The sequence below is a fragment of the Macadamia integrifolia genome, chromosome 12, assembly GCF_013358625.1.
Source record: "Macadamia integrifolia cultivar HAES 741 chromosome 12, SCU_Mint_v3, whole genome shotgun sequence".
NCBI lineage: Eukaryota > Viridiplantae > Streptophyta > Magnoliopsida > Proteales > Proteaceae > Macadamia > Macadamia integrifolia.
Window position 1 is genome coordinate 13,298,674 of NC_056568.1, and position 72,089 is coordinate 13,370,762.

A 72,089-nucleotide genomic window follows, 5' to 3' on the forward strand; every position below is an offset into this window, starting at 1 on the left:
TCATATCTCCTCCCCTCCTCTTCATCCTCTCCATGAGAGCCTTTGGCCCACACAGAAACCCACAAAGACAAAAACTACCTTTCCAAGGCTGCCTAACTAAGGCTGTTCAATTCCTCTAATCCTGTTCAGTGGTCGCCCTTTGTTTTCTGTTCTTCCACCACTACCAACCCCACCATCCCTCTTTTCCAAGTCCTACCCATGCATGCACAGTCTCTCACAATTCCTTAATTTCCACACAAAAGCCAACCAACCTCAATTTCCTCACTCATATACTTCCCCCTCCGACATGTTTTCTCTTCAAACCCATTTTATATTTTTTACCCCCCTCCCCTTCCACATTCCACTAAGAAAGAAAACAAACATTATTAATTATCTCAATTAACTAATCTTTACGTGTTTGACTGTGTATCTCTGTTTGTGGATCTGGTCATCTCCCTTTATTGAATACAATATTACTAACACACTCTTCTCTTCTCTTCTCTTCTCTTCTCTTCCTCCAAAGTCAAAGGAAGAGGTTTGTCTCTCTATGTATTCACATTAACTATCTCTGTTTCTTTCTTTGTCCTGATACTCCATGGACAGTGAAATCTCATATAAAAAGGAAACTAACGTAAAATAACGTCATCTTTCTCTCTTTGTATTTCTCTTTCTTGACTTTCTTCATTAACCCATCTCATATGATCCGGCAAACCTTTCGCCGCTTTATATGTTTCCCACCCATCTCCCTTCCCCTCATAAAAAAAACCCTCTTTCATTAATCCTCATATATATATATATATATATGATATCACCATTAATTAACCCTTCACTAAATTATAAGTTGTTCTTTCCTCTCTTTCTCCACTCTAAGACCATAGCAAAAGAATCACTAGTGCACTACACACAAGTAGTTGATGCTCCTTGCTTTATGCATTGGGATTGTTAACTTTGACTCAAATTACACAAAAACTAATACCAAAATTAATGCAGTTTTTCATACATGGACATTGGACATGGGTTTTGTATTCTAATTACCTGGTTAAGTGTGTAAACTTATTATTTTAAGAACATTACCATTCATGCAATGCCTCGGGATCTATTGATCAATTTTTTTAAATCAAACATGAAAGGAAACATCTCGTAAAGTTTACGATTGTCTCTGCCTTGTTCTTACTTTTAATCTTTTAAGATTCTCTCAATGTGAGACAATAGGAGTTCTATTAAGACAACTTTAATGAATATACATATTTTTTTTTAAGACAAATGGGTAAGCTTGGTTTAAGGCAAACCCATGAAAAGAGAGCTTATTTAAACATTTTTATTAGATTAAAGAGTAAAAACAAAGTTTGAGACATTGAGAAAGCAGAGACTTAGATCTTAGAAAGCGTGAATGAACTCCATCTCCATATGGGGATAAGTTCTTTAAAATAATTTTGACAGAAAACCAAGATCCAAGAATGGCTCTCTATAATGGTCCTATCTGATGGAGTGTAGTGAAGATAAAGTCAACCTCGAATTCAGCTTCACTAATGGTATGAAAAATCTCCTTCAAAAAAAATTAAACAAAAATAAAAAAATGCGCTTTATTTATCCTGCAATCTTTGTAATCTTTGTATGATATAACACATGGATTGGAATTTTCCTAAGACAGAATTTTAGGACAACCTGTGTTTTGGTCCATGTGGTTGTGGTCCTATAGAGTCTGATTCAAGTGTGTTTTTTTTTTTGTTATCTTCTAGGGTTTTAGGAAGACCATAAATATTTTTCTCTAGGTCATCAATTGAACGTTTGTGAGAATAAGATAATTAACAAGGTTTTTATGGTTAGAAATGGTAGATAGAGATGTGTAATCTTCTTGTATTATAATAATCCATTTAAATTTAATTAAAAAATTAATCTAATTTTTCACGTAGGCAATTATGTGGAGCCAGGTACATCTAATTATTTTTATATATTTAGAATTTTTTTTATTATTATTCTTAATTTGGTTTTGCGGATGTGATTACAACACAAGTCAGTCAAGCCCAACCTGAAATTAGTTCAAACATTGAAGCTTGAAGCTACCAAGGTAAGCTTTTATCCTTCAGGTCCATGGTGAAGAGGGAAGTCCACCACCATCTAATCATCTAATTGGAGAAAAGAAAGGTATATTCAACACAACAAGCAAAGAAGTTGGGAGTAGATGATAAACCCAAAGTTATCATTATGTCAATAAAGTTAGTCTAACATAGGGATGTCAATCATTTGGTTCGGTCCGATTTTAGGTTAATAATGGCTGAATCTAAAACCAAACTAATAACGGTAATTTTCCATGTTATATATATATATATATATAAAGAGAGAGAGAGAGAGAGAGAGAGAGAGAGAGAGAGAGAGAGAGAGAGAAACTTTACAATATCAGTTTTCATCTGAATATTCGCATTTGTTACGTTTTCAATTGGTTTGGTATGCAAATTGAAGTCAATCTGTTAAGCCTTCGATGTGGTTTAAGCTAGTTCAATTCGATTTAAGCCGATTTCAATTATTAGGTCCACTTTTTGACACCCCTCCTTCTTTCCTAAAAAACCACTAATGTACAGGATGAATGAGACAATACATCAGCATCTTCAATGCCCTAGAAGTGAGGGTAACGTGGTCTTTTCATGCTCATATTTCTAGGCGTTTTCAGGACATGATTATTTTTCTTTATGAAAAATAAAGAATTTGGAAGGTGGTGGTGATGCGTTTTGCGCACTCGTGTATAATAGTGAGCAGTGAGCGCTTCCAACTCCCTGGTTGGTGACTGTTTCGTTAGTAGGCAAGTATTTTCCATGTATTTGTCGTTTTCTAAAGGTCGGAGAAGAAAGAACGGAGGACCAGCGAAATGTCCCTTGCCCTTCCCTGTTTCCTCTCTCTCTTTTCCCCGGTCCTGGGCTCCTGGCAAAGTGGGCCTGAGAAACGACAGAGATTTGGCGCGGGTGTGACGTGGACAAAAAAGCCGGCCTGCCCGTGTGGTGGTCCCCACCATCTGACAGTCCCCGTTCCCACTTCCTTCCCTCCGACCGACCGACATCCGGGTGCGTCTGAAAGCAAGTGAGAGAGTGTGAGAGAGAGAGAGAGGGGGAGTCTGCCGTGACACGTAGACGTCATTGATCATCAAAAGTCAATACTTCCTATGTGTACGGCCCAGATTTCACATTGGGATTTTGACGATGTGGAGATCTGACCGCCTCAACTGTTTGACCCTTCAAATAAGCCATCTCCCATCTGAGGTGCGTTGGGAAATTAACCTTTAACCGTCGTTGGGACCCACTTTGTCTAGCTTGTGTGAGCTTTGGGTGCGACTGGAGATAGTCGGTATTCGGTAGTCGGTAGTCGGTAGTCGGTAGTGTCAGAATCCATTTTTTGGAAACTTCAATTTCTCGCTCTCGCTAGCTCTAATAATCTCGTGATAAATTAAAATATCTTGTCGCCTCTCTCTGCTATTAACTGAAATGACATAAGTAACCCTAAAGACTCAACTGTAATTACGGACTCAATCCATGTGTACCACGAGGCACGAGAAACATATTTGGAAATGAAAAGGATTCTGTTCTCTGGCATTCCGACCGTTGGATCATCAACACTTGTCAAATTCTTCCAATAAATGGTAGAAGCGCTTTTTTTCGGAATAACTTATTTTATTAATTTTACTATTCGATCAAATATCATAAAAAGAAAGAAAAATAAAATTCGAATTTAGATCTGAGATTTATTCTTTAAAAAAAAAAAATATCGGACAAAAATTTAGATACAAGTTTTAATATCCATAGTACTTGTTTCATATTATCTATTAAATATCACATATTATAATATTCAAATAATATAAAAATTTTAATTTTAAATTTTAAAAATAAAAAAATAATATATATTAATTATGTTTCATTTCCTTTTATTTTTTTTTTCTTGAACATATTTCTTTTTACTCAAATAATTGAGAGAGAGAGAGAGAGAGAGAAGAGTAAGACTTGAGAATGGAGTTTAAATTGATTACAATGAATGGTGAGGTGTAGTGAGCATCCAGTGGTTAGGCGGATCAGGTCATGCACCCCAACCGTTGGATGCTCACTGCACCTCACCGTAGATGATTTTGACGATTGAAAATGAGAGTATAACTATTGAAAAGTTGGGTGAGATCATCTTAGGAAAGATAAAACTTTGCTAATTTCTAATAAAAACAAGAAAAAAAAGTAATATTGACCATCAAATGAGTAATAAATGCATAAGAGTTACTATTTTTACGGATTAAATTTTTTTCTTTAAATCAACCGAATTATTCGATTATAATTTGGTTTGGAAGAATTCTTCTCAACGTTTTTAAAAAGTTTCACAAATTGCTATTTTTTTGAATTTTTTTTATTTACTTGGATTCAGAGCGAATTATTCGTAAAATTTGGTTCAGCTAAATTACTCTCGAATAATTCGATGAATAGGCGAATTAAATAACTAAGGGCAAGAGCAATGACTTTGGACTTGGGAGCAGGATTTAGTATTCTGTATTGGAAACAATATAGGTCTTAGCCAATACCAATCCGAAGGATCAATCTATATCAATCTACATTGCACAAATTTACCCATGTTATGCTTCAAAAATTGCATTTTTTTTTTTTTTTTACCCTTGTTTTGTATCGATTTATTGATACAAAATCAGCCAAGAATTGGTATCAGATGGACAATATCAATACGATTTGGATGATTCTGCTGATCTATCAATTCCTTGATCCATGCTTGGCAATAATTAATTTGGAAGCCAAAACATAAAGTGGTACATATCTCTTGATTTTTCCATGTTTGGATTTGTCATTTGGTAAAATCCATTTGGGCTGAAAATTAATATGTGATTAGACATTGGGGTCAGTTTACCTATCCATCTAGGTGCCCATTAGAATGATTATTTTCTTGACATCCATCTAGGAAAAACATGTCCTACGACTCTATCCTATTTGTGAAAGGAATAATGAAAATTTTGAACTAATAAAAGTAAACTTTTGTAATCATTACATAACGTTATTATATAAACTTCTTAAATTTGAACATATTTATTTATGATACTTTTAGATGTATTTTTTATTTTTCGGTAGTTATGCAAAAATAAATTGAAATGGAATAGTTAAATTTGAAATTATTCTAGTCATAGTGATATAATCATGTGAGGCAATGATCCCAAAAGTTCCTTCTTTAAATTTGAAATTTTCACTTTCATTCTCTTTCATTTCCCATGACCCTTTTAATTTCTCATGCAACCACTGAAAATAATCATTCGGCTTGGGAAGCTTTGGTGCCATGCCAAAGTTTTGAAAACCCATGAAGCAAAGGTCAAGACCATTTGATTTGACTTCTCTGTTTCTTTGAGGTCGGAGATCAGTTTGATGAAATCAATTAACCTACAAACTAAATCCCTTTTAATCAAAAACCAAATCCCCTCCCCTAAAAAAAAAACAAAAAAACAAAAAAAAAAAAACAAAAAAAAACAAAAAAAAAAAAAAAAAAAAAAAAAAAAAAAAAAAAACAAAAAAACAAAAAACAAAAAACAAAAAACAAAAAGCAAAAAGCAAAAAACAAAACAAAACAAAACAAAAACAAAAACAAAAACAAAAACAAAAACAAAACAAAACAAAATAGGTTAAAAAGGATATATCCAATGCACGAGACTCCTACTATTACAGAATCTGGGGGGAGTCATATGTATGAAACCTTACCCCATTTCATGGAAAGGTTATTTTCTGATTCAAACCCTCGACATTGCTTCAAGTGTGTATATATATATATATATATATATATATAGGCCTATCAGCTATTAAACTTCTTAGTTTTGAAATAATAATGCACTAAAAACATTGACCAGGTTGCTTTGCGTGGAGCTTATCCCCTCCAATGATATTATTTATGTGTGGAAGAGGTCATATATTGATTCATAAATATTTATATTAAAAAAACCATGAAATTTTTTTTTTCAAAAATTTTAAATTTCAACGAGTAGGTAGAGGAAAAGATGTTGTTTATGCTTAAATTGACTTGTTAAATAGAAAAAATTAGTGAAGAGACGGATAAGGTATGAAAAAAAAAATCCTTAATACAATATATACAATAAAACATATATTTAGATGACATAAGAAATATACAAATGTCTCTATCTTTGAATGTTGTTGTTCTAACAAAAATGGGTTTCCAACGCAAGTTCTACGTTGACATCGCGACAAGTGGATGTGCCGACAAAGGTACACAAGGGAGGTTTATGGGTTAAATATGATCCTTGTGATTAAGATGGCCAACTGCTTTAACCCCATTTGGAGTGTGATTGGAGGTCTTAAGTCAAGAAAACTTCATTTTGTATGTATCTCAAAAGGCTTATTAAGGCTGCATTTAGCAGGTGGTTACATTTTATAATCTTGTCATCTCATGTAATTATCAATCTTTGGTCATAGTTGAAGCTTGTACTTAATTAACTCCTTTTTTATTATTTGATTTGAAATGGTAGGTAGTGTACGACAATCATTCCATTTTAGATGTCTTATTAGATGACTTATGTAATTTACCACCAAACTATTACCATTTCTTATTGTTCTCGCTTTCCATTCCATTACAAGAGTCCATTAAGTTGTCACCAATGTTATTAAACTCCGAATTGCTTATGATAAAATGTCTATATTCACGGTGAGATGTGAGTGATGTAAGCAGTTTTCACTAACAATGAAGAAAATGTTTACAAGCTCTCTTTCATGCCTTTCTATGTTTACAAAAAAATTCCCTGTATCCTTCATAATTCTCCATCACTAACAATTTCAAAGGAAAACAAAGAGATAAATTTCTGGAGTTACCCCTTGTATACCCTAGAAACTCCGTTTCTGAAGTCCTATGATTTTTTTTTTGTTTTGACGACCCTTAAGAGGCAACCAACAACCCAAACTACAGAGTACAAAATATCAACCCTCAACACAGCTGATCTCAATTCCAAATCGACCAAGTCAGGTTAAAATTAGTTTAACCCTAGAAACACTGTGTGAATTGACTGTCTTAGAGCTGTGAGAATCGGAATCAGCCTCAGCCGAGTCGGGCATTCCGAGTCTGATTCTTGAATCGGTGATTATCACATTTTGAATTCTTGTCTTCCAATCTATTACGAGAGCACTTTTAGTTGTTGCATTTTGGGATTTTTCCAAGAACAAATGCATTATTTATGGACTTTGGTGACTCTTATTCACTGTCATTTTGGTTTTACAATTAATTTAAGTGTTTTCACTAAGATTATGATTATTTACCCACGGAACGTAATCTTTGTTCCTCATGTCAACATATATAGTTTGTTGTGACATCAAAGCTCATCAACTCTGTTGTTTTATTATCACTTTCTTCAATCCAGCTATGAAGCTACTTCACTAATCAATTATGTTGTTAGGAACTCCAATTATAGCTTGTTTTGTTAATCTATCATTTCTCAAACTTGGTTTTCAATATCTTTTTACTTGCATGCTTCATCTTAGAGGAAACTTAGTGTGTAGACATCTATCATAAATATATAGTTTATAATTATTTCTAGTGAAAGGACAACTATGATAATTTGTATCTCCATACTCCATATATTAGCAAGAAACGCAAGTACAGCCACAACCAACCAACCACTAGTTGCCAAAGTCTATAATCTATCTCTTCATTTTCATTCAATTTCTCACTTATGTTAAGGTTCCACGCGGAATCAATTATTTCACATCGAATGTGAATAATTCAATATAAAAACATATATTTTCTATCAAAATCCTAACAAGTGGTATCAGAGTTGGAGCATAATAACTCCGATGGATCTCCGAAAGTAGGGGGAGAAAAAAAATTCCCTCAAAAATGATCACACTCTACCCAAAGTCCCAACCCACAAAGCTAGAGACCATCTTTGGATTGAGTTAAATTGATCATGACAGGTAAATAGTTTCCAAGGTGAATATAAGAACAAGAGAGAAATATCAGTGGAAATAAAGATAAACTGTTCATTACAGGCTAAAGGACAATTAATACATGTGAACTAACAGCAGATGGGGGACCTAACTAAACATATGTAATGGGGAAGGCAGACATCTCTGTCGATGTGATTTGTGGGCTATGACCCAACCCAAAACAACAAAAAGATCGTAAATGGGTGACAGTTAACAAACAAGGATTGGACCATGGAAGAAGTTAATGACTTGAGGAGAGAGAGAGAGAGACCATTCAGATATTGAAATGTGATTTGTTTCTCTATGTAATTGTGTGGTTGTGGGGGATTGAGGGGAAGGAAGCCTTTCAATTTCAGTTCTCTATGAGCACAGTCCTTGAAGGGTTGGTCTGTGTTTGTTTAATTAGGCCCACCTAGAAGGAGATGTTGACGCCCATGCTTCCCTGAGTAAAAAAGAAACCCCCCGTGCTTGCCTGAGTCTTTTCAAAACAGACCTGACCATAGACAGCCTGGTCCAACAACTGGGGCATTTTGGTTCCCACTTCTTCAGTACTCTCCACAGCCCACTCCCTTACATCTTCTTTATTCTTCACTAAAATTTGCCCTCTTCCCTTTTTGACCCTTTCTGGAGGGTTGATGTCTTATATTCCAAGGTGGTTTGCCTCTGAAGGGTCGTTAAAAGTTCGAAACGTTTGAGGCTTGGAAGAGTCAGCCCACCTTGGTGTTTATCTTCATTTTTTGGACCATGGCAAATAAAGGGTCTATGAGGGGCTTTGAGGGTTGTCACCGAGAGGAAATTTTTTAAGGCTTACATGGGGTAATTTGAAAATCTATCTCTTTGTCTTCTTATAAATTGTTGTGATGGTGAGTTACTAGGATTATTGGGAATTTTTTTAACGCAAAAAGGCGTGAGGAAGAGAGTGTAACTCTTTCTCCATTAATGAAAATTGCTCTCATAACTCCTATGGACGTGGACACCTGGTCCAACCATCCAAGTCCTTGTGTTGCAGTTATATGTAATTGTTTCTTATCTCCACTTATTGCGATTTTCTGGATCATAAATAGGTTTCAATTTTTACATCCTGAATATGTATGAATATTAACTATTTCTAATGATGGATTGTGGATGTGGTCCTCTTTTGGTTCTCACAGTGAAGTGGATTAAAGAGGGATGTTTTTTGACTCTGTAAAATTAAGAGTGAGAGTTTGTAATGATATAGGAGCACAATCACAAGGTTAAATTATTCCTTCTCCACCGTGAAAAAAAATTATCAGTTGTCTTTATCTTTTTTTAATTGTAAATCAGTTCTCTTTTTTGTCTCCCCCTCTTTTTTTTTTGTTCCACGAGTGACAAGAAATCAAGAGCCATAATTTTCTCAACTAAAACCATCAACTGTAATAAAGACAGAGAATCTCTTCACCGTGGGTGAACAATAGCTCATCCCTAACCTTAAAAAAAAATTGGATCGGCCAAGTAATATGACATTTTCTAATCCCTTAACATTTCAAAAAAAAAAGCAATCAATTTTATGGTTGGTGATCAAACCAAGGTGGGACACCTCATGTGGACAATATTCCATCATAGTGTCTCACCCTTGATGGAACATCTTGGCATATGTTTCCACTCTTTCACTTTATTATTTCTAGAAATGTTTTTTAAGGTTGCAGCCTACTTGCAGGTTTGTCTAATACAACAATCCACCCTAAAATGATGAAGACGGTGATTAAATGCAACTCCAAAAAGGGAGAAACCAAGTTGGGCAGTGTTACAAAATCATAGTAGAAGTTGAAATTTAGGCAAATTTAATGCTATCCCCTTGACATGATATGATCAAATCAAAGAAAAGACATTGGCTTATTTGGGGAATCTTTTCTCATTTTATCATTAATTTTAGAGATGGGTTCACCAATGGCGAGTCACAATGAAACCAGTACAATCACAGATACTATCATTTCCCCTTATATAATGGGATTTGGCTCTTATCCCAAGCTCTCTTCGCCCAGGTTGTACCCATAGTTACCTGGGCAGGCACCATGTGTCTAGACGATGATCCAACGTTTTAAGATAAAACACGAAAAACGAGCCAATGACAAAAGCGTGAAAAATGAGATATCAAGAATCATGAATCATCGCCTAAACACATGAAGTTCACCCAGATAGTTATAGACAAGACATGGGCACTCAGGAGAGGAGTGGGATCATATATATATATATATATATATATTCCCTTTTATTTATTTTGGTTTAAGCTCCCAATCCCATCATATCTGACATGGAAAAAAAAAATAAAAGAGAGAGAATCTTAGACAAGATTTTGTGTACCATTTAATGTTCAGTCCACGCAACTGTTAGGCTTTGGATCGGCTTTGGGATTAACGATAATAATGAGACCATCACAGGGAAAACCATAAATGATCCACCTGTACAGCAACCCTAATGAATGTTTAGGGTTTGACATTTCCATAGTTTTAGATATCTAGGAGATCCGTATCAGTATCTGGCCAGCATCGTATTGGTGCATGGTATGGACAAAGTGGTATAATGGGCATTTCACTTTAGATTCAATGACCATTACATGAACCAATATCCAAACCAGTTTTTACATCATCAATCACTGCCTCAATATTGTTGAAGCTCACCATTCCACAGCTTTTTAGAGGCCAAAATCAAAGAGTATCTATCTACTGTAATCAACTTCAACATAAGAGCAATGGATCTTTATAACAGAATGTAGTAAGAAATGAAACCCTGAACAACAAATTGAGGTAGGGAGGAGATGAGTTAGGAGGTTTGTTGACCTGGGAATGCTAAAATAACCCACCAAGTTACCAGTAATACAAAAAAACATTCAAGCATATGGGGCTGCTTAAGAATCTCTTTTGTATATGGTTAGATAAACAATATAGTTTACAAAAGTAGACCTGTAGAGAAAGACATTGGGAGATCCAAATTGCAGAGGTAAGAGGTGACAGAACAAGTGATAAGCATTACTATGCACAATAATACCATTGGGGTTCACTAGTGGGTAGCTGGGTAGAGCCCCCACATGTTAAAACAACAAAGTATTATCCCAAACGGTCAGCTACATGGATCTTGCCCTCCAAGCAGCTCTATCCTAAACCATAAGTGGTAGAATTAATGCCTAAACTATGCATGTCTTTCCTTACTAACTCTCCTAGGGTTATCTTAAGCCTGATCCTGACTCTGTTATATCTTTCAATCTTGATTAAATCACTCCTCCGGACTGGAGCATCCAAAGGACTGCATTGAACATGGCTCACGCCACCTCAAATGAATTTCCCCAAGCTTATCATGTATTGGAGCTACACACGACTCAGCTTTAATGTGGTTGTTCCTTACCTCGTCCTTCCTCGTTTTGCCCCACATCCATCTCAACATCCTTATCTCCACATGTTAAATAAGTACTCACTTATATCAACATAGTATCAGTGGCTGAAATTACTAGCTCCCAACAGGTGTGCCTTAAAGGTTTGACTTAGGGGTACAAAAATAATGTGCCGCAACATTCTCTAATTCAATCCGTATATACTGTACCTGGAAAAAATATTTAGAAACTTCAAGAAGATACTGACCACAGGCTTGCTCATGCTGCTAATAAGTTACTTGACAAAACTCAGAAAAGAAAGCCACATCCTTGACAGGATAGGATAATATAAAACTGCTCATAGAATACAAACAACAAATTTATTGTGCTATTGTTAAGCCTAAAAAGGTGGCAGAGATAAACTGAAGTAAGCTGTCAAAGAAGCAACTATACAGGCAACCTGGCCAACATGAATTTTGATTCAAATTTGAGAAAGATGTTGCAGTACTGTACTGCAGCCAAGTGGATATTTAAAGCTGCAAAAGACCACACATAGTGAGCACCAAATTGGAGGTCCACTTTTCCCCATTTGCTTGCAATGGAGTGACAAACAGATTCAAATGAACATTCACTATCTAATTCATTTCGATAAATGTATTATAATTATTATTATTAAAAACAATCAGCAATCATGTATCGGCCAATATACATCGATATGACATAGGTTCTGTGGAACAAAATAACAAACCTAGCTGTAATAGAGCACAACACCTATGTGGTCGTGGATCTTGTAGTCTTCAAAGTAACGTGATCCTTGTAGATGGTGTACGACTTCTGGATACAGATTTTATCGGCGCTAGTACCTGTCTGTGCTGCGATGAGCTTCTTGAGATCTCCGATCATATCATCTTCATTGCATTTCACTTTCACCTTCTTCTCCAGTCAATCATTCAAAACCACTTCTATCATCTTCTCTGGTTTCTTCCTTGTAAACTGAATCTTTATATCAGCCATGAAAATTAAACACTAACCCTAAATGTTGATCGTTCAAAACCATTTATATCACACACGTACCTCCAAAGCTATTGATGCAGTGCTTAAGTTTTACGAACTTTTTTCCTATAACGTATGAGCTTCACGCTAAATTTTGCAAAATCACACCATATCTGTCGAGGGGATTAACGGCGGTGATTGATTGATGGAATAACAGTGAGCGGCGCGGGGGTGCCGAAAGAAATCAATTCGCATTTATAGTGGGAGAATGTTTCCCGTAAGCTTGTAATGGTATAGACGGGCAATGATGGCCCACACTGGATACCAGAGGACCCTATGTTATTTCCATGTGGCAGATTAATTTGATCACAGTTTGATCAAGTGGGTCTGATACTCTCTCCTCCCTGGCCATATGGGTTCATTAGTCATTACTGACAAAATTTCTCACGCCGTGATTGGTATGGTATGGCATGGGAAACCTTCTCACATGAACTCTTTCTAACTAAAGAATGTCATTCAAATTGCAGTAATAGATAATTAAGGAAAAATAACGAAGACAACATACTCTTTTAAAAAAGTAAAGAAAGCAAACAATATTATTGTAAAGAGATTAATCTAAGAGGAAACTACTCTCCTCAGCAATTTGATTGGGTACACTGGAAAAAAAATTAGCTTTTGAAAAATTCTAGATTACCTTGACAAATTGAAAGCAATTTTCCTGCTCTACTATTGTGATTAAATTGGGGCTTCCCGTGACGCTCAATGTGTCCTGCAAGGTGTTTTCAACAACTTCTCATCAAACTCAGCCAGAACAAATAAAAAAGTATGGATTAATCACTTCAAAATATTGAACATATAAACATCAGAAAAACATGAAATCAAAGATACATAGCCGGATGCAAACCATATCCACTATCCAAGTTACATAGATGGATACATGGAAGTTCTTGCTTTATTAAACCTAGCATTAACATTAACAACTTCAGATTGTGCAAGAGCAGGCAAGGAACTGAGTTGATTTCCTTCTAATGGCAGAACCTTTGTGCAGAAAAAAATGTCATAACAATTAGCACAGCACATAAAAACTTCATTCCATGACGAAGGCCAAAAGGAAACTGGAAAAGTTTGAGAGTACTTGTACCTGAATCCCCTAATTAGGTATCTTCAGATCATTGGCATGGTTCAAATCCTTTACAAGTCCAGTAAGATACTCATTATGACCTTGACATACAGCCTGCCGTTCAGATTCACTAGCAATTGTTGCCTGACAGAATTCAGAAGATAAAAAAAGTCTAGAAGTTGGCATCAAGAACAATGTTTTCTTTGAACTGATTCCCAGCATTCAATAATAATGTTTTTCTAGAACTGATTTCATTTGTGTAATAGCCAAGTGAACAAATACACAGCACCAATATTTGAGTTGCAAAACAGGAACAATATTGAAGATCCCAGCATGCAGATTACATCCATCAAGGTGGAGTTCTTGTAAGAGAGGAGCCCAAATTAATTATCAGTATATATCAACAGACTCACTATACTGAGACTCTTACAGCTCTATCCAATCATGAGATAAGCAAGAATGCAAGACCATCAGTCTCATCAGCACAAGCTTCTGCTTTCCCGACAGGGCATACCACATATGCAAGGAAAGCAACCCGTGTCCCCTAATTCCAGGAAAAAAAAAAACCCCACTCACATGCACAGATAGTGATAGAGGGCCTTAGGGAAGAAGGGAACAATCAGAGCAGCAGGGGGTGAGGAAGGGAATCACACCTTCACACAAAGCACAAATCCAACCAATTCTCATTCAATAATCAAATCACTCTTACCTTGTCTGTCTGTTACAGCCTATATATAGGGAAAATAGAGACATAAAACGGAAATAGAAACTAGTCTAACTAAACAGTTGCTAACTGCATATAGACATGAGAAAAATAGCTGGAGAAATCTATTCACTGGTCACACCAACAACTCACTTTTATGGTCCTTTTGAAATCATGTCATCCTGATAGAGGTGCGTAAGATTTCCATGACTACCATTTATTCTACTAAGAAGCATCAGTCTGGCAGTGAGAAATGTTTTCACCGGAATATAGGCAACTAACTTGCTGGTGTTTACCAAACCCTTGTTTGGGGTAAGAGAAATCAACTTACTACTTTCATTTGATTGGGAATTGCATTGATAAGATGCATCATGGCACAGCTAGCTATAAAACTGAAAGGGAAGATGTTCAGAATTGAGGACCAAAGCTTCATCACATTCGGAAAATATAAAAATAGATTTCAGAGAAAGATCTTGTCAGCAATTAGAAAAACAGTAAATACTACTCCTTTCTAGGGATTAGAAGCAAAGCATAAATGCGCGACCCACTCATATGGTTCACCTTCACTTTTATATAATTAGTCATTTAATTAGTAACTGCTTTATCTCAGTGGCAACCCTTTTGATGAGAATAACCATATCATACAGGTCACAAACTTACAATGTTTAGCTTTACAAAGTTATCATTCAAGGCAATCCCAGCCTTGGCATCAAAGATGCTTGACCTGAAAGAGTTTTAAACATTTTAATCCAATGAGTAATTAAGAGGACCAACAGATGAACCTCAGCTATTTAAACTCCTCGAGTCATCTCAACCTACCCCCCACCCCCCCAAAAAAAGGGGCACATGACTATTGGGTTAATGGATATCAAAAACAGCATCCTATACCGAATGTCACAAACAAAGTCGGTGGAGACAACATCGTCCTCACCATCCTAAGATTCCCTTCAGGTTACCCTCCGACTCCTCCCTGAGCCACCACACAAATAAATTAGAAATACGGATGTAAAAAATATAGGAATGGTGAGAACCATCAAGTTGGAACGTCATAAAAACAACTCCACTAAACATGCTGTCTAACCATGTTAGATGATTCTACCAAACTACAAATATCAACAAAAAGAATCACAGAAATGGAAACTCACATTTCATTCAAAGATCTCAGGATATAAACACTTCAATCTCTTATAAGGTTCCAGCAGATAGAAAAATTCAGCTAGTTATATTAAAGAATTAGAAGGGCAAGTCCACCAGAAATGATTCAAACAAGAGAGAAACACTTCCAACAAGATCACCAATGAGTTGGACACCCAACAATTAAAAAAATAAAGAGCCCTCAGCAAACCTTCAAGTGGCAGTGGCCTTGTCCTTGTCTGTGAACACTCAAGTTGACTCAACAACGAACTCCGCACCTGTCTCACCCCAAGGGATCTCGTCTGGATTCCTACAAATTTCACCGTAACCAAACATGTATCAAAAGTTAGAACCCATAAAAAATGATATTCTATCTTCTTATAAGAATATTTTATCAAAGAATTAAACTAAGAAATGCAGTCTAATACATGACACCAAAAACCATCACTGCCTTCTCACCAAAGAGAAGGGTCTTCAAGTCCTTGGCCTTGATGTTGTGATACTTCCATTACTGTGAACACTATCACATTTGAACGTGTAAGTTTGCACGAAGCAGATAAACAAATCGCTGATAAGGAAACTAAATCAATACAAATGGAATACGATATGCACTAAACCTCCTAAACCGATCAACCAATGAACAATCATTTACATCCATCCAAACATGAAACATGGTCAAGATATAGATAAGAATATGGGAAACAGGATTTCCAAATCACGTCTGGCAGAGTATTGAGCATACATATCGCCAGACAGAGTTATTAAGCCAAAAGAAGATTAATTCATAACTGCACCTTATAATCACGCTATCAAAGTACTGTAATCCAATTACTAAGATGACAAACACAACTTCAAAACAGTTAGCTAAAATACTTTAAAACTGGAAACAATAGCACACAAATGAATAAATAAATAAACTTTTAAGAACACAGCTCAAGCTAAACCCTGACAAAAAATACAAAAGCACATAAAAAAACAAGAGGCACAAAGGGAAGAAAAACACAACTGAAACATTATGCAACAGCGTGTGACAATAGAATAACAATAAACTATTAAATGAACTTAGTCATAATCTGATTGGTGCACGGATCGGTACCGATTACCAGAGGGTTCTACAAAAAGATCAATATATATATATATCCCCTTAAATTGGGATAAGGCTTAGTTTGTTGTTGTATATATATATATATATATATATCCCCTTCTTTGCAAACCAGTTTTGGGCTGATCAATGGGTTTTGAGGGGATTCAGAATTGCCTCTTTGAGGGTTTGGTCAGTCTTTTTTTTAAAGTTAAGAAGTTCATCATCTTAGAGAAAAGCCTAGTAGCTGTAGTGAAAATCAGCTCCTAGGTTATCTTCCAACGTTTAAGAGATCTGTTTGAACTGATCAATCTCCTATTTTGAATGGTATATGGTTTCAAAGTCCTCACATTTTTTATATTTATTATGAATAATTGAATACCTGTTTTCTCCATTGAAGTAAATATTTGGGGCGTCCAACCCAACATTCACCCATGCCATAGTATTAAGGGATATTGAATTTGATAATAGAAAGTTGCTACTTCAAGACAGATTCTTCCCACGGAAAGTGGTTATTCAGATGACCTCACATCTTACAGTGAGTCCAAGCAGTTGATGTCAAATGGAGTCAAACAAGCTGGTGGATTAAAGGTCCTTTGTTCAGAAATGATGATGATATTCCCTGAAACTGGGCATCAGCACCTGCAACTAATTCAGGATTATACATCTTTTAGCTCTTCAACCCCGCCCCTGCCCTTTCTAATTTTCTCATTTTATGTGTCGAAAATTTCTGCTCGAAAATTTTCAATCATAAAGGGAGAAATCTTGCAGAACATCCATATCACTGCAGTCTTGATCAAAAGAGTGGTTTGAGTCATACATCAAGGGCTATCAGTAAACCATGGAACATGATCAAATACTAGATGTGCTTTTGTAATCTGGATGTCATTTAAGTAACAAGTATTGCCTAATCATGTTGTGGGAGAGATGGAAAACAATAGATATTAGTGACAAGATTACAGAATCTAAAATACTGGGAAAACATCAAACTAACAAAGGATGAGTTTAAATTGTACAGCATATGATTTTTTTCACATTAGTTTACAACGGCATTAGATCTACTAGTTCCTTTACAATAGATTACATATAGGTATCTACACAAACTAACTCAAAATAATCTTTTTGCTTTTATATTTAAATTCTGCAAAAATGAATCAAGTGGGTGTTGGGGTGGTTAGTAGCTTCATCATGAAAGTGAACTGGATATTCGGTGAGGTCTTGGGTTGGGGCCACTTTGCCCTTTCTGGCACCTTGATACATTTGAAACCCTGGCCTTTATACAATCGTGTGGCAGCAGGGTTATTCACATCACAATGTAATGCTATGGCACGACAACCCCAGCTTCTTGCTTGAGACTCTGCCGCAGCTATAAGCCTCTTAGCAATCCCCTTTCGCCGATCCCTCTCCCGAACTGCAACATTTGATATGTATGCAATGCCAGACCTGAGAATATTGTTTCATGCTCCATGTGAGAAAGATCTCCAGTTAAAAACACAAACCCTAGTAATGTGTACACACTGATCAAAAACAGTATTTTGCTTTCCTTCTGACATGTGTGGCTGGGTCCTTTTCGGCTAAAACCTGCAAGTGCGGAGAAGTTCCTTCCACACAAGCTGCCACGTATTACAGTACTGTAATAATATAAATACAAGCCTTTTCCATCTAAACAGAACCCCTGGCTTCAATTGATGTAACATTATATTTTGGGGGAATGAAGGGTGGGGGGTGCATCGTGCATGAGCATGCACACGTGCATATTCATGACAATTAAATGATGCAAAGACATACACACATTTATTTAGGAATTCTTTTTTAGTATATATTCTGGATGCTTCTTGAATCTTGACATAAGCTGGAGCTCAATGGTTACTGATTATCATCAAGCCCAGAGATGAATTAAGGTCAGATCTTGTGAAAACTGGCCCCCCTCTTACTTAGGTACTTGTAACTCATTCAAGGGTAGTGCTAGATGCAGGCTTCATGAAAGCTCGTGCAATAACATATCCTACCAGAGAACAGTCATCCAATTTATCGGCCAGAAGATCACTAACATCAATGTAGCATACAAATAGAATTGGTCATCAAGGACGGACAATGTAACTTCTTCACTGAGTATCCATATAAATATCTATTCTTTTGCTCCCTGCTGGTTCATGCAAATAGAATTCTGGATTTTCCCTCTTAACATATTTAGTTCACAGAACATTAAACAAGCAGCCTGTACTAATCATTGCCGAGGTTAAAGGTTTTTGGGTTTTCACTAAAAGGTCACTTCTGATCTTTTGTTTCAGTCATTTTCCGAGGGGGAAAATATTTCTTTTGAGATGATATATGAAAGTGTTAGTAGGCAAACGTTTCAATTCATTTGTTTTCTTATGTGAAAATTGCAAGGGATCATATGTAGAAGGTCTTCTATTTGCACGAGCATGTGTAAGGGAGAGAAATTTCATATTAGACACCGGATATTTTCATGGTAGGAATGCAGTACTATGTAATCATGAGTCATCAATTTTTATCAGGCCGCATTCGTTAAGTAATTTTTATATTTATCTACAACAACTACCATGCAACTATCTGTTTGAGGCAAAATTTGTAACTTCTTGTTCTCATTCCTCCTCTGAAAAGTGGATATTCTGTGTCTAAAATAAATGCAGAGTTTAGCTAAATCATTTTTTTCACTAATTCAATATTTTTTGGCAGCCTATAAACCTTTGCAAGACATGTTAAATGCACTAGGACATCAATCACAACTAAACTTAGAACAAAAGGGTGCAAGTAAAAGTATGCAGGCCAGAAATACCTTCAATTCTGAAGTGGAGTTCTGTTATAAAAGCACCTAGAGGTGATATGCCACGACCAAATTTTCATGCAAGGTTTCAAACTTCCAATCTTCAATTCTTAATTTTAATCATGGCCCAATAAGCAACCCTGAAATTTTGAAAATTTCCTTTGGAGTTTCTCAAGACACTTGGCATTTTGTAACAAAATTGAGCAAAATTGGTTATATTTTGAAATTATGGAAAATTTTGAAATATCCAGAAATCAAAACCGACCTCCAATTTATTATTTGAAGCTTGGTCTCATGGGGAACCAGCGGTACACCTAACCATACAACTCACAACAGTTAATCAATTCCCCGAAACCAAAGCAGGTGTCAATTAAAGTACGATAGAATGGATATAATTATCATTCTGTTTCGCTAATGGAGGATGATATTACATGAAGATATTGAACATTTTCAGTGCCAGCAAAGGACAGAAATCCATTATGTCCATCACATGAGTTATCAAACACCTGGTCCAATGATTCATTAATACCCAACATTATCTAGCTTGGAGGAAGAGTATACATGATGCTGGTATTAATGAGGGTGATATATCAGAAGCTTCAATGAGACTTCTCTCTGGGAAAAACAGGGAGACAATCTAAGTACCACCTGTGTAGAGGGCTGAGGAGGGTGTTTTCATCCAATGGAGCTTGCGTGTGGAAGGGGTTAATGAAGTCCAGTGACTGTGATTTCCCGAACTAAGATTATTGTGGGTTGCAGTGACAAGGTGTACTACAGTCATATCTGCCACAGAGACATAATAGAGACAGATTTCCAGCAGAAAAACAATTTTGAATCAACAATGCCAAGTAAGGAAAGCAAAAAATAAGACAAGTATGCAAAGTGTCTAGTAATATACAAACGTTTCATCCAAATCCACTAGTATCTGACAATGAATTAGGTTTCCAAGCAGCGTTCAAAAGCAATCAAACAAACCTTCTCTGGCGAAGTGGTCCTTTACGCGGAAGAAAGTCAGCCACAGTGTCTATTGTCAATATCCCAGCCACATATCTCTTATTAAAGCAGAATTTCCCACCGAAGCCTCCAACTTTGAAGTCCTCCACACCGAAGAAGTTATAATCAACGGAGCCACCAGTAACGGCAACAAGACATGTCCTTCTACAGCCAGTGGGAACAGAGAATCCCGATAACATGGCCACCAATCGGTCAATTCTAAGGGCCAAATCCAAAGGGAAGGAGTAATCAGGGAAGAAAGAGCTACAGTGAGTCTCGGCCACTTCCCAATAATCCTCTAACCGCGCCTCTCGAACAACGATCTCCGGACAGACCGTCGGAAACAATTCAACCGCCTGACTGGCTCTGCAAACTCCTGCACATAAAAATTTTCCAAATCATTGAAAAGGGAAAGAACAGCCGAAGAATAACCGGTGGAGGACATCGTTGGCTTGCTTTTTCTTAAATCTAGCAGTCAAATTTTCGTTAATTTTTATAGAAGTTGGCAAAGCGTAAGATGATTTCAGGTGTACCTGATGGGGAAGAAGTGCAGAGACGGGAAGATCGAGAGGGTCGTTCATCATCTCCGGAGCGTGGAAGTGGAACCCGTAGTGGTAGTGGTGGTGGTGTTGGTGAGAGGAGTGAAAAAGGAAGCTTCTTGAAGTGGAGAGAAGTGGTAGTATTGGTGAGGTTGCTTATCAAGGTGGGAGACGGAGACGGAGATGGAGATGGAGATGGAGATGAAGAGAGAACCATTGTTCCGGTCCTCTGAGATCTGTAATTCTGTAGTATATCTCTGATTTGCCGAGATGAGACGATGAGACGATGAGACGAGAGGAGAGGAAAGATTCAAAAGATGTTTCACACAGAGGGAGGAAAGGATCAAAAGATTCTTTTTGGTCACTTTTTTAGCATCCGTCGGATCAGAATGGTTGAAAAACTTTTATTCTCATCCCATTGATGCTAATGAATTAATGTGGTTTTACATTTGCTCCATTTTGAAGTAAAAGTAGTATAGTTGTAGGAACCAAAATAACTTTAGCTTGTGATCTACTTGGAAACTTAAATGAATAATAATTAATGAGGCAAGAGAGAGAGAGAGAGATCGTTGTTTGTTTGGTCACCTCACCTTTACACTAACGTAGGGTCCATGAGGGAAAAAAATCATTTGTTTTTCTTCATCCATGTTTTTCTTGTTTTGCTACATTCAGAAGGCGACATGTGCCATTACTTTAAGTGAACAACCAAGATTGAGTTAAAAACCAAACTGGATATAATAACCCTCACCCAACTGAATTAATCTTGACCGTTGATGACACGTGTCATCTTCTGCAACTAGCAAAACACAAGAAAAACAGGAATTAGAAAAACAGACGATTTTTATCCGTCAATGAAAGTGCATGTCAGGGGATTAATATTGACAGAACATTTTATTTGACAGAAAAGGAATCGTAATCCCACTATTATGTCTGAGCGCAAGAACAACGACAGACTAGACAACATTCTTTTCCCTGAAAATTAGAAAATCCAAACTGCAAAAGAATTTGCATATCTTCTCACCTAATGATCCATTCCATGGAAGCTACCCTAACACTATCTCTTCTCAATCAATATGTTGGCCCTCTATTAAACCAATTCACCAAGATAGATCTGTAGTAACTTTGAAATAAGCAATTTTAATGGCAGTTCACATTCTCAACAATTTAATGATCCATTTTCTATATTGTTGTAAAAGTAGGTTAGCGCTTCATCACCTTCATCAGCTTCTGCTTTCACACCCCTTCTCGCTTTCTCTTTTATCCGGTTCTCACTCCTATTTGGCCTTCAGATGAACCAGAAATTCTTCTTTCCTTCAAGACCTACATTGAAGACCCAATGATCTCTCTCAACATGATCTCAACACTTCCCTCACCTCTCCCTGCAACTGGGCTGGAATAAACTTCCCCCACCCCCCAGCCCATGTCAACGGTAAGGTATGTATCAGGGGTAATTTGGGAATTTAAAATTATCAGGCAAAAAAGAGAAGAAAAAATCTAGGACATAGGAAGAAAGAACTTTATATATTATCCAATAGTAAGGAACTGATGCAATGGCTTCCCACACACAAATGACAAAAAGGGTGCAGCTTCACTTGTGGGTGGCAACTGAGTTCACATATACCAAAAATTTGTGCTTGTGCTTGTGCTTGTGCTTGAGAATCACTAGTCATTAAAACGTCAATCACCACCATTAAATCCAAAACAGGTCCCCAATGTTTTCTAAGAGCAGGCTGGTGTTTACAAGAACCCTTCTCCTCATCACCCAACATCAAATGTGGGAAATAGAACACACCTTTCACAGCAACAAATTGCACAAACCTAACAAGATTTTAACCTATTTCATATGTCTTCGAATGAGACTTGGGAACTCTACTCTTCATTGTCACGTTCGTCTTTGACAAGCTTGATCATGTCATCTATTCGCAAAATTGTAATAGCAGCTTCGGTTGCAAACTGAAATAGAGAATTCAAGGAAATAAATACATTGATAAGCGAGAAACCAACTTCAATTTCATCCAAATGGACGTCCTCATACGTCTATATGTCTCTACCTGTAAAATCTTCACTTTGCTCATTGCAGGCTCTATCACCCCAGCTTCTAAGTTGTTGCGGATGGTTCCCTTGGATAGGTCTAACCCCATGCTGCAATACAAAAAATAAGAGTAAAAAATAAAGAGGCGGCCATATTCAATCCAGGTGATCAATAATATGTGAGAGTAACAGAATGGTAAAAGATACATCTTATATTTAAAGAAAAGCAGCGTCTTTTGGCATAAAACATTTTACAGAATTTATTGAAAACCAATAAAAAATTGTATAAAATATTACACAGAGAAGATGTTTCACTAATATGCAGAAATGTTGGGAAACAGCATCCATTTCAAAATTCAGGATTTTTTTTAATAACCCAAACTGATGGTATCTTGATCATTGGTGCTACTGACACCCACAACTGGATTCTTTCCCACACAATTATAATTATGTTCAAATGTACTTATTAGTCATGTCCAACCAAAAAAAGCCAAATGATGGGAAAATATAAATAATAATTTTTTTTCGTAAAATATCTTACTGCAAAACAAAAACAGCCGAAACAGAGGATAGGAGAACCTACTTGAGGTGAAATTAAAGCAGCATGATTCAAATCTTTCTTAATTATCTTAAAAGTATTATGACAGGAAATAATAGATACAAATGTATTAATGCACAGGTACTTTGACTTCCCTCTCATTCAATATTAAGGAACCCCACACAAATAAATGGAGGAAAAGGAAAAAATAAACAAACTAGCATTGCCCAAGGATCTTGATTCTAAAGAAAGGAAGGACAAGGAAGAAGTGTAATCACTATCACATTTTTCAAGATAATTAAAATGTTCTCTCAAAAGCTCTCAAATTATGGGAAAATAACCCCGGCTTAGAAAACAATGATACAATTACCAATGGGGACTGTGATGCAGTTCAGAAGACCAAGAGTACCAGCAGCAAACCAGACCATTGGACTGGACCAAGAATGGATCAATATGTTTAATTTAGTGTACCCAATGGGTTACATGAGAAACGGGCTTAGTGTTTTTGGGTTTACTATTGCAATGGACATGGTTGTCACAGCATCTAGCAACCCAAGGCATTGGAGGGGGCCTGGACGCAAGGTGACACCAACAAGCTGACCAAGGTGCCCCGCCTAGGCAACCCAGACGCATGGATGCATAGGCCCGGAGGCACCTTGAAAACTTTGGTGATAAGACAGACCTATACGGGATTAGTGCTAATTTCTATTTAAGTACACTGTTTGTAGTAGTGTTTATTTATAAAAAGGTTGCATAGATATGCTACAATCCAGCCATATATACGACATTACTGTTAGTTTCTATTTTAGTAAGTTGTATTCTTTATATTAGTAGAGTTTATATATGGGTCGGATATCTACAATCCAGCCATAGTTTCTATTTTGTTAAGGTTCTAGAAAGAGTCTCTATTCTGTGGAAAACTTAAGTTGTAAGGGATTCCTCCATCCATGCATGGGAGATTTTTCTTATTTTGCTTATTCCATTGAAGTTATAAACAAAGAGCAGGGGATTACACTACCCCAAACAATTTGAACAATTTGCTAAGCTTACGCTTGCTGATTTCTGTGAGATTTTAAATTCCTTTGTTATGAGATGCAGTTTGAATCTCTTGGTGGGATGCCAAGTTGGATTGGTGAGATGCTAATCAACTTTTCGGTGGGAAGCATAGTCATATCCTCCTCCCTCTATCTTCTAATTTCTTCTTTCCAACCTTCAAGGTTAGATCTCTTATTTCCTCTCCCTGCACATACAAGTTTCCAGTTTCTGTTTTATCTCTTGAAATGCTATTCTAATCTCTAACCATTATCAGTTTTGTCCTCAGTTTCAGATCTACTTTTACTGCTGATATATACCCTTTCAGTTCAGTCCATCGGTTCTGAGTTTTGCCGGCTAGTCGGAGTGAAGTTAAAGCATCGCTTTCTTTCATACTTTGTATTTTTATGCTAGATTTTATTTGCTGGATTAATTGCTAATTCTGTTTAGCCTAGTTACTAAATCAAGCCTTTGAACCTAGTTTGACCCTGCTCATTATTCCTTCAGTTTAGTGGCTATTTTCTGTAGTTACTAAAACAGAGTTTCTATTTCAGCAACTTGCTATTTTGGTAGCCCTCTGATTTCTCTAAAATGACCATTGAATCAGCTCCTACTTTTGCTAAATCATTCCTCCTTACACCAACTAGGCCCGTCAACCTGAACCTGAACCAAATCTGATGACCTGATGTTCTAAACCTTTGTAGGCTATTGATTCCCAGCTCTGGGAAATTAGATAGCTATTATTAGGACTGTAGTCACAGGCTTGGGTAACTAACTCCGCCAATGTTTTGCTGCCGGTCCAAAGCCCAGATAAAGGAGGGTTGGTTTGATCAATAGCCGGCACCAAAAAAACTCTACGCAAACCCATTTTACATAGATTCTAGAACGGTATATTTTTGACCTTCTGCAAGGTGTCCACCATAAGCGACACCCTACACTTTGACCCAGGCGTAATGAATAGCAAGCAAGGGTTAGAGCGTAACATGTGAATGATACACCGTGTCGACACCTGGATTCTGTGAGAAGTAGGAAGCTAGTTCAAAAGCGTAGGATTAAATTAGCATCTTGAAACTTTAGGATCTTCAATGGGTAAGAAGCTAGGATTGATAGATGTTATAAGGAGAAGGATTAACATAGCTTGTATTCAAGAGACTAGATGAAAGGGTAAAAAGCTGAGTAGGATGACTTTAAACTTTCGTATACAGGAGGCAAAAGTAATAGAAGTGGAGTGGACATTGTAATGTATAAAGATTTAAAGAACGATATAGTGGATGTCAAAAGATTTGATGATAAGATTATATGCATCAAAATTGTGTTGGAGAAGAGGTTGTCAATATAATTACTGCTTACGCACCCCAAGTAAGATTTGATGAATGTAGCAAGTTAAAATTTGGTAACACATGGATTGATTAGTGCAAGTTTTAGTCAAGGAGGAAATATTATTATAAGGTGTAATCTAAATGGACATGTTGGGAGAGATTGTAGAGACTATGAAAGCGTGCATGTAGTATATGGTTTTGGAGAGGAATGAAGACGGAACTTCAGTTTTAGATTTTGTGGTGGCTTGTGATTTATCCATTGTAAACATGTATGTTCAAAAGTGAAGAGCATTTAGTTACCTTCAAAAGTGGGAAACATAGTATCCAAATAGATTTCTTTCAAACTAGGAGGTCTAACAGGTTGATATGTAAGGATTGAAGGTTATACCGGGCAGAGCCTAACCACAAAACATAGTGGTCACGAATATGCGCCTCATTATACTGAATCATAAGAAAGGTGTGCTTATATGCCCTTGAATAAAGGTGGTGGAACTTAAGAAAAGGTGATATCTTGAGATCATTTACTGAGAAATTGGTCAAACAAGGAAGGTGTGGGTCATTGATGGAGATGCCAATACCATGTGGAACAAGATGACTGCTTGTATTAAGAAAGTTGCTAAAGAAATCCTTGGTGAATCGAAAGGAAAACATGTTTCCTTTCGGGAAACTTGGTGGTGAGATGATGAGGTTCAAAGAGCCATTAGAATTAAGAAAGCCAATTTTAAAACATGACAAAGGACTAAAGATGTAGAGGATCCAAACGGGTTTAAATTTTCCATCAATGAAGCTAAGAATATTGTTCGAAAAGCAAGGGAGAAGAAATATAAAAATCTTTATAACAATTTGAGCACAAGGAGGAAAAGCAATCTCTAAAATAACTAAAATGAGGGTAAGGAATATTAAAGTTATTAGTCAGTTTAGGTTAGTAAGTTACCTACTCCATGTTGGAGTTATAGTCCTAGTCCTATTATGAGTCCAAGTCCTGCTAGGACTGTCTAGTCCTATTTGGAAACTAGCTCCTAATTACGATAGGATTGCTATTCTACCCTCTTTAAATAGAGGAGCCTATGTACTCATAATAACATATTTGAAGAATGATGAATTGAGTTAGTGTTTGAGAGCCTTAGGGTTGTGAATGATTCTTCCCCTCCCCCTTCTTTATGCGATTTCTCTCCCTCCCTGGGTGGATTTATGCAATATCTCTGCTCCTATAAAATCCTTCTCATTCTCTCTCCTAGGTCTGAAATCAAGAAAGCGCATAACTCTCAAACTAGCCATCAAAATCTCTTCATATTTGGGGGTTTTTGTACCCTCCCTGAGCCCTACAATCGACCAAATTTGCAGCTCAATTGGAGCCCTACAGACCTGGCCACACCTCTCTCTCCAGCTCTATAGCAGGTCTTTCTCTCTCCTATCGGGTTGGGTTTCAGGTTGGTTTTGCTCCTATATTGGTATTGTATCCCTGGGGGTTTATCAAAGAGTCTTATTTCTTTGTTTCCCGGTCCTATTTGTCTTATTTGGGGTTATAAACTGTGGGGGTTAGTTTATTGTACTCTACTCCTACATTAGTCATATTATGAAATTATGGGAGTCATTGAAACTCACCTAAGACAAGCAACAATACAAAGAACCAATTCAGTTTTATGCAATGAAGTTTCATGACAAAAGCTATTTACTTACTTAGGAAACTCATGGAAAGATTTAGAGATTGTAAGGACATTCTCCATATGGTCTTTAATCTTATAACAGAGTCCCTAGAGAGTAAATCCGGCAACCGGTAGAGATGAGAAGTGGTTAAAGTAAATATGTGACATAGTTAAAGATATGTATAATGGTGCGGTGACTAGTGTAAGAGTTGTGGGGGGGTCAAGAGTGAATTCCCAATTACGATTGAGTCACATCAAGGTCAACTTTAAGCCATCATTTATTTGGGCTCATTATAGACGATTTAACCAATGACATCCAAGGTCAAATTAATTGGTGTCCGCTTTTTGTTGATGATAATGTATTGGTGGATGAGACAAAAACAAGGATTAACACTAAGCTAGAGTTATAGAGATCAACCTTCAAATCAAAAGGTTTTAAAATAATAGAACAAAAGCAGAGTATATGGTGTGTAACTTTAGTTACACTCGGACAGGTAAAGACGGTGGTGAAAATTTATGAGAGGGAAATTCCACAAATTAATAATTTTTTGTATCCAGATTCAATCATAAATAAAGAAAGTGATTGAGGATGACGTTTCACAGAGAATTAACATAAGATGGATGAATTGGAGATGTTTGAGGTGGCATGGCCATGTTCAACGGAGATTTTAGATGCCTCGTGTATATAGGAGTCATTTGATTTAGATTGAATGAGCTAAAAGAGTCAGGGGCAGACCTAAACAAACATGTATAGCTTAGACCTTATATTTTCAGCAAAAAAAAAAAAAAACAGCTTAAACCTTATATTAAGTATGACCTCGAAGAGAGTTGATTGGAGGGTAAGAATCCATGTAGCCAACCCCATTTAGTTGGGATAAGGCTTAGTTGTTGTAGTCACAATCTTGGGCAACTCAACTCTACAGAATTTTAAGTAGTTTATTACCCTTCTTTCCAAAGTGAGGAAACATAGTATGACTGCATAAGAAAACTCCTATGGATGGCAAGGTGATTTTCATTTTTCACACAATAACAAGTGTGGTTCCCATTGTTCTATCCAAATGTATGAAGCACATTTGGGCACACATGCATGGTGACATTACTGAATGCCCCAATCACTATATTAAGGCAGCTGAGGTCAAATGATTAGTACAAAATCCATCATCTAGCTTAACCAAGCGGTTTAAACTTAAACAGAATCAAGATAATGAACTAGAAAATAAACTGAGCAGACAGGAATACCTTGATAAATGCTGCTTATCAGCCTTGGTTTGTGCAGTATGGTGGTATGCCCTAAGTTTTGCAACCAACTCAGTAGCATCCTTTGCAGCATTTACTGCAAGAACCTGTAGCCGACAAGAAAAAAGTCACAAATTTCAACATTGAATTTATCTTCACTTTTACAAGGCCAGAAACCGAAAAAAAAAATGTCAATTGAGGACCTTCGGTATAATCAGTAGTGATTCAGCGAACTCTGCAATTGCCAACTGTTCTCGAGAACCTAAAGTCGTTGCAAGATACTCCAAGTACACAGACAAAGCAGCCTCTACTGCACCGCCACCAGCAACCACCTGTATTGCCCCAATTTATGTCCACAAGGAGGGGGGGAAAAAAAAAGAAACAGGAAATAAAAGGATCACTCTCAACAATGATGAACAATTTTCTTATGAACTGTGTTCTAATTTCCTTTTGCACCCATTGGTACTTTCCACAAGAAATGGAACAGTTCATATGTTCAATTTATGGATGAAATTCAATCTAGGAAGTATCCCGAGACCAAGATTGGAATGTTAGGACAAAGCCTGACCAAGATATACTGAATTTGTTTGGGATATGAAATTTAAGCTGGATTTCATGAAAATTTTTCTTATGGATAATTTTAAAGATTAAATTCAAACCCAGAAAACAAGAGGATATGAAAACTAATCAGTAAAATGAGGGTCTATAAAAGTCCAAACAGAAAAAACAAAGATCAACTAGTGAGGGTCTTTACCACATTGGATTCAAGGGTCCTCTTAACAATGCTCAAAGCATCATGCAAAGCTCGTTCCATCTCATCAAGCATATGGTCATTTGCACCTCTGAGGATCAAGGAGACCTGTAAAGAAGTACATAACTAATTAAGGAAGCCAAGAAGAATCAAACATGTCAAATTGTCTTTGCTTCAAGTAAAAGAGAATGTGATCAAGTTTTCTGTCACAGGAATGAGAATGGTAGGCCCAAAAGTAACACTTTAAACCATCCATAAAAATAGGCTTACAACATAACACAAGTATATGATTAAATCCAATAACTAAATATGATTCTCAGTTTGAAAATACAATTGTGTGCTTTTAAGTCTAGTACAAACTTTGGGTATGCCCCATATATATTTTGTACTTTGTCCAGTACAAATTTTGGGTATATGCCCCATATGGCTAAAAGCATGGGCTTCAAAACTGGGATTTTATTGTTCTTGGACTAGACTGAGCATTGACCAGGCCAAATTGAATTCCAAGCGGACTTCATCAGATTAATGTCAAAACATAATTAAAATAAAACGAGCCACATACTGCGCTTGTGGTTTTGGTCCCCTTTATCAAGATGACATCATCATCTGAAATGCGCTCCTCCACGACTTCATCTGCATGCCCAAGAAGCGACGAATCAAATGTTTCCTCTCCTTCCATATCAGCAAATGTTGAAACCTACAGTGCATATTGAAGATGACAATTCTATCAAAGAACAGATAATGCTACAACTTTTCCAGAACAAATGAAAGACACTGGACCAACATGTGGAGACAGGTGTGGCAATGGCTACACAGAAAATAAAACTATGTCAGGTTAATAGAAGAAAAGGATATCAAGTCTGCCATGAACACCCCCAACTGAATTAACAGGTTCTAAAAGCAAAGAGATCCAGAACAAAATGACAACTTGCAGTGAGACCTGAACGTTTGGTTTCAATTTTCTATTAGCTTTCCCTTCTGTACATTTAAGATTGCCAACCAAGGGAATGAAGAAGGATTACCTGCTAAGAAAAATGGGGAAAGAGGGAGGGGAGAAGAAAAGGAGTATAGGCAGAATAGCTAAAACTCATCACTCTGCCATATAGTGAGCCAATTGTCAAGAGGGCCCACTGAACATCAACAGGTCTAGTGAACCACACCTTTGCACAAAAAAAAAAAAAAAAAGGGAAGAAGAAGAAGAAGGGGAGAGCTAGAGTTAGTTTGTTGAGTCTTGAATTTTGAAATATTCTACATGTACCATATTTGTTATGGGGCACCATGGGAGTAGGCAATGATGTTTTGTCTGGTGTCAGATTATGCTTTCACCAAAAACTTGCCAACAGCTTCTCGATTCCAAATATGAGGGAAAAAAAAAAAGCAAGCAATACGATCATCACACACAAATTTGTTGACCATTTCTCCACCACAGAACTACCAAAAAACAGTTGGGAAAGAACAATATGCCAAATTTCCATCTTACAGGCTATGCTGCAAAACAAAGTAACTCCCAACGTATCTTTCCGCAGGCAGTCAGAGAATCAATTCATAAGCACTAATACAATTGCCATTTGCAGGATAGTTTCAGAAGAATCATGGAACATACCACTGTGGCACCAGTTGCCTTTGCAACATGGCGCAAATCCTCTTTGCGGACACGCCTTACTGCAATAGCCCCAGCCTCCACAAAGTACTGAAACACAAATTGAAAAAACAATTTTCATCAGGATCATGTGAAATATCATATGTTCAACTGAAAAATTTACATCAGGAATAGACAAGAGATTTACATAAAAGATAGCAGATAAGGTTCAAAAAACAAATATTACGACTATATAGACTGGGATCTCTGTTACAAAGGGATGGGTAAGACTATGGGTCAAGGGGATTGGATCTATCTGACTACCAAAAGTTAGTACACAGGACATGAGCAACAGGACTCTGCTAAAATGTGTCAAGAAAGAGAGTTTATATTTCAAAGAAGGAGCTGAGTGGTTTCACGCGATTCACTTGTAGTTCAACAAGCAATCGATTGTTAATACGATATAAAAGGACCGCTATTACAAACAGTACTACACCTTTGATCGTGAAAAGTCGATTGCTCTGTCTGAGTGTCCAACTACAAGTGAATGTCGGCTAAATCCCAAACCCATACCCATGCTGTTGTCGTGTCAACATGGGCACTCCATGGGTCCATGAAGTGCCTGCGTAATAGGGACTGGAAAGGAATTTGGCCCTTGGCATGCAGTTGCATTCCCTTCTTAAAAGGGTAAGATACATGATGTATGATCTACAGATCTAGACATGTGTTGCCATAGAGTGGGAGAAGTACAGGAAATGACATGACATATATCTTCAGTGAGTAGAATATGCTTCTACACAAAAAAGAACAACCAAGATACACCCACAAAATAGCCAAATATACAACAACATAGCAGACCATGTCAAATATCCCAGTGAATATGAAGTTTTCATAGTATAGCACCCTTGCCACATCACACAAGGCTCCATGCCCACCTCTGTGCAGTGTATGCTGGAAGTTGCACACACAAAGAGCTCAAACCCATAAAAAACAAACTATATCACAACATCGTTACCTTAAGTGCCATGTCATCGATTCCTTTTGATGTGAGAACAACATTGGCTCCAGCTTTCAGAAGCTTTTCAATACGCTCTTTAGTCATGTCAGCCTCTCTGCAAATGTAGAAATACTGTTAGTGCTGCACTGCGAACAACATAGAAAACCATTTATGGCCATGATATATAGGGGGCAGAAATCCTTGTGATGCCAGGGACAGTTGCATGGCGTTCATAATCAGCTCATGGTGGTATTCCGTAACATGAAATGGTATTCATATTATTATAAAAGCTGTGGTTATTTCATAGCTTGGAAAACTTGATCAGAGGCCAAAGAGACATTCAAAGCCTGAGCCAACTTAAATTCAACAACAAATTGTTGCATCCATACCTCACGCCCAACATATCAAATTCTAATACTGAGTTGCAGCCCAAGTCATGGACCATGTTTGTCACCAGGTTTGGATGAGGTCCACAATTGAAACCAGATTATGCTCATAAGCATCCAATCAGGTATTTTAGCCTTTTAGGATGGAAAAGGAGTACACTAATTGCAATGTCTAAGATCCTTAATCATAACAGTTCAATCAACCCTTAGCAGCTCTGATCTACCCAAATCCCCACAAACCACATCCATGATACTCCCAGATGTGTAAGTGTAAGCTTCTCCCACAACCGCCCCAAGATAAGTGTAGTCTATAGCTACTCCAAATTCATCTTTTACCATTCCACTGCCATACACTATTTCAAAAGATCCAAAGTTAATAAAATTACCTTTGACGAATTTTTTCAAGCTCCCTGGGATCACTGACAAGGACTTGGACACCCATTTGCATTTTCGTCTTCTGAAGATTAAAATCTAGGCAAGCAATCTTTGCAGGGGCAACTCTAAGGGGCATTCCTTGGGCAGCACGGCCTGTATTTAGAGCATAACCATTCAGCAAGTAGCTGTCTTTTGCACTTTTACCATGTGCTTTCAAAATATTGATGCCCTGAAACATGAAAGAACCATATTTAATATATATACACATAAAAAAGTGGACACTTCATATTCCACCAGGTTCCACAGTATTTTGGCAAATTAATTATTTTAGGAAAACTGGGACTAGCACAAGTAAAAGAAGGAACAGTGCTGATTTCCCATCAGCCTTACATAGACAACAGGCATTTCCTTCAACCCTTTGATGAGAGCATCTGATCTATCAGAAAATATAAATGATTGTTCTTTGGGTCATTAGGATCACTTTGATATGTGTAGTAGTAGTACAGAGTGCTGACTATTAATTTGGGGGTGATAATTTTTATTTTGTTCCTTCCATGAAGGTGTCGACGACTAGTTACAACGTTGAGTCAAGTTAGATATGGAATCTCACATGTTAGGAGTCTTACAATCCATCGTAGGGTCACCTTGTTAGGGTCTTTTAAAGGGCTTTCTTTTCTATATTTTTTGTAATTTTCATAAGCAAGAGAGAGAGAGAGTTCTGTTAGTTATAAAAAGTAGTTGCACGGAGTCCAATCCTATTTTAATTCTCTCTTGTATAGAATATTCAAACTCTTTAAATAGTGTAAAATATATGGAATGGACTCAGAGTTTTGAGTTTGAAATTTTCAGTTCAGAAGCCAGTGGCTTCTCTTTTTAGGGCTGCCTGCAATATTACCATTTCTTACCTACGGTCAAGATCTAGTTACAGCTAGCGCTTGAATCCCCTTGCTGTGATTAGCTTTTCTCCCTTTACTGGCAATCTGATGCTAGTGCCATCATAAAATGATTCCTATCTATTAATCTTCATTGGTTTTCTGTTAAGCAACATTACTTTCTGTTGGTGGTGTATCTAGTAAGGTAACTATTTATCAGATTTATTACTTATCAGACTTGATAGAACAAGATTCTCTTATACTAATATCCTCTTCCACTTCCTCTTCCTCTTCCTCTTCCTCTTCCTCTTCCTCTTCCTCTTCCTCTTCTCAGACATTACCTTTCAAAACCTTGAAATGATGCCTTTTCTTCTTCACATAGTTTCTTCTACTCTTATAATCAACCGGTCTTTCTCCAAAACCTAGCAAAATAAAACCCTGTGCTGTCCAGCGTTACCCTCCTGTAACGAAGCAGGCTCCTAGGAGCAATTTTGTGGAATCCAAATTTGGAACCTACAATTGGTGAACAATGTCAACAGATTGTTTGTAGGCAACTAGGCATTAAATATCTTGCATCAGAAGCCACCCCATGCATAATTTCATTTCACGACCTATGATACACTTGTGTAGATTCTAATCCTGATCAACATAATTCTAATTATAGGGCAATGGGAACAAAATATTCTCATACAAAAATATAACAACTGTAAAACATCCATAGTTGTTCTTCAAAAGCACCATCATCAAGAATGAAATTGAATAACCACAACTAACCTTGATCGGATATTTTATCTCCCCCCGAGCATTGGTTGTCTTTATAGATTGAACTGCATCTACAACCTGGAGTAGAAAAAAAAGACCAAATAACTAACTTATAGCTTTAAAGAGAGGAGTGGGGAGGAAGCCAAAGAAAAGAGACTCACTGCTTAACTTAGTGACCAATTTAACCCATCTATGCAACTTTACAATGATTCCAAAATAAATTTCTACATATTCCCGAAAAAACGCAAGTAACTCCAACTGTTTTAGGCTTAGAATCATTAGTTAATTAATCAGTAGAAATATCAGAAATCTTTTACAGTTCCAGAAGAGAACAATATTTTTCTTAATGTCAAAGATTCCATATTTTTTCAAAATCACACATGTACCTCCAAAATGGAGGGGATTTGGGACTATTCGACTGAGTAAAAGGGAAAAAAATAGAAATCTTAATTAGGCCCTAAAAAGAGTATTTGCCAAAAAAAAATAAGAGATTCCATCAATTCGTCAAATTTGATAGTAATGATAGTGAAGAAAAGGCATGGTATCAAATTCCCCATTTAAAAAATATGAAAAAACAGTCAGAACTATTTTCTAATTCCTTCCAACAAAAGTTTTTGAATCTACTTAATATAAGTATATCATAGTGACAACTAAAAATACGAAACCTTTTAACTTTGGCCAAAAATACAAGTAATTGTTACTTTGGTTACATATGATTTACAATCTATAGAGTTAAAAGTTTTAAGCTGATTAGAGGTCCATCAACTATTGAACACCAAAGGGCCAAGGTGAGTTTGTGAGCTATTTTATTTGCTGGCATTACTAATACGGCATAATGAAGATTGATATTGATTATTTGAGTAAGATTCACATCATCTCAAATGTGCGCATCACATAGATGTCAAAGCGTCCAGGCATCTTGCTGAAGCTCTCTGCTACAATAGGAGTAAAGTTTGCCAGAGGAGGAAGATGGTGGTGTCCGGATGGCACAGCAGTGGGGGCAGCAAGGGAGGAGGAGAGAACAGAAGAGGCAGAGATGGAAGAACCAAGGAGATTTAAAATATATATATATATATATATATATTAAATAAAATAGCCAATTCCCAAGCAATCACATAAAGTGGATCGGAGAAGGATGATCGGTCAATCCCACTGATTCAGTTTGGAATCGGATCAGAATCGACAGCAACCGATTCCATTGCCGATTACAGAAAATGTGCAATTTTTTCCCAGATAAAAAAAATAAATAACCAACAATGAAGAATACAGAAATGCCAACTGTGATCTTTAAAAGGAAACATGCTTGGAGAACTGCTATCAGCTCATGTCCCTACCACGAGATGGAAATTAAAAGCAGTGATCATTTCAACTAGAAATTATCCAAGAAGCGCTCAATAAATAAAATAGGATTTATTTAGTTGACATATTTACGAACACTACTTGCACTATTCAATCCCAAACATGGCACAATCTAACAGTCAGAAGGAATAAAAAAATATGATTAAAAGAAAATGCATACAGTTCAACTAACAAATTTGCTTACCAAACTTGCAAAGAAGTCGTCGTCCCTAGCTATCAACTTTGAGGACATGCTTGTCTTGGCACAGTTTATGAGGGAGTCTTTTCCAAGCTTTTCAACCTGGATATGCACATTATATGATTGAAGGAAACTAATAAGAATACTTGTAATAACAACCAAGAAGGTGGGTGTGAGAGAGAGATCTGCTTAACATACATAGTCTCTAAGCTCTGAAGTACAACTTGGTGCATGCACATGTACAGGTGGGCATGAAAATCCATTAATGGGTCCCTCACTAGGTATTTAGGTCAAAATCAACCTAATGAATGATGAATCAACCATGATTGAAACTTCATGATAATCAGAGCTGGCCAAGTTTTACATCAACCTACATGGTATTATTGAATTGCCCTGCTGTCACTTAATTTGGCTGTGTCACGGTGCAACCTAATAACCAAGGTTTATAGTTTATCAGGCCCACTGTTACACCTCTTACATGGATAGACATCACAACAAGTCAATGGACAGAGGCCCAACATGTTATACATATCCACAGTATATGAATCCAAAAAGACAACACACATAAGTTTCCGAAGTTGATCAGGGTAGCCATACCTTCACTGCAAGTTTCTCATCAACGTATTTGCATGCTTCCCTCATAGCAAGCTGTTAAAAAATGGGTAAAAAATCCAATAAGAAAAACATACAAAATAAATTTTCTTACAACTATGCAAACTCCTAAAATGGAAACTGCTTGGAGAATTAAAAACTCACTCTGTATCCACTAATTATAGATGTTGGATGGATCTTGTTTCTCACTAAATCGTTTGCTCTCTGCAAGATTCAAGTTTAGAGCATCAATATTAACTCTACATCCTAAGAAAAATACTCTAGTTTTTTCAAAGACCAACTGAAATTGTGAAACATGCATATGATACAAATTATACAATTCGATTGCAATTACCTTGAGTAGCTCTGCAGCTACAATGACCACTGAAGTTGTTCCATCTCCAACTTCTCGATCTTGAAGCTCAGCCAACTCCACAAGCACCTATCCTCCAGAAGAAAAATGCCAAATGCAAGTGGTAGTCAGAAAGACACACACACACATTTTCACCGATTCCAATTTTCTTAAAAAGGATTCATAGGACAGAGAATATGGATATTTTTACCCTTTTGTTAGTAGAATTCATGCAATACAATTGAAGTGCCTAAGAGAGGGGGAGAGAGATGAACTGTGGACAAGTAAACAATACACAAAAAGCAGAATAATGGTTGGATGTATCCACCTTGGCAGCTGGATGCTCAACTTCTAACATCTTCAATATTGTAGCACCATCATTAGTAATCGTTACATCACCAATATCATCAACAAGCATCTGAGAGTTGATCAACGATAGAAGTGTCAAAGGATAATAAAGAATGAACCAGTGACAAATATGCAACGAAATGGCATCCAAGGAGAAAGTGTCAAACAAATCAACACACTTATCTGCAGCTGGTTTCTAAGAAGTTTTTCGATGTTCCTATTCTAATGAACGCCGCTGGCCAATGGCCAGCCTACGGGGCGCTAGTAAGGCCAATGGCCACCTACTCCTACACACACCCGTATATGACAAGGTTCAATCCCACAACCTCCTCCCTTGGGTGCCGGCTCTTCAAGCTAGAGCTTCCACCACTAGGCTAAGCTAGTGTTCATAGAAATATCAATGTCATTCAGCAATAAAGAAATGCAAAAACAAGGGGGAAGAAATATCAATCTCAGTGAAGGCATATTCAAAATTTAGGTGTAAGATGAATTGATTTCTCCGTCAGATTTTCTGGGAAAATATGGCTGAGATGCAAAGAGATGTGTCAAAATCAAGATAACGGGACCAAGGCATGGTCCTACCAAAATATCTTACTCATATTGTTGGTTAAATAGACTAAATCAGGTAATAATTCAAATATACGGATTAATTCAATATAGAATCGGAAGCACTAGCCATAGATATCAAGTGAAACTATTGATAAACCTGTAGATATTAAGTGGAACCGATAATAAATTTCAGCTTTAATAAATAGAGACAAGCGGATAAGATAAAAATACTATGTTAGAACAGGTTATAGCAAGTGATATGGAACTATTGCATGAAAATGTCTTTAACCAGTGCAACAGAAGAAATAGTTTGGAGAACCATGAAAAAGAAACAGAGGTGGTAAACAAGAATTGCACAGGATTCGTTCAGTTATATTCAATGCTATAGTTTTTTAACGACCAGGCCACCAGTGCGTACATAACATTAGGATTAAGACTGCAATTTCAAACATTCCATGTTCAAAGCAGGCTACATGCCTACAACAAGTGACAAGGAAAATAGGACCCTATATCTTTATAATCAAACTTACTCGAAACAAGTGACAGAAGGAAATGGCCAACAAGTGACAGAACCAAATTTTTTTTTAAATTAACTAAAACATTAAAACTTCACAATATTTCATATTCTGTTATGTGGTAAGCAGGAGTCTTACAGCCATCCCTTTAAGGCAACGGCCAACAAAAAGTCAACCTTCAGCAATCAAAAGCCTAAAGCAACTGAGATTCAGAAAGAGTCAGAGCCCCTTTACAGGATAGAGTTCACCTCCATTAAATTCCTCACTGCCAGAAAAAAAATTCCTTTCATTTTTCAAAATATGAAACCCATGTTGCAAAATCAGCTCCTTTTGTTTCACTTCTGTTTTTTCCTTTTTGTGTTGGGAGAGGAGTTAAGATAACAGCAATAGATTTCCCTAAAAAGTAGGAAGTATATCACAACCGTACAATACGGTGAAATATACATAAGTAAGAAAATTAAATTAAATTGCATATGATGTATCAGGCCCCCCACCCAAAAAAAAAAAAGTTCAGTCCATTTTTTCGTTTGTTAATTTTTACCATTCAGAGGTTCATCGATGCCCCAAAATGCAGCAAAAGGAAAGAGAACGAGCTTCTGCACCAAAAGCAACATTCAGGCCATGTTGTAAACAACTCTTAATGTCATTAGGCATCACGCATGCCATCACAAACCACAATATAAAATAGAACCAGATCACTCTCACCACCCAATATTCTTTCTTCCTCATCCTCACTTATCTGGTATCTGGAATTCCTATCCCAAGCCCAAACTATTTGGAAGAGAGGTTGTGTATCCTCCTCCTTGGTAATCATGTAAATGTGAGTAGCCAAAAAGCATTCACTACAGTACAAAAGGGCAACTTGAAAACGAAGTTCTGTTTGTAAGTATTGCTACAACATACAGGTTTCAAAACCCAGCTCCAGCCACTCACTTGCATTCCAGAAAACAGATCAGAACAAAACAAGATAGTGGACTAACAAGAAACCCTTGAACGATACAACATTGACTGCCCAATCCAAAACAAACCCAAACCCAAATAAAAATTATCGAATAAAAGAAAAATCAAATAGAGATCTCGATATAATAAACAAAGTTCATCCGAGAAACAGCAGTTACCTTGTCCAGCCCAACGGGTCCGAGAGACGATTTCACAATGTTTGCCACAGCTTGACAGGCCACCACTGCCGATACCCTCATTAGATTTCAAATAAAGAGACCAGCTTAAAATGAAGAAATGAGTAACGAACGTACCGTTTTGGGTGCGAACATCCTGACCATACTGCCGTTCACCCAATATGTCAGGAGTTTGTGCTGCAATCGCCATTTTTGACGGGAAAAATAGAGCTTCAGTGATTAAAACGAAGCCTCCGAAGCTCTTAAGAGAGGTTCAAAGAAACCATACAAACCCTCGATCTGCCAGTAAGGAAGTAGAAGAGACCAGAGAAGGAGGGAAAGCAAAATAGAAAAGAGTGTCTCGAAAGCTCTTAAGCCTTGGACCGGGTTAGGGCAAACATTTATGTTTGTTGTTGGACCGGAACTACATTTTATTTCCTTTTTTACCCTAAATTATATTTGCAACTCTCTAGGGTGTTTTCTGTAATTTCATCCTTCGCCTTCCCTTGAATCCCTTCTCCTTCTCCGTCCCCGGCACCGGTTGAGTGCGCCGTTGCCGATGCGTGGCTTTGATCAGGCTGGCTTTGGACCATTTGACCTTTATACATTACAAGTGGATAGTGGATTGGGGATCGGGTACCAGTCTCACCCAATATCGATCCAATTTGGGAAAATAAGATCGATTATTTTATCCCATTTAAATTACACTCCCCCTTGTATGTTTCAAGTATTACATAACCCTCTCCTATGAAATTTGAAATTATACTCCCTTTCTTTCTAAGTTCTAAATTCTATCAACTGCACCTTGACTGTGAGTGAGAAACCGTTAAGTAATGACTCATGATATAAAAATTCATTTTAAACCCCAAAATACCCTTATCTTAACGTGAGATTACATATTTACCCTTCTTTTCATCTTCTTCCTTAGGTGATTTTGGTTTTAGGGTTTTGAAGCTCAAGTACAACGATGAGGGTTTGGTCGAAGAGATCTTTGAGATGGGTGAGGAGCTTCGACGATACGCCTATAAGAAGCCATGTTCGTCAATAACAGGACGCATCTTCAAGGATCCGAACAGAGGGAGCAACATCTATTCCTCTTTCCTTTTCCATTTTACCCTTTTCAAAGTTCAGACAATCCATGTCTCTCTTTATTTCCTTATTTACCATTTCTTTATTTGATTTTTTGTCTCTCCATTTATTTTCTTTCTCAAACTTCGCTGCCTCCTAACTTGAGCTTTCGAAATTTTTTAAATCCTAAATCTTTAGTTTCATTTTTCCCTTTCTATTTGGCTTTTATAGGGTTTCGTTTTGTTGAATAAGGGAATCTATCAAGCTGCTCCTTCCCATCTTTTAGGGTATCAAAGGAACGCTAAGAGAGTCATTCGACCATAGATTTAGGGTAATCATAACTTCATATCTACTGTGATCGAAATTCTCCTGAATCAGGTTTCTAAGTTCTAGGTTTTGTTGTTTTTATCCTTAAGTTAAATCTGGTTACTGATCCCGATCTCGATTTGGGTCTCTAAGCAATCAATCAATATGTATAGGGTGGTTCGAATTTCCTCTTGGAAAATCTCCATGGAATCATGTCCTCATGAGCAACACACAACTCACGGCCACAAGCACCAACCTTCCAAATCCAAGCTGATATCTAGTGCCAAGGTGATCGTAGTTGCTGCAAAAGCTAGACTTCACCATGAGACGAACAAGATAGACAAAGGAAAGGTAGCCGAAGCCGCCGCCGCCGATCTAATGGGTGACGCCTCCTCTTACAACAAGTTAGAAGAAAAGGGAGTCGGGAAGTAAGTGGAGGGAGTAATATTTAGACAAAGGGGAAGGGGGTAAAAAAGACATTTAACATATGATCCTAACAATGCTAATACCACAGGATACGTTTGTAATTACAACCTTCGTAGGGGTCTGAGTGTAATAAATGAAACATATAGGGGAGGGGAGTGTAATTTCCTCTTAAAATTATGATCAATGGTTTCCCCTGCAATAGAGAGATATTCACAAAGGATATTTTGGATAAATAGAATTAAATCGACCACTCTTGCGCTTTCTATCGAGATCATCCCGAATCTTTATGGCATATTTTTCTATTATGCGAGTTTATTAAATGGAGTTGGGTTGTTTGTCTTGGGTTTAAAGACTAAACATTTCTCTGCCCCTTCCCTTATTCATTTAATGATGATGTGTTTCAATTCTAATTTCATCCCTGATGACAATTGAAAAAAGTTTTTCTCTTTGCTGAAATCATAGAAAGAATATAATATTTAGATTCGATAAATCCAATCCTTACAAAATTCTATCCGCTGCTTTATGGTGATTTAGGCTCTCTTTGGTATAATTTATATTTATATTTAGGGCAAGGGTTGGGCATGTTAGCGTGTTACCCAGGAATAAAGTATGCTAGCGTTTTTTGATCATTGGATTTCATCAAGTTGATTTAAACCATCGGATTCACTTATTACTTTAATCCTAAATACATCGAGGGAAAGAAAAATAATCTGACATATACAGTACAACTAACTACTTATCTGAGCAAGTTTTTTCTTATATTTTTTAAATAGAAAAGGAGATTCCTCATCTCGATCGAGTGCCGAGGAATTCAAAAGAAAATTTGTTGTTGTTTGGGTTGTAGTTGTAACCTAGTAGCTGCAATCCCATGGTAACAACCGAGTGAATGGAATCCCAGGGGTAGGTTTGAAAATACCCATTACGGGTGAATTATTTCACCCATACCCCTGAGATTCCATTCCCCTGGCTGGTACCAGGTGTTGCAGGTTACTTGGCTGCAACCCAGGTAGCAACCAAGTTTTGTTCGAGGAATCCTCACGGACCTTATCTTCCCTGCAATTCCGTTGCCCCCACGTCCCACCCCCTTTCTTGCAACCTCAGCCTGCTCCCTCCACTGCCAATGGACCCAACACCATTGCATCTCTCTCTCTCTCTCTCTCTCCATTGCAACTCACCGCTTGCATCTCTTCCCCTCTCAGACAAAAATCACAATGAATCCTACTCAAACAAAACCAAGTAAAAATCTCCAAAACTGAGTTGTCATTAGAACCCATTCACACCTCGCAGATAAATCTCATTCACATTTGATTTTAAATAGTTTATTAGAATTCCTTTCCATTTCATTCGTACTCGACTAAAATGGCTTTTTATTAATAACCAATATATAACCTTGAAATCGTCCTTTGCAAGTTCTCAGGATTTCTAAATACTGATTTCCATATCTTTAATTCTCAAGGAAAAAGAAAACCTATCTTTCTTGTTTCAATTTCAGTTTAGATTCTCTCAAAAAAGAAAAGAACTATAAATTCTAAGTGAAATCTCAACATTATCATCCTATAAATCACAGCAAATTTGGCACACTGGTCTCTCTCTCTCTTTCTCTTGGAAATTGATGCTTCTATGGCCATGATTTCTGGTCATTTAGCAGTTCTCTCACAGATCTGCGTCACTAATCCCACATGAGTAGTTGCATAAGTTAAAGAAAGAAGAAGAGTTAAATTGGTAATGGGACTGGAGGTTTCAGTCCATTTAAAACCCCAGGATCATCCACCTTTGTCCATAGCGGCTACATCCCCATCACCACCATCGTCATTGATCAACAACCAGATGCAGATCTAGTCCCGTTGGCAATTGCAGTTGGTAGTGCAAAAAGAGCAGCGACAATTGCAGCTGAATGACATTAACAACTCAATTTAGTATTGGGAAGAGCATTGAAGGCTACTATGTCAGTGCTATAATTTGTATTAAGTATTTCGTATGAATATATTTGATGGCAAAAGTTTTTCTGGTCGACGGTGCTAATAAAAGTATTCATGGTCGGGACTATTTGGATCCGTGGATTTGGTATCAATAGATGTCCTTCGTTGATTAAATTTGGAAAAAACTACAAGATTACCCACTATTCGGTTTTCCTTTACAAAATTATCCACTTTGGGTGTTCCTTTACAAAACCAACCAATTTTGGATTTGAGTTTACAAAACTACCCAATACAGCATTCCACCTTCAATCATGCACATTATTTGATTGTTTTACCCCCACCTCCCCTTCCCAATCACGTCCACCCCAAGATCACTTTGTGTCGTCGGGTTTTCAGAGCTACTTAACAATTGCAACGGACATTTCTATCCTTGGACTGCCCTCTACCTCCACCAGTCTCCGTTGATCGCCCATTTCACTATGACTGACCACTGTCGACAAGAATCAATAAACCATTACCGAAGATCGACCTTTGTTCGCAAAACCAACCTCTCCACGATCTCGGCCAGCAACTAACTCCATTGCCAACACCAGCCTGCCCTTACCTACTGCAATTGAACCCACCCCAGGAACTCCACCCGACCCTTCATCTTTTTCTTATTCTTCTTCATGCAACACCACCTCTGTTCCTTTCCCGGTTCCTTGTTCGACCATCCCTACGGACCTCCACCTCCGTATTAGCTCCCTGTGACTTCCCTATCGGCGAGGAAGTCAACCCTTTCGCTATTTTATCCAAACTAATCCCATTGCAGATTTCTTCCCTACCTATTTGACATCGTTTCTCTCAATCATTGTTAAAAAAATCGAATAAAAGTCAGTAGGATTACATGAGTCGAATCAAAATCTACAAGGTCCCTTTTAAGTTCTACCGAATATGTTAATGGGAAAAGAAGGAGAAAAAAGTTCAATGGAGATTGAGTGGAAGTGGGGCTTGGTTGGAGAAAAAAACTCAAGGCCATTTGATAAAATTTCAAGAAATGCGTTTCTGCCGTTTCTGTTTCCAGAAACAGCAGAAACAGAGGAAAAAACGTTTGATAAAACTGTTTCGTTTCACTTATTTTCAGAAATAGAAATAGAAATTTATACTTATTTATGGTTCAAGAAACGACCCAGGTGAAACAAGTTATAAACTTGTTTCGCCGTTTCTGGAAACAACTTGTGGCAATTTTTTCACTGGTTATTATCGACTTCTAAAAACATGACTTATCAAACACCTTCAATTCCATTTCTGTTTCTATAAACGAAAATTTATGTTTCTGCCGTTTCTTGAAACAGAAACAGCAAAAATGTTATCAAACGGGCCTCAGTGCCTTCATTTCTATTGGAAAGTTGTGAATTCATTTAATCAATGCTATCTAAACTACGCAATCATCTTCTCCCAAATAATAAATGGGTAATTTGGTAAGAGGAAACCCAAAAATGTGTAATTTTGTAATTGTCCCATTAAATTTCAAATCGTCATGCGAATATACATTTATACGACAATTTGTTTTGAGTGAAATACTGTCCCAAATACACTTTCTTCTCTCTCTCTCGCGTGAGCGCGCGAAAGCTTTGTTGTCACTTCTTGCCTAGGGCTGCAGTTGCATCTCCACTCCCAGGAAACACCTCTGGGATTATAAAGGGTATCGCGAGTAACAAGTAACGACTCACTAGCAACGCATTTCAGCTTTCCTAACTTCCCCACTCCGTTTTCCTACTTCCTGGAAGGCTGAAAAGGGTTTTAGGGTTTGCAGAATTCGGATCTCAATTGTCGAGGGTAAGATAATCCCAATTCCCAACTGTTTATTTTTGATTTCGTGAAACATTTTCCAAGATAATTGTTATTTTTTTTCTTCCCGCAATGGTAGATCTGTGTTTTGCTTTTGCTCGTAGATATGTGATGTTCTGTAACTATTTTTGTGGCTTTGCTTCCATTTAATTTGTTAAAGATTTAATTTTTTCCAAGGAGAACGAGAAGAAATAAATCAACTAGGGGGGGGGGGACCCTTTTTCGATATAGAGGATTCCTTTCTAATCTTCTGTTACCTTTCTTTTCAACCTGTGATAAAGTTTTCAATATTACATGAGAGTTTCTGGACTTATTATAACGTTAAAATTCCCCCCTTTTGGGGGTATTTCCTTCATATGTTGTTGTTTATGTTCATATTGTAATGTTTATTGTCCTTGTCTAAAGAGTATTCTTTTTCGGTGTCTCTTGATGAATTTCTGTTGTATGTTTGATAATATTATCAAAATTAGGTTTTGAAAGTAAAGTCATTGTTCTGATAGAGAGAGTGAAGTCATTGTCGTGGTTTGATTTAAATAATGTTATGGCCCTCATAAATTGACACAGGTGACTATGTTAAGGCAGAATGTGATTGGTGCCTTCACTACACGATTTGGAATCTGTTCTCAATGTTCATGGCGCTTGGATATGATTTGTTAACGCTTTCATTCCCGCTTGACCTTAATTATCAGTAACTCAGTATGCCTTTGGTAGTTCATTTGCGTGAGGTGGTTTAGAAGCTTAGGTATGCATATTATTGTGATGAAATGTGTGGGTACAAGTGTATGACCATTTGGAGCAAGGGAAAAGAATTTGGGTGTAAATGCGTTAATCGAATGGAGTTGCAACTATTATTGCTTTTGGAGAATTGGATAGTGGTGAAATGTTTTTTCTTTAATGAATTTATATCAGATTATTCTGCTATTGAAGTCTGGGTGTTTAGAGCTTAACTGCTCTTGCCACTGAAAAAATTACCGAACCCTTCTCCAGGTTTGGGGAATCTGATCTGATATTTCTATCAAGCCTTAGTTTTAAATAAGGAATCTTGAAATGCAAACTATTGAGTGGTACTGCTGCTTCCGGGTTACGCAAGATACGATAGGCAATGGGGTTCTTCAAGGCGTACAATGAAATATGGAATTTCAAGTGTGTCAAAACTCTTAAATAATATTTCTATAATGGCATTTTATAATCTACCTTGACCCTTGCTGCATTTTCTGTGTTTTCCACTCTTAAGTTTGTTATAGTTAATAGTCATGATTGGGTTATGTGGTTTTTTTTACTTCTTTTAATATATATTTACCTTTTTCTTTTCTCCCCCCCCCCTCCCCTTTTTTTCTTGCATTGAAGGTTGAAAAAGAATATATGTAATCTTGTGCTCCTGGTGAAAATGAAGCCCATCTTATGTGGAAATTTGGAGTATGAAGCTTGGCCGTCTGACCTTTGAGCGACTTTTTGGCAGATATGGAAAGGTTGACAGGGTGGATGTGAAGTCCGGTTCGTTGGCTTTTCCATTAACTTGTGATTTTTTTTTTTTCTAATTTCTTTGCATCAACTAAGAGCATATGCAAGGATTAAAGTATCGGTATCGGTCGCCGTATCAGTCGGTCAAAATTAAGATACGTATCGGAGGGTATTGTATCGTATCGGAGATACGTTAAAGATACGTACATAAATGGATAGGGAACACATTTTTATACATTCTTGCATAAAAAAATAGTTAAAAAAAGCTATATATAACATGTAAAATGCATAAATACTTAAGTAGAGGGTATCGTATTGATAGACAAATATATTGAGTTGAAAATGTTCAAAATGATGAGGGTATCGTATTGATAGACAAATATATTTTTTTGAGAAAAATCAAAATTTTCCATGGAAGTTGTAGAACACTTGTTTTTACATAACATATAAAAAATCTAAACATTTTTAATCATTGAGCATGAGTAGATCTAAGAAATTTGAAAAAAATTGAAACCCTCATTTTCTCTTGAAAAAAGTCTGTAAATCCTTATAGATCCAATGATTTCATGTAATAATGATGCACAAAATGTGATTCTAAGTATGATGAACCTTAGATTTGTAAAAAAGCTTGAAAATCTAAGGTTAAAGTTGAAAAAAGTGAGTAAAGATTCAAGAACTTGCTATTCAAAATTTTCAACTTTCAAGTTCAAGGTTCTTCTTGGACTATGTTTTTCTCCTTCTTTGAACCATTCACTTCCACAATGTTTCTTTCAATCTACCATATGAGTCTCCAAAAAGTTGTGTGAATCAAAGGGGAAGAAAGAAGAGAAATATAGAAAACTGTTGGTGAGAGTTTGAAGTGTTTGTTTCAAACAACAAAAGGCACATTCACACTTAAGTAGCCGTATCGGCACGATATGGCTCGATACTATACGATACAGTCGATACGGTACCGATACTCACGGGAATTTTCATATTTTCAAAAGTTCGTATCGCAGAGTATCGTACGTATCGGTACGGCACGATACGATACGACCGATACATCTATACGCAAAAGAGGGCCCAAAATTCCATGTAGCGTATCGGTATGTATCGTGCCGATGCCTACTGATATGGATACGTATCGGCCTATACGGCATGATACGCATTGATACTTAAAACCATGGTCACAATAGGGGGGGAGTGTCGCCATCATGGACTAAGTTGAGTCTAGGTTTACTTTCCTTTATTGTTTCCTTATTAGTTTGTAACTAGGTGCAGTTTCCTATCATGTTTAGGATAGTTGTTAGCTAAGTCAAAGTTAGTTTCCTTTTCCTTCTATGATTGTAATCAGCAATATTATAAATGAGGTAGACTTAACTTATTTATCGCATATCTTGTTCCAACTCTGTTCTCTCGTCTCTCTTTTCCTTTCTTCTTCTTAGGTTCTGGTTTTTCAAATTCTTAAATTCTTACAAATTTCTTTTGAATCTATGAGCAGTGAGCACTACAGATTAGTAATTAGTTACCTGTTGGAGGTTGGACTTTTCAACATCTTGTAGTTGAGAGCACACACAATGTTCAGATGTGAAATTTCCATTGCTCAACTTCTTTAACGTTGTTGTGAATTTGGCTTTGTAATGTAGCAAAACTTATGTAAAATTTGGCCTGGCCAATTTTGGCAGTATTTTGTGCTTCCCACCCCCCCCTCCCCTACCCACCCAACATAAATAACAGATTTTACTAAAAGAAAAAATAAGAGTACAACAACAGAGAGAGGCCAGAAACCCCTAGACCTTAAACCAAGAAATTAGTGAGAGCAATAAAACTTAAAGGCCAAACAAGCATCAAAGATGAACATCAACCCCTCAACTATTCTAGGCCTCCTCAGTCCTCACACCTTGTCTAGCAATGCCATCCACTAGGGAATTAGCCAATCTTGCCCTCCAGTGACGGGAAGCAAAAATGGAGGACACCCATGGTTTTAAGTATCGGTGAGTATCGTGCCGTATCGGTAGGCATCGGCACGATACATACCGATATGCTACATGGAATTTTGGGTCCTCTTTTGCGTATTGACGTATCGGTCGTATCGTATCGTGCCGTACCGATACGGTACTGATACTCTGCAATACGAACTTTTGAAAATATGAAAATTCCCGTGAGTATCGGTACCGTATCGGTACGTATCGACTGTATCGTATAGTATCGAGCCGTATCGTGCCGATACGGCTACTTAAGTGTGAATGTGCCTTTTGTTGTTTGAAACAAACACTTCAAACTCTCACCAACAGTTTTCTATATTTTTCTTATTTCTTCACCTTTGATTGACACACCTTTTTGGAGACTCAAATGGTAGATTGAAAGAAACATTGTGGAAGTGAATGGTTCAAAGAAGGAGAAAAACATAGTCCAAGAAGAACCTTGAACTTGAAAGTTGAAAAATTTAAATAGTAAGATCTTGAATCTTTACTCACTTTTTTCAACTTTAACCTTAGATTTTCAAGTTTTTTTACAAATCTAAGGTTCATCATACTTAGAATCACATTTTGTGCATCATTATTACATGAAATCATTGGATTTATAAGGATTTACAAACTTTTTTAAGAGAAAAATGAGGGTTTCAATTTTTTTCAAATTTCTTAAATCTACTCATACTCAATGATTAAAAATGTTTAGATTTTTTATATGTTATGTAAAAACAAGTGTTCTACAACTTCCATGGAAAATTTTGATTTTTCTCAAAAAAATATATTTGTCTATCAATACGATACCCTCATCATTTTGAACATTTTCAACTCAATATATTTGTCTATCAATACGATACCATCTACTTAAGTATTTATGCATTCTACATGTTATATATAGCTTTTTTTAACTGTTTTTTTATGCAAAAGTGTATAAAAATGTGTTCTCTATCCATTTATGTGTGTATCTTAGCGTATCTCCGATACGATACGATACCCTCTAATACGTATCTTAATTTTGACCGACCGATACGACGACCGATACCGATACTTTAATCCTTGCCCCTCCCCTTTATTGATTTCCTATTTTAATTTATGAAGGTGTTTTTAACCCCCAAACAAAATATTTTAGGATGGACTAGTGGTATTCTTATTAAGGGCAATTTTACTTACTTTGTGCGGATTATATGATCATAAGAAAAAACAATGAAGTAAATACGAGAAGCTTACTCTATGGCTTGAAGAAAGCCACAGGGGAATAGTGGGACGTGGCTGAAGTTTGAGGAGATTTTGTAGACGTGCATAATCTTATCTTGCATAACTGCTCAAATTTGTGGCCTTGGAGTTTGATCCCATTATTTTTTTTATGTCTATAAATCTATTTTGTCCATCAATTTTTATCTCAAACCCCCTGATGAACTTGTGTTTTTGTAAGCAAATTGCTTACCTCTTGTTAAGTAGGAAATAACAAAGATTCATGACATTAGAACTCATGTGAATGTGCTCAATTTTTTTTTTTTTTTTATTCCACTAAAGAAAAAAAAACAAAGGATTGAGGTTTCAATGATGTCCATAGCAAGGTTTGATAACTCGGTATCAGGGGTTGGTCAATGCTGATACCAATCTGGATTGAATAGAATTCGACAAAAATAACCTTGTTTTTAATTAAAAAATTATTTTTGGACTATTTTACCTTTGGATCATTACCGATCTATGGAAACAATATCAGCCAAGAATCAAAATCAATCAAAGTCGATTCCAATCCAATCCAATCCAATCCTACTAATCATGACCAATCCAATCTGATTCCTCAAACATGATTCAGAATATTGTGCAACAACAAACATATTTATATACGACCATCCGTAATTAAGGGGCAAACTTTTATGACCAGTAGTTGTACTTTTCCATCATCATTATGTGTAATAAAAGAAATGTTTCTCCACAACAATTTATGCTTGCAAATAGAATAATATCATAAATATTTTTCAGATTTCTATTTATTTATTAACAACAAGGGGCAAAAATTATATGGAATAGCCAAGAAAAGTATACTACAGAGAATTCTAGTTTTAATTTTGGGCATAAAAAACGTACCTTAAAGATGTATAGATTTGTACAGCATATCTGACTTGGATAGGATTCCTTTTCATAGAGCGCATGGACCATAGAGTAATCTCACAGCTAGAGTGACCTCAAAACGTGTGCTAGGTCCTCCCAACCGTAGAATCACTTTTATGACCCGGGTCCTCCAAGTTGTTCGTATCGCAGAAATATACATTTAATTTTGGTAACGAATTTTGTAAAAACAAATGGAAACCGCCATTACGCCATGAATTAATAGAGAGATCAGGATTTTGTAATGGAGGTACTAGTTGGTTGGAGGTAGTAATGAGAAGATATATGTGTTGTCTGGGAACACGTACTGGGACCAATTAACTCGGTCTCGTAGAAGCAACCATTAATTTGTGATCCCTTCCAGCCACTGATTGATCTCTCTCAACTGTATCCAATATCGGATTGGGATCTTCTCCAACGATTTTTCGATCTTTTATATGTATACATGGATCTGTATGCCAATCACATAGAGTTGCATACATTCCAATATTGAACTACGTGCATATGAGAAAGGTTGGAGAAAGGTTGGAGGGAACTCACCCATATTCCTCTATTTATATCCCCTCTGGCGCAAGGGTTTGCTGGAGAGGATCTGAATCTCATATCCTTTGGGAAATTTTGTGAAAGTTTCTGCTATCCTTAGGGAAATAGTATCTCAAGGGAAAAGAAGGAAAATAACCTCTCAGTTAGGGTGGAATTTTCCAACCTACTCTTGAAATTTTATTTCCTTGGCTGCTACCGAGTATAAGGGTGTTAATCAGTTTGATTTCAATTATTTGGATCGAATTTGGTTTCATTCTAGTATTTGATGATGTACGTGATCTGAAACCTAATTGAGAATCGATTCCTTTTTGAAATCGAATACTCAATTTGAACTTGTTCGGTTTGGTTCCATTACGTGGTTCTTATTTGGTTTCAACACATGGATTCCAGGCCTTGAGGGGATTGGGGTCCTCTATAGCATGACATGGTACTGTGCGTGGGACAGATCTAAAGGCTGGGAGCCCTTAGACATGCAGCCCAAGGTACTTTGAACCCTTGAATCCGATTCCTCCTTGGGGTGGGCGGGGATCGTGGGTCCATGCCTATGTTATCCAAGCCATCGGATACAAGCTTTCAACTCTCCTATTCCCATGCATCGATGTGACCTTTATTTTGTTGGGTATAATAAATTAATAAGTAAAGAGTAAAAATCGTGTCAATGAGTCAATGGTGTTAAATAAGGTATGGTTTTATTTTAAAAGGTATTTGGATTGGTTTCCACTTTAACCAATGGTTTTGCAGGTGAATCCAAAACGAATCAGACCAAATTTAAGATCAAAATTTTAGAACAAAATTTGAAACGAATTTGTTGGGCTTAGACTATGTTTGGTAACAAAGAGAAGAAAAAAAAATTGAATTTGAAGAAAAAAATGAAAACATAAAAACAATTATATAATCATTTTTTTTAACTTATTATGTCTTTTATAGTTTTATTATTATTATTTTTTTAAACCAAATATAACCTTAGTTCGTTTCAAATAATTTTGACTTGATTTCGATTTTCAATTCCAATTCCATATTTGACACCGTAACTATCCTGGGAGAGGGGTTGCAGCCTTCGTTCTATCCCTTGTTCTCTCTGTCCTTGTTCAGATGATCTTTAATTAGGGCGTTACGCCATTAAAGTAGTTTTTTGCGTCTAAACAACTTTGGCGCTCAGAAATAAATATGCGAATAATGGTGCTCCTACTACAAAAAAAAAAAAAAAAAAAAAACCAACTATGGTGCTCTATTCCCAGCAAACAAGGATGGATTCAGGCCTTGAAGGTGGGTGGAGATTGTGGGGTCTGTAGAATAAGATTAATGGCCGCCGCCCATTAAGAGTGAATTCTTCTACTGTTTGGCTGGAAGTTAAGTTTACCAGCAGTAAATGATCATCCATAATAGATTAGAGAGAGGGAGGAGTGGAATAAGAAGCAGACGAAGATTATCATGAATAGGTGGAAGAATTAGGGGAAAAGATTGCTACCCGGTTGCATTTCCTTACACCTTCTCACATGGCATCATGAAATTATGACCCTACAGCTAGGTGGATACCTATGCATACTCATCCACTGGCATAGGCACTGATTAGAAGGCCATGCGACCAGGTATGAAAGTCAATGCCTACAGCCTGGTCTAGATTCTTGGTGCCTCGAACACGTAATTAAGAGTGGCAATCAAGGTTTTAAAACTCAGAATCTGACAGATTTACCCTTGCTTTCAATGTTTTAAAACTTGGGATAGATGATGTTATCGGTCTTAACCAATCTTAATTTGGATCAGCCTGAATCAAAACTATCAGACAGATTTACTCCTCTACCTTTCAACAAAATGGAAAATAGGCTTGGCGATCCTATTTCTTAGAAATATTTATGCAACCATATATATGTTAGAGAGGTTGGGAATTGCTACTTGGTTGCTGGTCCATTGCGCCAATGCAGAGACCAACCAGAGGAGGCCCACATGCATCCAACCAGGGGCAAGTTGTTCTCTTCACCACACCCTATGTCTGGCCTTAGAGGCACAAGACCAAGTATGATCTTTTTCCCATATTAGAGCGAACCATTCAAGCAAAGCAATTCTCACATAGGAATTCTTTGCAAACACAATCGATAGAATTGCATCAACGAACTCGTCTACTTTCCTAGCTTCTATATCGTGAAAATGGGAAAAATGTTAAAAAGAATCAAATTGGCCGTTATACCCTCTTCAATTAACCTAATATATCCATGATCATTTGAAAGTTTGCACAAGATAGGCGAAAACAATTGGACTAAGGTTTCAATGGTGTCCATAGGGTATCGTGCAACAATAGGTGTTTTGACCATCCAAAATATAGGGAACGTACATTTATGAGCTTTGTCAAATAGAATAACATCATAGGCTCATAACTATTTTCAGTTTTTTTTTCTTACTTTTATTTTTATTTACAAGAAAAGGGGCAGAAATCATAGGGAATAGCTGCATAAATAGAAATAAGCTAAGGAATCAGAATTATGAATCCGAAATTCCGAAGTCTCAAATCAATAATAGTTTATAAAAAAAAAAAATCTGAAAATAAATAGTGCAAGTGATAAAAACACGTTTGGGGCGTAGCAACAAAAGTCAACTACAAAGAATCCGTTTCTTATTCCTTTTATTTATTTATTTTTTTCCGTTAAAATTTCTCTTTTGGTTTTGGAGCATAAAACACACACCTAATGTTGCGATACTAATTCAATCTAATATAAGAGGAATCATTAATTCACACAATTGGTTAGTGTGCTTAATTAAAAAGCCAATGATGTGAAACCATCGTGTGCCGAATTATGACTGAACGCTTTGAATCAGATTCAAGGTTAAAGAAACGATGCATATACATGTTGCCTGTTTGCTGACCTGCAGACCGAGAAGAAATGCACCGCCATTGTACCATGAATTGATGCAGAGAGATCAGGATTTGAAATGAACTAGTTAGTTGAAAGCAGTAATGAGGAGGAAATAGAGATGTGTTGTTGGAGAACACGTACGTAATGGGACCATGAAAGATAGGCCAATTAACTCGATCTTGCAGAAGTTGCAGAAGCAGCCATTAAATTGTGATCCCTTCTGGCCGGTTGATTGATCTTTCTCAGCTGTATCACAGATCCCGCCCATATCTCTTTTTCTCTACCCTACTCTCCTACTGTATGGTCTTTTTCTTTATATTGCCCTACAAGTCTAGAGACTTTAGCGCGTTAGCTATTGAAGGAGTCTTTTATGTCTTAACAAGTCTGATGAGGTGGGTGGTGATCAAGGATTTAATTCTTGGGTATCGGGTATTGGATATCAGATATTGAGACGATAATGATCCAGATCAAACCATATTTATTCTTATTTTTCATGATTTTTTTTTATTTTTTTTTACAATTTTATCCATGTTCCAATATTGATAGTTGATTCAGATCGGCCAGATAGTCAATACCAACATGATACAACTAATGCAATACTGATACTTGAAACCATGTTGGAGATTGTGGGGTTTGTAGTATGAGATTAATGATCCCACCAATAGTGAATTCTTTTCTTATTCTGCTGGAAGTCAAATTTGCAAGTGATCATCTAGAAATCAGAATAGATTAAAGAGAGAAGGGAAGGGTGGGTATTAAGAGTGTTAATTGGTTCGGTTTTGGTGTATATGGTATGGTTCTGTTCAGTTCATATTTATTTAGCTGAAACAAAAAACGAACCATGCACTAAACAGTTGCATATTCTGAAATCGGAATTGTTTAGTAAACGGTTTTGGTTTTTCAGTTTTAAATGGTTTTGATCACGGTTTAATCCATACGATTTCTAAACGGTTAACTATCGGTTTGCTAGTTTATTTGCATGCTTACTGAAATTTTCTTTTGTTGATAAACACTTCAATCTTGTATCAAAATATATGAGGCTTTGAACAAGCAAGGATTTAACTACATGACTACTTAATAGGAGTAAATTATTAAATAGACTATTGGACAACCTCTATGGTTCTTAATCCTTGCCTAAATTAAACCCGTCTTGTCTTGTTAAAACAACCAAATAACTAAGCAAAAGAAAATATTAATAGAGAAAATGAAATACAAACAAAGCTACTAATAAACACAACTTATCATTAGTGTTCTAAAGTTAAAGAGCATGAGGCACTGAAAACACATCAGTTAACCCCTTATTCTATTAAATCGCTATACGGATTAATCAGGTTGTTTTGACGGTGTAAATGGTTTGGTTTTCACGGTGTCAATTTGGTTTGAAATCGACGGGTTAAACGGTTAGATCAAACTGACCCGTTTAGCTAACCGGTCTTAAACTTGAAACCAAAACCGAACCATTTACTAACGATTTTGCAGTTTTAGTGTAAACGGCTGAATTCGATTTCGATAAACTGCTTTAGTTTCAAATTCACATCCTTAGTGAGGACTGTGAAAGAAGAAGATAAACATGAATCAGTGGACGAATTAGGGGAAAAGATCGCTACTTGGTCACACTTTCCTATGCCCTCTCATAGGTAGTTGTGTAATGATGTCCTTGCCCCTGGGTGGATACCTATGCACATTCCCCCTAATAGCCTAGGCATTGGCTGGAGGCCACGCAACTAGATAGTGATCGTCAGCCCTTAATTTACATATTTTTAACTCTCTTAAGTCTTCTACCGAAAAAAAAAAAAAAAAAAAAAAAACTCACTTAAGCATGGTTCTAAGTATTGTGGTATTAGATCTTCCGTACCGGACGTATTGTATCAATATCAACTAAGAGTTTGAGACTAGTACTGATAACTGGCTGATCTAGATCGGGTATCAATATCTTAGTAGTGGTAAAACCGTAAAGATAACATTTTTTTTAATGAAAAGTGAGGGTAAAATTGATTGATCCGGACCCTAATTTGTTAAAAAAAAAAAAAAAAAAAAGGAGAGAGAGAGAGGTGTTCGGTGTAGGCATGTTTTAAAAGGATCAAAATGTGAATGAGACGATAAAAAATATGATCAAATATGATGAAAACAACAAAAAGATGAAAACTGACAGTTCGCGTTTTAAACGTTTAAATTTAAACAATACGACACTAAAAGTGGTAATATATACATATATTAAATCATAAAATAGAATGCATATTGTGTTTTAATTACCATATAATATGCTAGGATATGAAATTTAATCATAAATAATTGATGTTGTAACCCGACAATCACTGAGAGGGGGGTGAATCAATGATTCCAATTCCAATCCCCAAAAATCTGTCCGATATTTGACCAAGCAAAACTTGATACACATGTTCTTGTACCTGTCCCTGTTCGCATACAGTCGTATGGAAACTCCGACTCTCTTAGGCACTTTCAAGTGTACACACTCATTCCATATTCTACGCACTTCAATATATATAATGCAAACAATGGGCACACCCGCAACACTGAGTTTTTACGAGGTTCGAAAATTTGCCTATGTCCCTGGAGTAGTGCCTATAAAGGCTTCGTATCTACTCAATACACTACTTTTGACTGCACCCATACCTAATTTTTTCAAGCCGAAGCTGAGATGGCACTCGTAGTATAGGTACGATGTGTAGCACCCATTACATGGGAGCACCCACTTCCAGTGTTTAGCATCCACTAAGCATTCAATATTAGAATACAATAAATTAGGGCTTATATCAATGTTTTATTATCAAGCCATTACTAGCATATATATCCACAACTAGCTTAGCATGCTTACAGTTCATTCACAACTAGCCTAACATTATACAATTTATCAACAACTAACCCTATCATACATACATATCACCATACATGCATACAATATAAATCCAAGGTTAGAAAATCTCACAACCAATTGCTGGGGATGACTGGGAACTTTCACTAACCACTAGAACCTCCACTGAGAAGCTTTCCCTTGTTCTTATCTCTTCTCCTTATCTTCTTTGTCTTTAAAGCACTAACACAACACCCTCAAGCTCTCTTCTCTTCTCTTTTCTTTTTCTCTTAGCTTGGAGTTAATACTCCATCAATAGAGCTTACTAACACATAAAACCAGCATTTAATGGAGCACACATCACTCACTTGAAGCTTTAAAAATCACTCAATGGCCATTAATGGAGGGGGAGATTCTCTCTCAAAAATTGAAACTTTACACCCTTTAAACCCCTTTTTTCTTGCTACCAATGTGTAGAGCTTGAAAACATGAAGAAGCTACAACTTAGATAGAGTCATTTGGACTTAAGGTTAGAAAGTTATGGCACTTTAAAGTTGGGCTAATCAGAAGCCTTAAAATGGAACCTTCGGAGCTTGAGCCTGGCGTACGCTAGCGGTGCGCACAACAACAGTGCAAATCTGGCCATAGATCTAGGAACACGTGAGTCTTTTAATATCAGCCATTAGATTTGTCAAACGGTCAATAAATCAGCACCATAGGATGAGAATCTTTTAAGCATTGATTGGACCTGCTGAAATCATGCTGATGTAGGCATGTCAACCACCTTTTGGTTGTCTAAATGTCATTGGTTGTGGCAACACCTTTTAAGGAGCCTTATCTCCTTGCTTTCCAAAAAGGGAAACTAATACCAATCATCGGATTAGATTCTTACAGATCTGATCTCATGAGATCTCAAGGATTTGGATTGCCATATGAAACTCTATGCACGCGCGCTACACCGAATCAACTCATCATTTTAAAACACAAATCAGCCCCTTTAGCCTTTACAAATTGAAATCAGCCCCATAAAATTTCAAAAGACGTTCCAAAAAACCCTGCACTGGCAGAGAGCTATTTGAGTATTTTGGATTGGATTTTTCAGACTAATCTCGCAGAAACCTTCATAATTTACTCATAAGAACTCTTGAGCCAAAAAAAAAAAAAGAAAGCATTGAAACCACGACTCTATGCTCTACAACTTTCCAGAAGACCCGATCATCCGACTCAGCCATGAAAATGATCATAATGCCCCTAAACCTTCCCAATGTCGCAACTTTCTCATACGAAATCAAAATGTAACGAAATTAGAAGCATTGGAAAGATTGGATTTTTTTTCGTATCATTACATGGAGAAACTTTCTTCTAGAAGATTCATCTTTAATGCCGAAACTGCCTCCGACTGCCACAAAGTTATATTTCAACTATGGATATCGTAACTTCTTTATACGATATCGAAACGTGACGAAATCAGAAGCATTGGACTAAGTAAATTATAATCTATCTTTTTCATGAAGAAATAGTCTTCCAAAGATGTCATCTTCATTGTCAAAAATGCCCCCAAATGTAACTAGGTCAATTTTACCAGTTTTAACCCGAAAACCCATACCATCTACCATGGATGTATCAATCTACTTTTTGCACACCATGCGGCTCTGTTATCCTATCAGCAACACTGGATGCTACCACTCATCATTTTTGGCCACGTCACCCAAACTGGCCACATCATCACTACCACGTGGCTGGGTTACTAATAAGGACAACCATAAAACAACAATTGAGTCCATTGATTTTCCTAAGCTTTTGGTGTAAAATAACTGAGTTCCTCGTGTGTGGTAGATGATGTACTCTTGGCCTATAAGAAAATTACTATGGAAAGAATTGAAGAAGAATCCCAACATGGTTGGTAGCCTAATGGAAGAATGAAAAATAAAGAGCTTCGAATGGAATTCAAGATATCTTATTCATTGTATGTGAGCATACTTATATACATAATTACATCAAGAGATCCCATTGATTAAGGAATAAGAAAGGTAAGAGAATACAACAGATAATATTGTCAAACTGATAAGGAAAAGAGTGATTGAGATAAATGCAAACATGGTAATCATAGATGCAAATATATGGGAGAGAAGCTGGCAAGGATTGATAGTTGGCGCCAGCAGGATTCCACACATTGAACCCGTGTAATACTTCCCCTAAAGTTGGAGCTTGTATGGTAGAAACGCCCAACTTAGAAACGTGAAACTGAAAAAGATCACGTCCAAGGGGTTTGGTGAGTAAGTCAACCAGCTGAAATCGTGATGGAACATGCATCGTGGCAACCAGATTAAAGGCGTTCGCAAAAAATATGACAATCAATGTCAATGTGTTTGGTACGTTCGTGAAACATAGGGTTGGCAGCAATATGTAGAGTAGCTTGGCTATCGTAGTAAAGACGCATAGGTTGGAGATGTGGGATGCCGAGATCAGTGAGTAGGCAACGTAGCCAGATGAGCTCAAATATGGCATCAATGGAATGGTATTCAGCCTCAGTTGAGGATCGAGATACTGTTGATTGCTTCTTTAATTTCCAGAATATAGGGCTATCACCTAGAAGAGTGACATATCCAGTGATGGAACGACAAGTAATAGGGCAAGCAACCCAATGTAAGTCTGAAAAATCATCAAGTGGAGGGAGCTCTTGGTAGAGAACATAAGTCCAGCACCAAGAGAGGAATTGAGGCATCGTAAGACACGCATGGTAGCACCCAAGTAGGGTTGTCGCAGTTGTTGCATAAACTGGCTTAATTAAGTGACGACATAGATATTGGGGCGGGTGATGGTGAGGTAAATCAACCTACCAATAAGGTGCCAATATACCGATGGATCAATTAGTGCAGGACCAGTATCAGGATCCAATTTAAGCTTCTGCTCCATGGGAAATGTTGTTGGGTCCCAATTGACACTGAGAGGGGGGTGAATAGTGTGCCAAATATTTTTTCATTTTTCAGCTGTACCCCTGATGTGGCAATTACTATTTACACTTCAATAGCACAGTCTACTGATGCTACCTAGAGCTGCTATGTATACTACTGACCATTCTTACTGTTGCACAGAACTTACTCACATAACCTGTATTGCTGCCCAGAGCTGTCTCATAAACCTCACGCGGTAATCACTGTCACATACATACACAGTCGTATGCACATCCACAGTTGGCAAAGAGTAACCGTCGAAGATGCAATAATATCGATCTCCACTTGATGTGGATCATAATCACGTTGTCTCGGTGCCACCAATGCTTCAACCCCGGTTGGCACTTAGGTTTCTTGAAGCAACTCACAAGAACCAAATTCTAGGTTTTTGTTCTTCTTCTTTCTTTTCTCCTTGTCTTTACTTTCATGGAGCAACAATGGCATTCACATTCACACACACACACACTCCTCTCTCTCTCTCTCTCTCTCTCTCTCTCTACTTCTCCTCTTCTAGTCTTCCTTGTAAATAAAGCTTTAATGGAGAAATAGTATTCTCAACAAGAATCATCAAACTCCATTAATTGGATTTGAGAAAATCTTTCTTGAGAGGCATTCAAGACACACACAAAGAGAGGGAAAAACTTCTTCTCTATTTCCCTCTTCTTCTCTTCTCTTCCATTTTCTTTTTCTTTCTCTTGGCAACAACCAATAGAGCTTATTACCTTGGTTTCTAGCAGCTTCCTAGGCCTCTAATGGGGGCTATGGATGAAGTGCAAGAGGATGGAAGTATTTCATTCAAACCCTTAGCCTTCCATGAGCTTCAACTCATTTTTCTGATCACCTCAGCAACCCCTCTGCCTAATTTCTTTCTCCTGGTGTGTAGAGATTAAAGAGATGAAGAATCTCCAACTTGAATCACCCAAATCTGAGTTAAAATGAGGGAGATATGACCATTTGAAGTTAGAGCAATGAGATAGCCTGAAATAGAATCTTCGTAGGGGTGGCGTAGGCTACACCGGCGGCATGCGCAACATGGGCGAAATCTGACCGTAGATCTCATATAAAAGATCTTATAATCTAAGCCGTCTGATTAATCCAATGGACAATAGATCCAAACCATTAGATTTGAATCTCGATGATGTCATCATGACGTAGGCGCTGACATCGTCAGAAGTGTTGTCGACCACGGATTGGCTACATCAGCGTGTATTCTGGATTTATGTCGGCTTAACCCATAAAGGAGAATCATTTATAGACCATTAGATCTGGATCTATAAGATCTACTTGATCCAGATCTAAGGGATTGGAATCTAAGCTTCGGTGATGATGCACATACGACACACTAGTCAATGCAATATGGTGTAGCGCCAGACCATCATATCTAATACACTCCACCAATGAGAAGCCTCGGATAAGCATCTTCAATGCAAGCTCTTGTACGAACCGTCAAATCGATCAATCTGAGCCGTGTATTAAGGATCCCTCTGATTCTCTTATATACACATAAGCCCCTGCTTCTATAAACTTTAATGCCAAAAACCCCTTATCAACTCAGACCTTTAAAACCTTGAAATTACACAAAATCCCTTGAAATTTCAAAATTAAAATTCAAAAAATCCACCCAACACCGAGAGCATCTGTTGATTTTCTAGTTCGGATTTTCAAATTGGCTTCATGGAAATACTTATAACTTTTTCATACGATATCCGATCAAGATGAAACGAAGTGCGTTGGAACCATAACTGGACGCTCTACGACATTTCAGAAGACTTAATCATCTGACTCAGCCATGTAAAAAGGCCAAAATGCCCCTAGACCTTTCTAATGATGTAACTTTCTCATACGGAATTGGAACACGATGAAATCAGAACCGTTGGAAAGATTGGATTTTTGTCGTATTGTTTGATAGAGAACACTTCCTTTAAAAAAGTCATCTTTAATGGCGTAACTACCCTCGAATTTCACAAATGTCGTAACTTCTTCATATGGTATCAGAATGTGACGAAATCAAATGCACTGGACTAGGTAAATTACAATCTATCTTTTTCATGAAGAACCAATCTTCCAAAAATGTCATTTTCAGTACCGAAAATGCCCCCGAGCATAAATAGGCCAATTTTTTCAGTTTTGACCCAGAAACCCGCACCACCTATTAATGATGTATTAAACTTTTCCATGCATATCAAACGGCTCTGTTATCTCATTGGTGACATTGAACACTGCTATGTCATCATTTTCATCCATGTCACCCAAACTGGCCATGTCATCACCACCACGTGGTCGAGTTGCCAACAAAGACAACCATAAAACAATAATCTCCCCCTTTGGAGTTTTTGGTAGCCACCTCATCACTAATACACTCTAAAGCTCCAATGAGTAACTCTCTCCCCCTTTGACAACAAGTACAAAGGGTGGAACCAATGGACTCCCCCTGAGTCCAATATGGGGGTAGCAACATCAAGCAACTTGCTCCCCTCTCCCAATGCTACTAGTGCTTTGGAAAAACCACCACTCCCAGCTTCTATCTGAGGAACTCAAACTGATATTTGGGAAGCGATTTAGTGAAGATATCAGTCACCTGCTCTGCTGTGGGAACAAATTCCATCCTTACTTCACCTTCCATCACCTTGTCTCTTAAGAAATGATACCAGATAGCAATGTGCTTCGTTCTAGAATGCATCATTGGGTTATTGGAGATATTGATAGCACTAGTATTGTCACAATATAGTGGCACTGCCTGCTCAACCTCCACACTCAAATCCTTCAACATCTGCTTCATCCACAACACTTGTGTACAACAAGATGTAGCTGCAATGTATTCTGCCTCTGCAGTTGAAAGAGAGACTGACTCTTGCTTCTTACTATGCCATGCCACCAAGCTGCTCCCCAAATAGAATGCACCACCACTGGTGCTCTTCCTGTCATCTACACATCCGGCCCAATCTACATCTGAAAAAGCTGACAAACTAAAGCTCTTGACTTTCGGATACCATAACCCAAACTCACTAGTCCCTTTCAGATATCTGAAAATTCTCTTCACTGTTGCCACATGTGTCTCTTTTGGTCCTGCTTAGAATCTGGCTACCATGCACACAGCTTGTAAGATGTCAGGCCTACTAGCTGTCAGATATAATAAGCTACCAATCATTGACCTATACGAGGTGTGGTCAACTGATGGAGAGTCATCTTCCTTGCTCAACTTACATCCAGTCATCATAGGTGTACTAACTGGCTTACAATCCTCCATGGTGAATCTCTTCAACATCTACCTCACATACTTGGACTGAGATATGAAGATACATTCCTTCTTCTGACTAATCTACAAACCCAAGAAGAATGACAGTTCACCCAACATAGACATCTCAAACTCATCTTACATCCTCATTGCAAAATCTCTGCACAACTCATCTTTGTGATTCCCAAAGATGATATCATCTACATACATAACCACTACAAGCTGACTATTTTCTTCAATTCTGATGTAGAGATTATTGTCCACTAAGCCTTTCTTGAAACCCAACTTGCACAAGGAAGAGTCAAATCTGGAGTACCATACCCTTGGAGCTTGTTTCAAACCATACAATGCCTTCTTCAATTACATACAAGAGTGGGATCCTCACTCAGCTAAAACGCATCAGGCTGCTCTATGTAAACCTCCTCTTCCAAGTTTCCATTTAGAAAAACTGATTTGATATCCATCTGATAGACCTTGAACCCCTTGTACACTGACAAAGCCAAGAACATTCTGATAGCCTCAAGTCTTGCCACTGGAGCAAAAGTTTCATCAACATCAATACCTTCCACTTGAGCACTCTCCCTCTTTGACTTCAGTATCAAAGAACTATAACATCTCTCTCCAAAACAATCTCTCCCAGTGTGGGATACAACCATCTATAGGAGTGCCCATATGCATCTTTCCAATCCTACAGATGAGAGACTTCAAACTACATAGGAGTGCCCCTATACATCTTCCCTATCCTATGAGTTGAAATCTCAATTACTCAACTGACCTCATATCTGCTTCAATACTGTTCATCAGATAAGTGTTGCCTCAACTGGATATACATCATCAACAACAAATTACAGTACACAACTGCTTAACTCACCAGCTTCCTGTCATAAATCTCTGCATCCAGTCAACATATCATTCTCTCTGTCACTAGTGCTGAAATATTTAACTCTGTCAAAGTCAAACAATCACCATGATCACACAAAACTGCACTCTGACAACTACTACTAAGATTGATACCAACTAAATCTCTGATCCATACTAATGCATACAAAAGCTAATTATTTGCTATCATACTCACAACTGCATACCTCTGACCATCACTGACATCTTTAACTATTCTGCCTTCTGACTGACACTGAACTGCTCATCTGGTGATTGCTCCATCAAGATACAAATACTCAAGAGAACTACACTAATTTTTAACTGATGTCTCCAATCCAAGCACTATTACAGGAACTTTACTGTCATAATCTGAGTCCTGCTGGGGGCACTAATATCCATCTAGTGAGCTCCCTCATTCTTGTGCACCTGGGTACACCTAATGCCTGGGAGGTGTGCCCACTCCTATACCTTGTCTAGGTGGTGTGAGGGTGGTGACTGTGACTGCACACACCTCTATGTGCTTCTCTCTCCAAACTAACTGATCATTTGCCTTGGTCCTATGCATTTGCTTCTCACCAAAAGCTTTCCTACTACTCTGTTTTCCTTTTTGCTCACTTACTGTCTTTTTCAGTCTCTATCTCTGTCCAACCAATCCAATTGTAGACCTCTCTGTTACCTTCCCAACTGATGGTCTTCCCTTTCTGAATCTTTCCTGCACAACTGTAGAACTGACATCTCCCTTTGTTTTCTAGATTCTATTTACTGATGTCTCGGCCTTTTGTATATCCTTCACTTTTCATACACTATACAAAGCCACCTGAGACTCACCACTAGATTGTGACTGATGCTTTTTAGACTACCTTTCATTGACTTACCTTCTATAACCACTTCTTAACTTTCTGGTTCTAGAGATTTGATAGTCTCTCTCCTTTTGTACAAGCTGAGGGAGGAGCATTACCTTATAATGTTTGGCCCAATGTCCATGATGGTGGCATCTAAGACATTCTACTAGTTGTCTACCCAGTGATGCTATGGGAATCCTCCCTCCATAGCTAGAATCTAATCTAGATATACACTCTGCTCTCCTATGCCCATACCCATTGCACTTATGGCAATACCCATAAAAATATGACTGTATCATTGGTAACTACTTATGTAAGCTGGGTGAAGCATCATGTCTGTTGGTGGGAGCCATTTGACTCTGCCTGAGAATCATCTGCATAGGCCTCTGATAATTGAACTTGTTGAACCTGTCATGCTCAACTGGTCTCTACTGGTAAACTCTGTCATAACCACCAACTCTGATTGTGTTCCCTATTTGGACTATTTGTTCACATTTACCTCTACTCTTTGTATCTTGTGGACTGCCTTCACATTGTGCCTGATGTGTAGGAGATCTCGTCTTACTATTATGTCTCTTCTCTCTCTTCCTTTGTCTCCTTTGAACTCTCTTCTGTGTTTTTCCTGTAGTCTGTCTTTGTGGTCTAATCTCAACTGTCTCTATAGCTTTCCCTGATGACTCACCCTGCTCTGTTGTAGAATCAGAGCTAATGATGGGTAGTCTCTGACATTCTACAAACTGAGCTAGATGTCTATCCATCTCTGCAATCATAGGTGGAGTGGTTGAATGTCTCTTGTGCAACTCAGCCAACTGTGTTTGTAGTGAAATGATCTCTGCTTCTAATTCTTTGTTTAACTTCTTAAAATCATTTAAAATTTCATTACCTCTTTTAATCACTCGAGATTGCACATCTATTTTCTCTCTCAAGGCTAAGGTCTTTGACTCAAGCCTAGAACACACCTTACTTTGCTTTCTCAGTTGATTTTCAAGAGATTTTATAACCTGAGGGTCATTTCTGAACTCCATCATCTGTGAGATACAAGAAGCATCAAGCTCTGACAATTGTACTCTCAACACGGTGACTGCCTCTTCAAGGATTCTACATCTCTCATCTCTATTGATGATTTGTGTTTCTAATGCTACAATAATGAAGTTACACTCCTTCATATGTGTTCTCAAATCAATATTGATCTCATCCTGAGTTGTAGTAATATGTGTCTCAACACACTCAAATCCACTAGTGTAGCACTCATCTGAACATCTGTTTTCAACCTCTAATGTGGACTCTGATATAGCTGGCTCACCTCCATATAGGTTGTGTAATCTCTCCCACATCGCCTTAGCTGATATGCATGAATTGACTTTGACACTCACACTGTCTGTTAATCCATCCAAAATGATCTCTTTAACCCTAAAGTCAATACTAGAGTCTACACTCCTATTAGCCACTGCACTCCATAGATCATACCCCAATGAACCAATATATGACTTCATCAACTTCCTCTAAAAGATCAAATCAGATCCATTAAAAATAGAAGCTCCAGAAGTAGACTTACTGAACTAAACACCTTATGACATCTTCAACCAACCGGATCACTCTGAGCTGTTTAAGCTGCCTCTAGAGCCCTAGCTCTGATACCAATTGTTGGGTCCCGATTGACACTGAGAGGGGGTGAATCAGTGTGCTAAATATTTTTTTATTTTTCATATGTACCCCTGATGTAGCAATCACTATTTACACTTCAATAGCACAGTCTACTGATGCTGCCTAGAGCTGCTATGTATACTACTGACCATTCTTACTGTTGCACGAAACTTACTCACTTAACCTGTGTTGCTGCCCAGAGCTGTCTCATAAACCTCACACGGTAATCACTGTCACATACATACACAGTCGTATGCACATCCACACTTGGTAAGGAGTAACCGTCGGAGATGCAATAATATCGATCTCCACTTGATGCGGACCATAATCACGTTGTCTTGGTGTCGCCAATGCTTCAACCCCGGTTGGCACTTGGGTTTCTTGAAGCAACTCGTAAGAACCAAATTCTAGGTTCTTGTTCTTCTTCTTTATTTTCTCTTTGTCTTTACTTTCATGGAGCAACAATGGCATTCACATTCACACACACACTCCTCTCTCTCTCTCTCTACTTCTTCTCTTCTAGTCTTCCTTGTAAATAAAGTTTTAATGGAGAAATAGTATTCTCAACAAGAATCATCAAACTCCATTAATTGGATTTGAGAAAATATTTCTTGAGAGGCATTCAAGACACACACAAAAAGAGGGAAAAACTTCTTCTCTATTTCGCTCTTCTTCTCTTCTCTTCTATTTTCTTTTTCTTTCTCTTGGCAACAACCAATAGAGCTTACTACCTTGCTTTCCAACAGCTTCCTAGGCCTCTAATGGGGGCTATGGATGGAATGCAAGAGGATGGAAGTCTTTCATTCAAACCCTTAGCCTTCCATGAGCTTCAACTCATTTTTCCTATCATCTCAGCAACCCCTCTGCCTGATTTCTTTCCTCTGGTGTGTAGAACTCGGAGAGATGAAGAATCTCCAACTTGAATCACCCAAATCTGAGTTAAAATGAGGGAGATATGACCATTTGAAGTTAGAGCAATGAGATAGCCTAAAATGGAATCTTCGTATGGGTGGTCTAGGCTACACTGGCGGCGCGCGCAACATGGACGAAATCTAACCGTAGATCTCATATAAAAGATCTTATAATCTAAGTCGTCCGATTAATCCAACGGACAATAGATCCAAACCATTATATTTGAATCTCGATGATGTCATCATGACGTAGGCGCTGACATCGTCAGAAGTGTTCTCAACCACGGATTGGCTACATCAGTGTATATTCCGGATCTATGTTGGCTTAACCCATAAAGGAGAATCATTTATAGACCATTAGATCTGGATCTATAAGATCTACTTGATCCAGATCTAAGGGATTGGAATCTAAGCTTCGGTGATGATGCACATACGACACACTAGTCAATGCAATATGGTGTAGCGCCAGACCATCATATCTAATACACTCCACCAATGAGAAGCCTCGGATAAGCATCTTCAACGCAAGCTCTTGTACGAATCGTCAGATCGGAATCTGACCGACGTGGCTCAATTTGTGCCGTGTATTAAGGATCCCTCTGATTCTCTTATATACACATAAGCCCCTGCTTCTATAAACTTTAATGCCAAAAATCCCTTATCAACTCAGACCTTTAAAACCTTGAAATTACACAAAAGCTCCTGAAATTTCAAAATTAAAATCCAGAAAATCCACCCAACACCGAGAGCATCTGTTGATTTTCTAGTTCGGATTTTCAAACCGGCTTCACGGAAACACTTATAACTTTTTCATATGATATTCGATCGAGATGAAATGAAGTGTGTTGGAACCATAACTGGATGCTCTACAACTTTCCAGAAGACTTAATCATCTGAATCGGCCATATAAAAATACCAAAATGCCCCTAGACTTTTCCAATGACGTAACTTTCTCATACGGAATCGGAACATGATGAAATCAGAACCGTTGGAAAGATTGGATTTTTTTTGTATTGTTACATGGAGAACACTTCCTTTAAAAAAATAATCTTCAATGCCGTAACTACCCTTGACTGCCACAAATACCGTAACTTCTTCATACGGTATCAGAATGTGACGAAATCAAATGCACTGGACTAGGTAAATTACAATCTATCTTTTTTATGAAGAACCAATCTTCCAAAAATGTCATTTTTAATACCGAAAATTCCCCCGAGCATAAATAGGCCAATTTTTTCAATTTTGACCCAGAAACTCACACCACCTATTAATGATGTATTAAACCACTCCATTCATACCAAGTGGCTCTGTTATCTCATACTCATCGGTGACACTGGACACTGCCATGTCATCATTTTCATCCACGTCACCCAAATTGACCACGTCATCACCACCACGTGGCCAGGTTTCCAACAAGGACAATTATAAAACAACAAATGCCATAGGCTTTGAGGCAAGCACACCAAACTCGGAGAGAATGTCCAGGGTGTGCACTAACAAAGAAAAATTCTGGTGGGACTATGGGTAACTTCTATACTAAGAAAGTATTTAAGTTTACCCAAATCCTTCAAGTGAAAATGATTGTGTAGGAAGTCGATATGGGTGTAGGGGTGTCAATCGGTCGGTCCAGGTTGATTCGGTTTTGGTGTGGAAAAGTTGAAACCGAAACCGAACCAATAAGGAAATTCTGGTTTCGGTTTGGTTTCAGTTTCGATTTCGATGCGGTTTGGTTTCGGTTTGTCTTCGATTTCTTAAATCAATCTGTAATCGGGTTGGTTTTTGTTTTTGGTCCAGTTTGGATTTGACTTTCCATACAAATGTTTACAAAACTATGCAAATTTTGATTTTTTTTTTATGAATTTTGGAGTGTTTCGGTTTCTTACCGGTTTGGTTTCAGTTTTGGTCCGAGTTTTGAGCCGATTTCAGTTTGGTTTCGGGTTCATCCGGTTTTTGGTGCGGTTCGGTTTGGTTTTGGGGTTGCAATACTCCAAATCGAATCGACCCAATAAGGCTTTGGTTCGGTTCGGTCCGTGTTGTTATCGGTTCGGTCCGACCGGTTTTACCGGTTCGGTTTAAGAATTGACACCCCTATATGGGTGCTTGATTGCAGATGAATCATTCATTGCAACGATAATATCATCTAGATATAATAGAATGGTAGTGTAGCTGATTGCAGTAGTTTGAACAAACAGAGAGTAGTCGGCTAAAGACTGTGTGAAACCAACGTCCAAAAGGGAGTGAGTCAATGTGGCAAACCAATTACGGTATGCCTGTTTTAAGACCATACAATGACTTGTGAAGCTTGCAAAATCAAGTCTCCCCTTGTTTGGAATAGCCTGAAGGAAGGCGCATGTAGACGTCCTCATGGAGATTACCATGAAGGAAGGGATTGTTGACGTCCAATTGATGAAGATGCCAACCACGAATAGCTGCAATAGCAAGAAGGCTGCAAACTGTGACGAGCTTGGCAACCGAGGCAAACATAATAGTATAATCAAGGCCCTCCTATCGTGTGTAGCCCTTAGTGACAAGCCGTGCTTTATATCGCTTGATACTACCATCTGCATGATGCTTGACCTTGTAGACCCATTTACACCATATCGAACGCGTACCTATACGAAGAGATTGCAAAGACCAAGTGTTATTTTGTTCCAAGGCATGAATTTTTGCTTCCATAGCATTACGCCAGTGGTGGTGTTTGACTGCTTCTGTGAATGTACGGGGCTCATGGTCTGAAGATAAGGCAGTAATAAATGAAAAATAGGAGGGGGACAAGTTATGATAAGAAAAAAAAATCAGTAATGGGGTAGGAAGTAGTACATGTGGACGAGGGCATGACGAGGAGGGGCATGAGGAAGAAATCGAGGAACAAACATAATCCTTGAGATGAGTGGGGACCAGGTGGGAGCAGCTAGAACACCATGGAGGGCGTAGAGAAGTAGTAGGTGGCATAGGGGGTTGAGGAACCAGGGCCATGGGAAGCACACACACTAGAGGAGGGGAGAGGTGGGTAGGGAGGACCTCAGGGATGGGCAAAGGCGTAACGGATTGAGGAGGAACTTCAAGGATGGTAGAAAAGAGAAATATATGTTCATGAAATGAGACATCCTGAGACACAAAAACCTGATGAGAAGTGAGGTCATAGACTCGATACCTATTTTGAGAAAATGGGTACCCGAGAAATATGCAACGAGTAGAGCGAGAATCAAACTTACGTCTACCATGGAAGTGGTTATGAGCGTAGCATAGGGACCCAAAAACTCAGAGATGGTCATAAGATGGGACTTGGTGAAAAAGGAGCTCATGAGGAGATTTTCCCTCTAGAATGGAAGTGGGCAGCCATTTAATTAAGTAAGCAACGGTTAAGATGAACTCACCGAAAATCGAATGGGGGAGGTGGGCTTGGAATTGTAAAGCATGAGAAACCTCCAGGAGGTGTCGATGCTTGCGTTCAACCACTCCATTCTATTGGGGGGTTCCAACACAAGAGTGTTGGTGGAGAATGCCATTGGTTGCCTAAAATTGAAGCACTGGTTAGGAAAAAAATTCTAGGCCATTATCAGTGCAGATGGATTTTATGCGACAAGCAAACTGGGTGTGCACCGTTTCATATAAAGCAATTAGTATTCCTTGAGTCTCAGACTTATGAAGCATGAGATAGTTCCAAGTTGCATAGGAAAAGTCATCGACAATTGTCAAAAAATAATGAGCTCCAGAGAGAGAAGTCGCATGGAATCCTCCCCAGATATCACAATAGATGAGTGCAAAAGGGTTAGTGCAACGATTATTGCTTAAAGAAAATGGTAAACTAGTTTGCTTAGATAGGTGACAAACATCATAGGGGGAAGGGGAATTGAAAATAAAGTATGAGATATATTTAAAATTAAAGGACACAAAAGACAAAGGCGATCTGTGAAAGGGTGGCCGAGATGCATACATGAGGGTGAGGGTGAAGCTCGAACAGATGGAGAAGCATGCGGTGGTAAAATAATAGGCTCTGGCTCGCTAGAAGGAGAGATGTAGTAGAGACCATCACGCATCGTTCTCACCCCAATCAGCCTCTTCATTGACAGGTCTTGTAGAGCACAAAATGTGGAAAAAAAATGTTATAGAATAGTTTAGAGAGGTTATTTACTAATGGAAATTAAGTTAAACTGAAAAAAGGACCGTAAAAAAAATGTTATGGAGAGTAAGGGCAAGGCTAAGGGTTTTGACACCTCGATGTGTGATAGGAATGGTTTGTCCATTAGGGAAGTGGGTAGGAGAAGAAGTAGGGAAAGGGGTGGTGTTGGTTAAGCCAGAGAGATCACAGGTCATGTGATCAGAGGCCCCACTGTCGAGTATCCAAGAGGAGGAAGCCATACCTAAAACGGAGAGACTAGTCGCAATACCTGCCAAGTGTGTGCTCGGAGATGGAGAATCCAATAGCGTGAGAAGCTGCTGGAACTGAGCATGGCTGAGGCCAAGAGTAGAGGGTGCATTAGCAATGGTGAGGCGGCCTTGGGGGCAGCATTAGCCTATGGGTAGAATCATGCCCTGTAGTGGTGCCCTGCTAATGGCAAGGAGGGTAGCAGTGAAATTGCCAGCATGTGGTACATGTATGTAAGGACATTTCCTAGGCTGGATGGAGGTGGTATTAGCTGAATGAATGTCATGGACAACTACCATGGCAGCCGTCTCTTGAGAATTAAGTAATAGGAACAATTGACATTAGGCAAAGGATCCATTGTTAGGATTTGAGAGCGGGTGGCTACATAACTGTCAGAGAGACCCATCAGGAACTGATAAACATGCTCCTGTTGGATGACGGAATGGAGCGTAGACTGGGCACCGCAAGAATAGGTTAGGATAGCCACATATGAGAGCTCGTCCATTAATAACTTCAACTGCGCGTAATATATGACGAGAGAATCAATGCCTTGATGAATAGTGGAGATGGAATTCTTGAGGTGGAATACATGAGGCGCATTGATGCGCGAGAAACCCTCCTCAAGGTCCTTCCAAACCGAAGAAGCCATCTCAGTGTAAATGACGCTATTGGCAGGAGTAGAAGATAGTACGTTCATGATCCATTAGAGGACCATAAAGTTGCAGGCTGCCAAGTTTGAATCATGGACGGAGGAGAAGCTGACTGGGGAAGAGAACCATCGACGAACATCATTTGTTCTTAGCGTAGAGAGCCGTGCTCATAGCACGCCACCAACTAGGATAGTTATC

The 72,089-nt window shown here is 37.8% G+C and overlaps 2 protein-coding genes and 1 pseudogene across 2 annotated transcripts; all 3 read right to left on the reverse strand.

The window, feature by feature from the left end:
• Positions 1–11,862: 11,862 nt before the first annotated feature.
• On the reverse strand, positions 11,863–17,125 carry LOC122057857 (annotated as a pseudogene).
• Positions 17,126–17,268: 143 nt separating this feature from the next.
• Positions 17,269–21,067, reverse strand: LOC122057856. Its single transcript, XM_042620184.1, has 3 exons — positions 20,593–21,067; positions 20,042–20,435; positions 17,269–17,721 (listed from the first exon to the last, which is right to left on the reverse strand). The coding sequence occupies exons 1-3, from the start codon at positions 20,813–20,815 to the stop codon at positions 17,433–17,435; spliced, it is 906 nt and encodes a 301-aa protein (XP_042476118.1). The 5' UTR covers positions 20,816–21,067; the 3' UTR covers positions 17,269–17,432.
• A 1,035-nt stretch (positions 21,068–22,102) lies between these two features.
• On the reverse strand, positions 22,103–39,596 carry LOC122058135 (T-complex protein 1 subunit alpha). Its single transcript, XM_042620643.1, has 17 exons — positions 39,268–39,596; positions 39,133–39,197; positions 36,931–37,020; positions 36,606–36,692; positions 36,416–36,475; positions 36,257–36,307; positions 35,666–35,761; positions 34,135–34,200; positions 32,500–32,717; positions 31,746–31,842; positions 30,755–30,841; positions 29,714–29,848; positions 29,155–29,259; positions 28,604–28,732; positions 28,404–28,507; positions 22,650–22,740; positions 22,103–22,551 (listed from the first exon to the last, which is right to left on the reverse strand). Exons 1-17 carry the CDS (start codon positions 39,338–39,340, stop codon positions 22,468–22,470), a joined length of 1,638 nt encoding a protein of 545 aa, XP_042476577.1. The 5' UTR covers positions 39,341–39,596; the 3' UTR covers positions 22,103–22,467.
• Between the last annotated feature and the right edge of the window lie 32,493 nt (positions 39,597–72,089).

Coding starts and splice junctions, on each gene's coding strand:
- LOC122057856 (XM_042620184.1), bottom strand. CDS start 20,815: ATGGTTCTCTCTTCATCTCCATCTCCATCTCCATCTCCGTCTCCGTCT. Junction 20,436..20,592: donor CTGCACTTCTTCCCCATCAG/GTACACCTGAAA, acceptor TTTTATGTGCAG/GAGTTTGCAGAGCCAGTCAG. Junction 17,722..20,041: donor GGACCACTTCGCCAGAGAAG/GTTTGTTTGATT, acceptor CAATATTCTCAG/GTCTGGCATTGCATACATAT.
- LOC122058135 (XM_042620643.1), bottom strand. CDS start 39,340: ATGGCGATTGCAGCACAAACTCCTGACATATTGGGTGAACGGCAGTAT. Junction 31,843..32,499: donor CTTGAAAAAATTCGTCAAAG/GTAATTTTATTA, acceptor CTACATTTGCAG/AGAGGCTGACATGACTAAAG. Junction 22,741..28,403: donor GATAAGCAGCATTTATCAAG/GTATTCCTGTCT, acceptor TTTGTATTGCAG/CATGGGGTTAGACCTATCCA.